General features: G+C 35.4%; 9 protein-coding genes and 1 non-coding gene across 12 annotated transcripts; 6 read left to right on the forward strand and 4 right to left on the reverse strand.

Annotated features, from left to right (window-relative positions):
* Positions 1-1,778: 1,778 nt before the first annotated feature.
* Positions 1,779-4,553, forward strand: LOC120250484 (probable beta-1,4-xylosyltransferase IRX10). The gene is made up of 4 exons (XM_039259306.1): positions 1,779-2,022; positions 3,013-3,401; positions 3,494-3,735; positions 3,815-4,553. The coding sequence occupies exons 1-4, from the start codon at positions 1,917-1,919 to the stop codon at positions 4,326-4,328; spliced, it is 1,251 nt and encodes a 416-aa protein (XP_039115240.1). The 5' UTR covers positions 1,779-1,916; the 3' UTR covers positions 4,329-4,553.
* Positions 4,554-5,321: 768 nt separating this feature from the next.
* Positions 5,322-6,662, forward strand: LOC120249985. Its single transcript, XM_039258707.1, has 4 exons — positions 5,322-5,664; positions 5,754-5,812; positions 6,107-6,224; positions 6,301-6,662. Exons 1-4 carry the CDS (start codon positions 5,429-5,431, stop codon positions 6,377-6,379), a joined length of 492 nt encoding a protein of 163 aa, XP_039114641.1. The 5' UTR covers positions 5,322-5,428; the 3' UTR covers positions 6,380-6,662.
* Positions 6,663-8,822: 2,160 nt separating this feature from the next.
* On the forward strand, positions 8,823-16,009 carry LOC120249480. Its single transcript, XM_039258001.1, has 9 exons — positions 8,823-8,960; positions 9,741-10,105; positions 10,234-10,370; positions 10,994-11,107; positions 11,220-11,288; positions 12,384-12,522; positions 13,141-13,301; positions 13,379-13,508; positions 14,406-16,009. Exons 2-9 carry the CDS (start codon positions 9,794-9,796, stop codon positions 15,717-15,719), a joined length of 2,376 nt encoding a protein of 791 aa, XP_039113935.1. The 5' UTR covers positions 8,823-8,960; positions 9,741-9,793; the 3' UTR covers positions 15,720-16,009.
* Positions 16,010-16,991: 982 nt separating this feature from the next.
* Positions 16,992-22,506, forward strand: LOC120249843. Of its 2 annotated transcripts, XM_039258518.1 has the most exons (16): positions 16,992-17,190; positions 17,806-17,900; positions 18,057-18,170; positions 19,093-19,197; positions 19,295-19,366; positions 19,676-19,788; positions 19,885-20,016; positions 20,102-20,170; positions 20,345-20,432; positions 20,537-20,608; positions 20,688-20,788; positions 21,252-21,369; positions 21,463-21,522; positions 21,636-21,746; positions 22,167-22,283; positions 22,378-22,506. In XM_039258518.1, the coding sequence occupies exons 1-15, from the start codon at positions 17,067-17,069 to the stop codon at positions 22,272-22,274; spliced, it is 1,482 nt and encodes a 493-aa protein (XP_039114452.1). In that variant the 5' UTR covers positions 16,992-17,066; the 3' UTR covers positions 22,275-22,283; positions 22,378-22,506. The 2 variants fall into 2 exon arrangements, with proteins under 2 accessions (XP_039114452.1, XP_039114453.1); XM_039258519.1 differs by lacking the exon at positions 20,102-20,170.
* Positions 22,507-22,602: 96 nt separating this feature from the next.
* Positions 22,603-23,651, reverse strand: LOC120249844 (uncharacterized protein At4g14100-like). The gene is made up of 2 exons (XM_039258520.1): positions 23,018-23,651; positions 22,603-22,896 (listed from the first exon to the last, which is right to left on the reverse strand). The coding sequence occupies exons 1-2, from the start codon at positions 23,598-23,600 to the stop codon at positions 22,718-22,720; spliced, it is 762 nt and encodes a 253-aa protein (XP_039114454.1). The 5' UTR covers positions 23,601-23,651; the 3' UTR covers positions 22,603-22,717.
* A 774-nt stretch (positions 23,652-24,425) lies between these two features.
* On the reverse strand, positions 24,426-24,506 carry TRNAL-AAG. The gene has a single exon. It is a non-coding gene; the product is annotated as a tRNA-Leu (tRNA).
* A 136-nt stretch (positions 24,507-24,642) lies between these two features.
* LOC120250107 (carbonyl reductase [NADPH] 1) lies at positions 24,643-26,698 on the reverse strand. The gene is made up of 4 exons (XM_039258883.1): positions 26,551-26,698; positions 26,194-26,452; positions 25,377-25,571; positions 24,643-25,194 (listed from the first exon to the last, which is right to left on the reverse strand). The coding sequence occupies exons 1-4, from the start codon at positions 26,646-26,648 to the stop codon at positions 24,799-24,801; spliced, it is 948 nt and encodes a 315-aa protein (XP_039114817.1). The 5' UTR covers positions 26,649-26,698; the 3' UTR covers positions 24,643-24,798.
* A 529-nt stretch (positions 26,699-27,227) lies between these two features.
* LOC120283876 (chitin elicitor receptor kinase 1-like) lies at positions 27,228-32,223 on the reverse strand. 2 transcript variants are annotated; one of them, XM_039290653.1, is made up of 13 exons: positions 32,175-32,223; positions 31,000-32,080; positions 30,386-30,419; positions 30,291-30,295; positions 30,002-30,154; positions 29,420-29,622; positions 29,153-29,242; positions 28,599-28,692; positions 28,374-28,525; positions 28,206-28,297; positions 27,838-27,976; positions 27,640-27,738; positions 27,228-27,560 (listed from the first exon to the last, which is right to left on the reverse strand). In XM_039290653.1, the coding sequence occupies exons 2-13, from the start codon at positions 31,643-31,645 to the stop codon at positions 27,396-27,398; spliced, it is 1,872 nt and encodes a 623-aa protein (XP_039146587.1). In that variant the 5' UTR covers positions 31,646-32,080; positions 32,175-32,223; the 3' UTR covers positions 27,228-27,395. The 2 variants fall into 2 exon arrangements, with proteins under 2 accessions (XP_039146587.1, XP_039146586.1); XM_039290652.1 differs by having other exon boundaries at positions 31,000-32,222.
* Positions 32,224-44,900: 12,677 nt separating this feature from the next.
* LOC120283582 (40S ribosomal protein S27-2) lies at positions 44,901-46,661 on the forward strand. The gene is made up of 4 exons (XM_039290290.1): positions 44,901-45,019; positions 45,934-46,035; positions 46,123-46,151; positions 46,259-46,661. Exons 1-4 carry the CDS (start codon positions 45,017-45,019, stop codon positions 46,383-46,385), a joined length of 261 nt encoding a protein of 86 aa, XP_039146224.1. The 5' UTR covers positions 44,901-45,016; the 3' UTR covers positions 46,386-46,661.
* Positions 46,662-48,829: 2,168 nt separating this feature from the next.
* Positions 48,830-50,545, forward strand: LOC120283892 (nudix hydrolase 13, mitochondrial-like). The gene is made up of 5 exons (XM_039290690.1): positions 48,830-49,370; positions 49,469-49,583; positions 49,681-49,764; positions 49,903-50,052; positions 50,234-50,545. Exons 1-5 carry the CDS (start codon positions 49,297-49,299, stop codon positions 50,408-50,410), a joined length of 600 nt encoding a protein of 199 aa, XP_039146624.1. The 5' UTR covers positions 48,830-49,296; the 3' UTR covers positions 50,411-50,545.
* Positions 50,546-53,627: the final 3,082 nt, after the last annotated feature.

The raw sequence follows: 53,627 nt of genomic DNA on the forward strand, positions 1-53,627 counted from the left end.
ATTTATTTGTGATATGTTATCATTATTATTTGTTTTAAAGCCAAGGATGAGGAAAGGAGAACGACAAGTTGAATGGAAAAAGTTTTAAAGCCAAGGGTAAAATGGACATTTCATCATTCGGATTGGGCATTCCTCAACCAATTGGGTTGAATGCCAATCAACCCTCTCCCCTCATCTCATTCCTCATAGATTCCTCACACATTCCTAAGCTTGCCAACCAAACAAAGCATTGAGCCCATTCCCAATCCATTCTCAATCCAAGCCTTGCAAACAAACAGCCTCAGACGTGATACCAATTAGTCAAGAAGCCATTGATATATTATAAAAATATTAAGTATAATTTTTTTTGGCAAAATATGTGGCTTATTTGATTTAGCCCATCATTTTATTCTTCTAATTTGCTTTTGTCCTCCAATTAGAGTGGTGAGTTGATGCTTTCACACTAATTAATTTATGATTAAAAATTGACATTTTCTTTGACATTTTTCATACTTGTAAGTCTTTTATTTTTTTATTTTTTATTTTATTTTTTATAATATAAAAATATCCCTATCTTTTGCGTTTGGGTTCAGGATCACCCGCGGGAGATGAGCTCATTCCCTTATTCTAGATCATAGACACACTAGCAATATTTTTTTTTATTAATACTAGCAAGTTATAATTACAAAAAAGTTTAATAAATTTTATATTTTAAATGTATTTCAATATCTATACATACTATTAAAGTAGATGTATAATCTATTCTTGGAGTGATTCAAGAACAGTTTAAGTTTTTTTATTTGCATTTAAGTTTTTATTTATATTATTTATAACATTAATAATTGAAAAACTTTAATTATACTTAGTTATTTACGCAATAAATATCATAAAACCTTTAAAATCCAAAATATATAACAGTTTTAATTATAGGAGTTGTTTAATTGTATTATTTTTTATACACAATATGACCTTAAAATCTCTCACAATTTTAAAAACTCTGATACAAAACAAGGGAGAATGCCTAATATTTTTTAAATTTATTGAATATGTAATTAATAATGGTACATAAATTCCATTTTATTGCATCCATTTCCCTAATTAGCCCGGCCCTCTGTGTCTATATCAATATCTATATTTATATAAATAAATATTATTAGTTGGTGTTAACTATTAGCTATTAAGTGGCCCAAACTCTACTTATCATAAATTGAAAAAAGTCAAGTGGCATGTTTCTTCAAAGATGGAACTATGAATGGACCCTTAACCTTCCTCATCTTAAATCTATTATAAGACCAAATTACAAAGATTAAATAAAAAAAACTTGTAAATTTTTAGCTTTCTAATTCCAATTCTTCTTAAAATAAATAATGACACAATTAATCCAGCTTAAAACATTGCCAAACTAAACCATTCCTTTATGCAATTAACATGTGTTCCAAAAGCATCCAAATTAAAATTTAAGAAATAATAATTCAAGTGCTAAGTACTTTTGTCAAAATTCTCATAAAAATTAAAAAATAAAGATTAATAAGGTGAGTGATAGAAACTTCACAGCTTGCTGTGGTTGAATGAGGTTGACTTCCCATCAAATGCATCCCAAGCCCAACTCTTTTTCATATAAAATATATATTTTATATAATTAAAAAAAATAAAAATACATCTTTCTTTCCAAAACACAAATCATCAACCGAAAAATAAATAAATAAAAGCAAATTAAAATAAATGAATAAAAAAAGAGAAAAATTTTGTACAAGGAACAAGCAAGCCAACTTCTTGCCTTCACCATTTTTTGAAGCAAAGGCTGCCCTCAACATTTCTTATTAAATTCATGGTTTCTCCCTCACTCACCTTAGCATTCTCAGCTCAGGTTTCCTTCTTTCTATTGCTCTTATTAGGCCCTTTTGGGGCATTCTTGGAGCTGGTGGTAGGGAAGGGAAATGTGGGGTGACATGAGGGTTCTTGCCATTCTTCTCATCATTGCTTCTTTTGTAGGGATTAGTGCCAAGGAACTGGAACAGGGTCAGAAAACAGAGAGGATTGCAGGTGAGGTTTTTTTTTAGTGTTGTATTTGCTGATAAATTGTTTGTTTATGATTGCTTTTGGTTTGGATCCCAGTTTGAGTAAAGTTTTGTTCTTTAATTGATGTATGGTATTTGTTGTGCTGAAAGTTGGGATCTTTGATGCTATTGTATGGTTTTTGCAAATTGTGTTTGATGTCTATGTACAATGAGGATCATTTATTGCTGCAATACATCACATTATATGTTGGAGTACCAGTTTTCTTTGAGTGATGATTCATGATTTATGGGTTCTGATTGCCAAAGCTGGCTTATGTTTGGTTGCTATTAATTTTTTTTTTATCCAAATGAATCACAAATTGCTTGATGAGTTTCATTCATTCATAATTGGTCATTGTGGGTTTATTTTCTGAGAAATATACAGACTCTTTTGAGTTATTTTTATTCTTTCAATGCTTGTAATTCTGCTAGAATTCTTGATATTAAGAATTCACTGGTAGAGTCTGTTGTTAACTTAATAAGCTTGGAGGTTGTTCTTTATCTGTATGGGTGCATATTTGAATCTTTATCTTATTTATAAGGAAAGAGAACATTGTAGGGTGTAAAATGAGAGGCATGTTGACTACTCAGACTTCAAGATTGAATTTTTGCACAACTAGCTCTAATGCTTGTTGTTCATGAGTTTTGAAATCTTTTGTTGTTTTTTCCTTTTCATTTTCCAGTCTTTGCTAATCAAATGCACAAAATCTTATTCTCTTTCATAAATAATGTTTGACCAGAACTCTCACAAGATGAGTGTTTAGTCTTCTATTTTCTTGTTCCTTGTCATCAATTTCCAAAATTATGAGCCTCTAGACATTCTACAGATTAATTAAATCAATTTCCTTCCTGGTTTCTCCAAAGCATCAATCCTATGAGTGTTTTTTTTTCAAGATTTGCAGATTAAAAATCTGATTTTTGCTCTCACTCTGCACTTCTAGATGCATTCTTACGATAATATTGCTAATAAATTCAGGGAGTGCCGGTGATGTACTGGAAGATGATCCCGTTGGAAGGCTAAAGGTTTATGTCTATGAACTGCCTAGCAAATACAACAAGAAGATTCTACAAAAGGATTCAAGATGCCTCACTCACATGTTCGCGGCAGAGATCTTCATGCATCGCTTCTTGTTATCTAGTCCTGTCCGAACTCTTAATCCCAATGAAGCAGACTGGTTTTACACACCTGTTTATGCAACTTGTGAATTAACACCAAATGGTCTTCCTTTGCCTTTCAAATCACCAAGAATGATGAGAAGTGCCATTCAACTAATTTCCTCGAATTGGCCTTACTGGAATAGAACAGAAGGAGCCGACCACTTTTTCGTTGTTCCTCATGACTTTGGTGCTTGCTTTCACTATCAAGTGAGTTTTCCAATTGGCTTTAGCGCATTGTCTCCTTTGTGCTTGCTGAGTTGCATTAGTTGATTCTTACAAATTTTGTTCTCACGATCTAGGAAGAGAAAGCTGTCAAAAGGGGAATTCTTCCCTTGCTTAAGCGGGCGACACTGGTTCAAACTTTTGGACAACGGAATCATGTATGTTTGAAAGAAGGCTCCATTACCATTCCTCCATATGCACCTCCACAAAAAATGCAAGCTCATCTAATTCCTCCTGACACCCCTCGATCGATATTTGTCTACTTCCGTGGCTTGTTTTATGATGTAGGGAATGATCCTGAAGGTGGATACTACGCAAGGTCCGTCTTCAAATTCATCTGTCAATGTTCTTCATAGCATCATCATGATTTAATAATTTTCACTTGTTCCATTGCGCAGAGGTGCCCGAGCATCAGTGTGGGAGAACTTCAAGAACAATCCTTTGTTCGATATCTCCACTGATCATCCGACAACTTACTATGAAGACATGCAACGAGCTGTTTTCTGTTTGTGTCCCTTGGGATGGGCTCCATGGAGTCCTAGATTGGTTGAAGGGGTAATCTTTGGTTGCATTCCAGTGATCATAGCAGATGACATTGTGCTACCATTTGCCGACGCCATTCCGTGGGAGGAAATCGGCGTGTTTGTAGCTGAAAAAGATGTTTTTAAGTTAGACACTATCCTCACATCTATCTCCCCGGAGGTCATACTAAGGAAACAAAGATTGCTCGCAAATCCTTCAATGAAACAAGCCATGCTCTTTCCTCAACCGGCACAACCCGGTGATGCTTTCCATCAAATACTAAACGGTCTCGCCCGTAAACTTCCTCACGACGAGAGCATTTATCTGAAACCCGATGAAAAGATACTAAACTGGACTGCTGGTCCTGCTAGTGATCGAAAACCTTGGTAATAAACTTAAAACACAAACTCAATTGTGAATTTCATTGTAAAGTTTTTGTGCATTGTTTCAGTGAGTGTTTTCATTTCTGTATCTTATTTTTGTAGCATTAGATTCACAATGATATATATGTATCTATCCATGTTGTTATAATTAAAGTTTTTTCGAACTCTGTTTATGCAACACCGTAAAAAAATAAATAAATAAATAAATCAAATGTAGATCTCTATTTTGGCATTTTCATGCATTAATTGGACTATATTTGAGAATAAGAGATGAGAGAGTGAGAGGGAGTCTGGAAGCCACGCTTCCTCTGCTTCTTGCTTACGAACATAGCCAGCTGTATTGGCCCAGGCCCAGGCCCAGGTCCGTTTGGATAGAGATCAAGTTCGAAATGTAAACCTTGTTGTCTGGATATTGACCTTTTATTTTCATTTGTTATTTTAATCCTTGTATTATTTGAATTTTTTTTAATATAAATTTATTTTTTTATACGGTGATGCACTATTTATGGTGGTATAACGACTCCCAAAAGTTTTATCATATGAGGTGAGCTAACATGTGAGACATTTGAGATCTGCTATATGTGGTCAATATAATATATCAATGACTATAATCCTATAATGATAAATCTCCTCTATCTTATAATTTTGAAAAAGTAGAAAATATGACTTCTCCTACAAAAGATCAAATAAACAGGCGGTTGTTTTAAATGTGCTTTTCATTTAATGATTATGCACAAATTATTAACTCATTTAGTCAAATTATTCCAAATAATTTAAATCATTATCATTATTTTTAATACTAACTCATATTAAATGCTATAATAATACTATAAAAGTCAAATTAATTAAAAAAATAAAAATAAAACTTAATAATCTCATATCAATTAATTAAACAAAAAATAAAAACTTAGACTGACTGAAGCCCTTATTTGAGGCCCTTTTAGTTCAAGGCCCGGAAAGCAGACAACCAACAAAAAAAAATTTCATGGGAACCAACCAACCAACCAACCAAAGTGAAAGCTCTTAGCAACTACTTCACCATTCTCTTATCTTCTTAGCGTTTCCAAAGAAAAGATAGCGTCTTTGTGACTTGTGAGAGAGAAAGCCATGGCTTTCCATGCAGTAGCAGGCCTAGTAGCCACCACCAAGCCCATCCCTTCTCCCTTAGCACCGCCATCCGGCGTCCCTGCCGGCCTCCGTGCACTGCCGGACCGGTTTGCTCTCCGGTCAGCCTTCTGCTCTCCTTCTCTCCAACTCCTTCTGCCTGGTTCCCGTCCAGATCCTGGCCGTTTCTCTATGCGCTTCGTTGCTGCAAAACAAGCTTACATTTGCCGGGATTGCGGGTTTTTCCCACTCTACTCTGTTTTATGTTTTCTCCGTGAATCATGATCATGATAAGAGTTGTTGTCTTAGTTCTTTGTTGTTTGTGTAGATATATCTACAATGAGAGGACTCCATTTGAGAAATTACCTGATAATTACTTCTGCCCAGGTATTGTCTCTATTGCTGAATTCTTTGTTTATCTTTTGCTTTGTGGTTGTTAATCTGATTCTTCTTGTTTAGGATTGAGTTTTTGGTTCTTGCATTCCATTTGTTTCTTGCTCATTTTATTAGAGGAAAAATTGCTATTTAGGGGGAGATTAGAGGAAAAGAGAAGAAAACAAGAAGAAAAATGAAAGAGAATGTACTTCTATGCCAATCCAAATGCACACTTGATTAGAGTTGTTTGTTTTTAAGAAATTGTTGCTGAGTGCATTGTTGTGGTACTCATATTGTTTCTTGCAGTTTGTGGTGCCCGGAAAAGGAGGTTTCGGGCTTACCAACCTGCAGTGGCAAAGAATGCAAATGACACAGATGTTCGCAAGGCTCGGAAGGCACAATTGAAGAAGGATGAGACTGTTGGGTAAACACTATGGTACCATGTTCTATTTGGTTAATTTCTTGATTGTTTTTGTTCTTATGCCACTCTTGCTTTGTAGGCAAGCGTTGCCCATTGCCATTGTGGTTGGAGTTGCAGCATTGGCTGGCTTATACTTTTATCTTAATAGTGTTTACTAGTTAGCTAGTTTGAGCTATAGACTCTCAAAGCTTTCTTATATTATCCATGTTTTCAAATGGTTGGATTATCACACTGGAGAATCCCATTGCTCTATTACTTGTAATCTCAAGGAGACTGCATTTAAACTGTAATTACTTTCAGTTTTGATGTAGATTTATTAGCATTGAGTGATATCTACATGATCCCCCTGTTTATATACATAGAAGTGTTTGTGATTATCTGACTGGAGAATTCATTGTTCTGTTACTTTTGATGTCTAGTGGATTCAACGGCATTGTGTGACATCTGCAACATTTTTGTTTATCTACATATTATTGTTGGTGATTATCTGACTGGAGTATTTCATTGTTCTGTTATTTTTATGGTCAATGAGACTGCATTTAAACTGCACTTGCTTTCGGCTTTGATGTCAATTCATCTGCAACAGGTGAATCTCCATAATATTTTTTTTTTTAATCTCTATATAAGATGGTTTATTATCAAAGTTGAGAATGTTATTGTTCTGTTTAATGTCAACAAAACTGTATCTTTTGAAGTGTGATTGCTATCATCTTGGTGTAGATTCATCTGCTGTTAGTGACATCTCCAAGGCTTTTTTTTTTTTTATCTATATGTAAAATGGTTTATTATCAAACTGGAGAATTTCATTGTTCTGTTGCTTTTAATGTCAAGGAAACTGCATTTTGAACTGTGATTGCTTTCAGGCTTTCAGCTTTGATGTAGATTTGTCAGCATTGAGTGCCATGTCTATGATTAATGTTTATCTGCACATGAATGGTTTATGATCAAACTGGAAAATTCCATGGCTTTATTACTTCAATGTCAAGGAAACTGCATTTAAGCTGTGATTGCTTTCAGTTCAAATGTAGATTCATCAGTATTCAGTGTCATCTTCATGATTTCTGTTTAACTGATTAGAGAATTCCTTTGTTCCATCACTTTTAATGTCAATGTAACTACATAGAGATCAAACGGCATTGAGTTGCATCTCCATTGTTTCTGTTTACTTTCATGTAAATGGTTGATTATCAGATTAGAGAATTCTATTATTCTCTTGAGAGGCTGCATTTTGACTGTGATTACTTTCAGTTTTAATGTAGATTCACCAGCATTCAGTGGCATCTTCATGAGTTCTACAAGAAAATTAGATATTATTGGTTAGACATTAGCAAATAGCAATTCAAGAGATTTCTTTGTAGATTAGAATGCAAAGATCAACCAGCTTCTGTACTCTGAAGCAATGAACTAAGATAAGTATGCAAGTTTTTGTATAAATCATTTCCAAAATAAAAGCTTTTATCTGACATAATTACTTAAAACTTTAAATGTTATGTTTTTATTTTTCATTCATTACTGAACTTTTTTATCATATATAATTAAAATATAAATTATTATTTAACCTAGATGAGCTTCTCGACTTTAATCATTGACCTTATAATTGGTTAAAGCTTGGTCCGGTTTTAAAAACTTTAATAAAAATTAGCAATTTGGTACCCGTAATAATAACATATTAGTGATGCAAGAACAGGAGACAAGTTTTTCTTTTCTTAGAAAAAATAGCATCCAATTGAAAATAACGCAAATGTTTTATTGGTCTTTATTAGTATATTTCTTTATTTGTTCAAATTTTAGGGTAAATTTGTCATTAGCTTTAAATTTAAAAGTTTGTTCATTGAACCATATGCTTTCTGATTTGGAATAATGTTATTGCCAAAATTATCATTTTTTCCTAATAAATTTAAATGACACGTTTGCCATCACATTTCACATGTGCAATTTTAGCAGAGAATTTTTGAATAAATTAGCGGAGAATTGTTATACAATACATTAGAATTAATAAAAAAAAAAATTAGAATTCAATTGGAAAAGTTGATCTTCAAAAAACTCACCACAAAAACTAATAATAAAATAACACACACACACACACGCATTAATTTATAGTTTAAAAAGCTCACAAAATTATGGAAAAAAAAGATGGATAAATACTTAACCAATAATTATACAATACATTAGAATTAACCAAAAAATTTAGGATTCAATTGAAAAAGTTGAACTATAAAAAACTCACAAAAAACTAATAATAAAATAATATATATATATATACATTAATTTATAGTGTTAAAAGCACACAAAATTATGAAAAAAAAGGATAGATAAATACTTAATCAATAATAGTAAATTTCCGATCCTTATTAATAGTAAAAAATTTAGAATACTATAATACTAATTAATTATGATGTTATGGGAGTACTATGATAAACAAATCAAGGGGTTACACATAAATAAAGTAATATTCAAGGTCCTATAATTAAAAATTAAAATTAAAATTAAAAATGGCGGCCCACAACGGGGCCCATTAAGATGTGGAGGGGCCCGGCTCACAGCGCGCGCCGGCTTTAGTTAACGGTTCGCGGGACCCTTCCATATCTTTCTCTCCATAAAAATTCCTTCCCGAAATGCACCCATTCCCAAAATGGCCCTCTGCTCGCCATGGCCTCACCTGGACGACCTTTAAAAATCCCCAAACCCTAATCTTCTTCTCTCGACCTCGCTTCCCCTCCGGCCCCTTGGATTCGAAAGGTATGGAATCCTGGATCCTCTTATTGCTTCTGCTTCCTATGGATTTGTTGGGGGTTCCTGATTCGGTGGGTTCCTTTTTGTGTTTGGGGTTTTCTTGTCTCTCGTGTTGAATTGGTATGGAAAATTGGTCGTCTTTTTGTTCGTAGTTTTGCAATGAATCTACTTTTGTTTGTTTGAGTGGCTAAGATTGACTCTATTTTGTTTTGGCAACCACGGCCGCACAATGGTTTGTTCGATTACTTTTATCCTGATTTTGGGAATCCATTCTTATCCATTGCGTTAAGGTTGAGAATTTATTGAATGGACAAATGAATTTTTATTTAACAAAGTTTTGATGTTTTCTCATTGCCCCTGCGAATGTATTGTGATATTTTGCTGTAAAGATTAATTTTTTGTTGGGCTGCTGATTGTTGATTGGAAGTACTGATTTTGACTGATCTGTTGGGCCTGGATTGAACTTTAAGCAACAAGTTTTTCTTCCATATGAGTTGGTTTTTACATCAATTTGACTGAGAAGTTTATTTTCTTGCTGAATTTATTCTTGAGGTTGTGGTCCTCGTGGATAGGTTGAACACATTTTGACGGGTGGATGACAATCATCTCTAATAATTTTGAATTCTTGAAGCTTTATGTTGTTTGTAATTAAAGAAAAACTGATTTTTCAGTGTTCTTAAATCATACATTTATTTTATTTTTCTTGTCTGTGCACTTGAATATGTATGTGTTTTGATTTCTCCACTGTGAGGCTTATTTTACTGATAAACAATGCAATTTTCTAAGGTCAAGATAATTGTTAACGAGTACCAAAGTTCTGGTGGGGCCTGGTGGCCTAAATGATGGCTGCTGGCCAACAAAAGAAGCGATTGGCGAGTTCTAATCTGCATGAGAAATGCAGATGGAAGAAGAAGAAGAAGAAGAGGGATTCCTCTGATTACATGTTGAATTTCAAATCTCGTGTACATCTGGAGTGGGATGAGCGCCTAAAAAAAGCTCTAGCAAAGAGTGAGCAAATTGGGGTAGCATGGAGAGACATGGCCCCTTTTATCGATGGTGCACCGCGTTTCCATCTAGCTGTGGCTGATGTCTTTTCTGTTCCTCGAGAAATCTTCAACCTGGATAATTTGACAGAACTGCTTTCTTATGAGGTAAACCTTTTCATTGGTTGTGATTGTTCTTCTACCAGAAGATCTTTTCTTCTCTACATACATGCAGTTCTGTTTTCTGGTCATATTTTCATGTTTCCAAGCATAGTTATAACTTATCTTATTCTCAGGTTTGGGCCACATGTCTTTCAGAATCAGAGAAAGAGCTTCTCAAACAGCTTCTCCCAAGTGGGATGGGTGCAGAGCAAGTAGTCCATTCTTTGCTTGCGGGGGAAAACCACCATTTTGGAAATCCTTTTCTCAAATGGCAAGTAACATTTCAATGCATTGTTATGCATTATTCTTTGCTTGCTTCTTTGGCATGCTGAATTGGCCCCATGTTGCTTGCCATACAGAATGACAAAGATAATGCCCTTCTTGTTTATGTCTCTTGCGGAAGCTCTGGAAACTGTAATTTCATACATATGTTGGTAGAATTATTATTTTTTGTAAGAATTCTATAAATTATAGTTTGTTATGTTTTGATCTTTGGCATGAGGATGCAACAGTGTAAACTGAGGCTATGGTGAAGCAGTTCATTGTTGTGTCACATTTATTTTCTTTTTTCCTGTTTCAATATCCTTTTTGGTGGTTTCTACAATCATGTACTTTAGAAGATATCTGTCATTTCACTGTTGCTCATATGTACGAAAACTGTATATTTTGTTTTCCTTTGGTCTATTGAACGTTCATGCTACTCTAGTAATTTTGATTTATAGTATTTATTTGGTTGTTATTTTAGGATGACTTCATCGTGTTAATACCTTTGAGCCTTCACTTTTCGTCTTCACTCTCCAGCTCGCTTATGTGATTTGAGTTTCTTAATAGTAATCTATTATGTGCTGGTGCATAAATCCTGCACATTAACATGTTTCTAGTGTATATTTACAGGTCATCTTCACTTTGTTCTGGTGACCTTCATCCTGATAATGTTCTTCGAGTTGAGCGCCAATGCAGAGATGACAAGGTGTCATATTACAGGGAGCTAAATAAATATCATCATGAGTATGCTCATTGCACATCAGTTCCATTGTTGTTTGTATATTCTTTTGCTTCTGCAGTTCCACTGCTAACTTCTGAAGAATTTGTTCTATCTTTTGTTTCTTGTTGCTGGCAGTATGATTGAGATTCTTAAAGGGTGGAAAGAGATATGGGACAGCAGCGAGGATCCAGAGAAGCTTCACAGGTTAGTTTTGTTGTTTTAATCATCCTCTGATGGTTATGTTTAAATTGTTAAAATAGAGCCGTTAATCCTTGTTTAAAACAATACTGAGCAATGCCAAAGTGTAACAAGTAATTATGGTTATATTGGGGAGAAAAGAAATCTTTTGTTCTCATGTGCAGTTATGCGTTTCTCAGATGTGGAAGCTGGAGGAATTTTCAATGGAAAACATTGTGAAGAAAATTGTGCTTGGTGTTTTCTTACTTTGCCTATACAAAACAACAACTTGCTTGTTAGAGTTGCAAAGTGGTTCTCATTTACTGGGGTTGTCCACTATTGTTTCTTTGTTCTTTGTCTTGTAGAAATATGACATTGTAAACCATAAATGTCAGGCTTCTGCCCATCATCAGCATTCCTTCACCAACCAATCAATAAGAGGAAGATGAGGCCCATTATGTGGTGATCTTGCTCCTTTTTATGTCTTTCAGGGACATTATTGATTAATATTAGATCTCGCAGGAAGTTATTTTATTCTATTATCCTCAAGGCCATTTGTGAGGCAATTTGAATGAGCTTATTCTCATGGCCCTTTCAACGAAAACATGTCAAGCAACATGATTTCGGATTTCCTCTTAACTGTCATGGGCTTTATGGCTGGTGATAAATAGATATAATTCTAATTTCTATTAGAAGGAGTTGTTTTTTGGTTTCATGAAGGCCTAATTATCTTTACTCTGTGTGAGGATATTCCATAGCTAAAATACCATGATTTCACATGATGATTGTCATAGTGTAATTCTAATTTCTTTACTTTCTGAAGCATTTTTCACATAACTGAGTTAGGCCCCTATTTGAAACATTTTTATATGATCTTCCATAGCTAAAATACCATGATTTCACATTATTATTGCCATTAGTATAATTCTAATTTCTTTACATTTTAAAGCGTTTTTCATATAACTAAGTTAGGCCCCTACTCCAACATTTTTATATGGGTTATGGTATTGTTGTTCTAGAGATGTGCTTTTTAAAGTTTTGGTCAGGAGTCCAGGCAAGTTATTGTTTCAATCGGTTTCTATCTATGGTGGTTGCTGTTAATTGTGCCTTTTGTTTTTGCAGAAAATGGTTGGGCAAGCACACACAAGAAGGTTTGTTAGTTTCAGCAGAAGGAATGAGAAATGCTCTTAATATCAATAAGATTCCGCATGAAGTTTGCTTCACTGAAGACAATGCTTCTAAATATATGTCCTATATCAAGGTTATACAGCTCTTTTTTTGTTTGTTTATTTCAATTATTATTTTACTTCGTAAATTATATGTTGCTATAAATGCTAACTTTTCTTGGTATATGCTGCCTTTTGTTTTAGCGTGGTTTAGTAATGATACACATACATATAATTGCGCCACTGATAAGTGTGATTTTCAGTCAAGCCCACTGAAATCTTCTGATGACCATTCAAGCAACGTAGAAATTTGAAACTCCATTTAATCTGTAGGGTTCTGTTGGGCCGCTTATTGACCTTGTCTCTCCAGAAAGGGTGGTGACTGCCATGCTTTGTTTTCTTTCTATTTAGAGCATTGTCACTCAATAGTTTCTCTAAGAATATTTCTGTGCTTAGATAAAACTATTACCTAAATGACTGTGACCTCTTTTTTTATGCAATGGAAATTAGTTCTGTGGAGGTAAATGGAAACTCATCAGAGACTTAGCTGGAGAGGAGATTTCTTGATGGTGACGTTGTGTTTCTTTGGTTTATGAAACTTAAATATGTTGCGCCTCTTTTCAGAATTTATTCATGATTGATTTGTTCCTCAACAACAAAAACAAGGCATTAGTCCCAACTATGAATTATTTGTTTTGTTCAAATTTATTTAGATAAGCAAGAAGCAGCTCCAGCTTGTTAAAAATTTGAAGCAAAATGGTGAGGGAATTCCCCCGAAGTCTCTACACCGTGTGTTGGGTGACATTAAAGATTTTGTTGTGGAGCCATATGAAGTGTATGAAGAAGGTGAAAAAAAGAAGCTGCATGATCTCTGGTTAGTCTTTTTGAAGCCCTCAGTGGTTGTTATGTGCAGTTACTTAGATTTTTGAAATTTCATTCTTGCATGCACAGGTCAAGACTGGCTAATGAAGATGTCTCAGAAGCTTTTGATGAATGGGAAGATAGGAAACTACAGAGAGAGAAATGGGGCAGAGATTTGAAGCATGAACTCTCTGAATCAAACAAATTAATGGAGGTTGAGGTTTGTGGTGCCCCTCTCCCTCAATTTATTTCATGCAAGAACTCCATACTACATTGCTAATATATTTTTAATCTAAGATTATTCTTCTTAGATATAGTTGTCTCTTTGATCAAAACTCATTCATGCGGATATTCATGCAGACCTGTGTGTTTATGGTTTATGTTAGACTCCTTATTTATTTTGATGTATTTCATTTTGTGCTTCTGTTGTATCTTCTTTCTTCTGGTTATCGTAATGACAGTTTATTATTAATCTGAAACATATCTGAATCGTATCTACATATAGTCAGATATGAGCAGAAGCTTCTCAGAAAATAGTGAGATACAGATTGAAGTTTTTTCTGAAATATGGATATGTATCTATTATTCTGCCACAATACGAAAAGATATGCTATATCATCCGTATCAAAATTAATAAGTTAAGATTCTCTAATCAGTTGAAAATTCTTTTATATATAGTTTTTCTTAAACCAAATCAAAATGCTGGCTTGTATTAGTAGTGCTTGAAAGACCAGCATTTCAAGTAACAGGTTCTAGACCTCATTCTTTCTGTAGCCTGTTACTGATGTTAACCATTGCCGAACATGTTAGATTGCCCAATAAAAATTAATGCTGTGTTTAGAATGAAGTTAAATAGATTGTTTGGGGCAGCATATGCAAAAAACCCAAACCTAGTTTTATTTATTTTTTTGCCTTTTAATGACATAAGATATCCTGTTTTCATTTGATTTGGTGTATTTGGATACTCATACAAATGGAGTGGCATGAATTATATCTGTTATATTCAAACCAATAGAACTTTCCATTTCTTTTTAGAAGTTTAAATTAGCATGTTATGTTTATTTCTCAAATATTGCCACAAAATAGAAGCTAGAAATCTCAAAAGCTCTCTTGTCAGGTAGAGAAGACGAAACTCGAGACCTCACTTGAATCCCAGGTTGACAATGAGGAATCCAAACACCTCCCAACTATGGATATGCTTGATCAAGAAGATGTGAGCTCCCCATCAAACTCTCCACAAGACCATGGCCTGAAGCTTGTTCCTTCTCTCAATAATCCTGTGGAGCTCAATCGAGAGAGTGCCATGGAACCCAGGGATCAGGAGGCATTAGGCCAGGGTGCATCAAAACCAGCAGAGACTTCTCCATTTTATTCAAATTTTGTTGAGAACACCACAGAGGACATAGTTAAACAAAAGGATCAGAAATCATTGCGTGAATGTATGCTAAAACCACCAGGAAGTTCTCTCAGTGTGCCATTTGTTGCTAAAAGAAATTTTGCCGAGAATTTAATGGAACAGGTACCCGTGTCTGTTAGAACCACCCAGGATTCATACTACAAAAGTGCCTCAAGGAGCCGTGAACACCCTACTGTTGGTGGTCTCTCTCTCAGACAGCCTCAACCTCTGGAAAATCATCTACCTTCTCAGATGATAGATTTAGAAAATAATGTTAGAAAACAAGAAATGAGGGAAGCCGATGTATCATTCCGCGCATATGTTAACCAAGAGCGCACTGACCTTCTTCCACCCCTTCTAGGTGGACCTCAAATGTTGTCCTCATACCCGCAGCAGCATATTAATGGCTTGGAACAACCTGGGTTACAGTTCTTGATGGCAAATGATAACTTGTCTGGATCTACTCGGTTCTCCCATCAGTTTCAGGAGCAACAGCAGTTGATGGAGCAGAGACAAGCCCGGGAAAAGGAGCTTTACTTGCAACAGATGATGACTAAGAACATCTATTCCAATGGAAGACATCCAATTGAGAGGCACTTTCCATCACTTGGTCCACAGAGTTTGGCTGCATTGCCACCTTCTCTCAATGGTGGAATACGACGCCATAATTGGTACAGTGATGAACATCTGGCTTCAAACGGTTGGCCTGGACTTGATTCATCAAGTAGTGTTCAGAGCTTGGGAGATGGTGTCGCCACCGATGGGAGCCTCTTCAGTGTTTTATCTGAGTGTAGTAAGCTGCCATCACGTGAATCTTTCGATGACAATAGAAGCTCAGAACAATTTGTGCAAGTGAGACATTCTGTTGGTGATGGTGGCATCACTGGCGACGGGAACATCTTTGGATACACCCCTCGACAACCCAGCAGCTCAACAAGCCATGAAACAGTGGTTGTTAACCCTACTGCATCTTCTCTGAATAACATGCAATGGATGAACTTCCCAAATCAGAACCAGAGGTCTTGGAACCAATAACATGAGTTTTTAGGTCAGTTAATAAAGGTGAACCGGTGAATTTCTGGTGACAAAATACAAGCAGATGAAAAAAAGTTCCAAATTCTGTATATATTTACTCAGTTCTCTATATGTATTTAAATATCGAGAATCGAGATGCATAGATCTGCAGTGCCTCTTGTTTGGCTGGTAATTTTGACAGAAGCAGATAGCTTTTCCCCCTTTTTTTTTAACTTATGTCTTTTCCCCCGGAGGCATGATACTATGTTTTGTAGGATTTGGCTTCCTTAATAAAGCATTGATTCTTGAAATTTCCTTCAGCTCATGCTTGACTTTGCTTTCCAGTGTTGGTGATGATTTACAGGGCAATCTATTGTTGTTGCATGTCATGGGAGACTCCTAGTTTGTTCTTCTACTTGTTTAACTGGTTTTTGTTTTAGTCAAGATGAGTGATTAAGTCGCTAAAAGAAGTAGCCTCAATGGAACAAGTGGGGGCGAAATTTGCACACACATAGGCATCAGAAAATGTGTCCTTATTTCACTTGTAAAGAGTTTTAATGAGGATCCGGCTACCAATATACCCTTCGATCATTGCTAATTTGTTTAATTTGTTTAACTATTGATCTTGTTGCTGATGCACTCATTTTGAATTCCCTGTTGGATGTGGTCCACATAACATTTAATATGAATCCAAAGTTTTGAATTTCGGATTTTCAATTGTTGGAGACACCTCATGAATCTTTCCTTTGTTTTGTTTAGGTCTTTATTAGATTGGCTTATGTAGGTTTTTTGAGTAGCTGATTTTTTAAAGGATATATATATATATATTGTATTTGGATATGTTAACTCAAAAAGAATATGTTAATTTAAAATTATTTTTATTCTAAAAAAAAATTATGGTTTCATGTATTTATGATGATACATGGACAATTTTTTTAATTCAAAGAAGCATGATTTCTCCTGTTAAAAATGAAAGAAAGAATCATTAAAGAGGTAAAATCATAATTTTTAAATTTTTTTCAAATTTCTAAAATATGTATTTAATTAATTTTTTCTATAATATAGGCCAAACACATACATATTATTACACTTTAACTATCTATTAGAAAGAAAGAAAAAAAATCTTCGATTTTCCATATGATAGCCAAGTGGCCAGTTAGTCAAACTTTATTAATAGTTTAATACAGAAAAGGTTAAAAGGTAGAAATTTCAAACATTCGGTAAATGTAAAATATTGCAATAAAATCACAAGAAACAGGGTTTTATAAACTCATCTCAATCAGACCACTCAACCTGAACATACGCATACAAAACCGAAACATCTCTCTCTCTCTCTCTCTCTCTCTCTCTCTCTCGCGTTCGCTCGCAATGCCGGCGTCCTTGAACGGAGGTGGACCGAATGAGAGACCCAAGGACGTGATCCGGTTGGAGAGGGAGTCTGTAATCCCCATCCTCAAGCCCAAGCTCATCGTCAAGCTCGCAGAACTCATCGGTACCATTCTCCGATTATTTCTCTTTGTGTTTCAGTTTTCTCTCCGTTGAATCCATTAGTAGTTCTTTCTGATTTAATCGCCACGAAATTATTCGTTTGCTCTGATTTTGGACTCATTCTTGCTAAAATTTAATCTATTTTGTGGATCTCGAATTCGATCTGGATTTTTGCTGCTTTGATGTTATTCATTTAAGAAGTTCAGGGTTTTATTTTAGAAAATTCTATTTTTTTTCTGTGTAAACTCGATCGAACTAACTCCGGTTTTTGTTGCAATTGTTGTTGTTTTTGTTTTAGACGGTGATTTAGTAGTCAGACCTTGAATTAGAAAAATCACAAAATATTGGTGAAGAAAAATGGTTTTTTGATTTACTTTTTCGATGGTACGCCGTGTCTTACATTAGAAGGCCAATCATGCTACAGCAAATTTGGTGCAACCTTGTTTTTTTGGAGTGTGGCACCTGATAATAACATGTGCAGTAAAACCTAAATTTGCGGCGTTGCCAAATTCTACACCTTACCCACTTTGATTGGATATGGTTGATAGTGTTTGCCGTTCTTGTGGTATTCTGTTTCACACTGTTGTTCAGGATATTGATATTTCATACTCTTCTACAGAACATAGTTCTGACAGAACAGAATTTCTGAAGCTCTGCAAGAGAGTTGAATATACAGTTCGAGCTTGGTACCTTCTTCAATTTGAGGATCTCATGGTATGACTCTGCAATGCTGCTTCCTTTTGGAAGACATGAATATACTAGTTAACTCGGTTCTAGAATACAATTATAGCTAAATGTCTTGAAGTCGTGGACTTTCTTTGGTTCTTAGCATGGACCCCTTCTGTTATATAACATGTGTTGCTGTTGCAGCAACTCTACTCCCTCTTTGATCCAATTTACGGTGCTGAGAAATTGAAACAACAACATTTATCATCCGAAGAGGTTGATGTTCTTGAGCAGAACTTTCTGACATATTTATTTCAGGTTGGTGAAATTACTATTTCTTCAGTTCAGCTTTTATACCTTATATATTGAAGAACCATCAAAACTAGCTCATAAATACATGCAGTCGTTGTGTGATAATTTTCATGAAGTTCAAAAGTGTTCTTATGATATCATTGTTGGGTAGCTGTTGGGATGATGTACCAAAATGTATTTTTCACGCTTCACACTTGCATAGATGAAGATGTGCTTGAGGACCTGGTGAGGCTCATAAGTTCAAGCAAGATCAAATTTAGACCTGGTAGAAACAGTTTGAGAGTAAAACCAATGACAAAGAAAGGACTAGTAAACCCAGATTCATGATCAGTCGGTCTAAGCTGGTAGTTTCCTTGAGTCTGACTTTAATATGTAGGGCATGCTCATGCATTGGTTCTTACTTTGTCTGTAAGTCCTGGTCACCACATAGCCTCTGCCAAAATTACTCCAAGTCTGTTGAGTCTTCTATTCACAAGCTTTGCAACTGGATTCTTGAACATAGTGAAGTATAATTGGATTCTGGAGTGTATTGATGTTTGATAGAGATATTTATTTTGCTTGTAGAGTGACTCTGGTTAGTTGTAAATGAGGATTCCCATCTTCTAGACACCCAAATAGAAGTGCCTAAGGTGTGAGTTTTGCTTTTATACATGCTTGTGAATATTTATTCTTAAGGATGCAATCACTTACAATAATAATATATTTATATATTTACTAAAATTTGCAATGTTAGTGATGCCACATATCTCATAACTATTGAACAAATAGAGTGTGCACAAGGGGTTTGAAACTTTGATACTAGGGCATCTTATTTATGTGAAATGTCAGTTATGCTAATCACCTACAGCTATCAATTTCATTGCTTTTGCAATTACAAGATGTTTATATTTTTATCGGGCATTCATATGTTGACTTGTTTGCTAACCAGGTAATGGAAAAAAGCAACTTCAAAATTGTGACTGACGAGGAGATAGAGGTTGCACATTCAGGCCAATATCTCTTGAATCTCCCTATCAAAGTTGATGAATCCAAGGTTCAGAGCAAAGCTCATATTTTCTTAAAGCTTTTGATTTGACATATTTTCCAATCCTCACCTTTACTTATCTTGTTCTCTTGGGAGGAAATTTTAGCTTGACTGCAAGCTTTTGTCAAGGTATTTTAAAGAACATCCTAAAGAAAACCTACCAGAATTTGCAGACAAGGTAAGCATTTGATTATAAATGTGAATACTGCACTTAATCACTAACTGGATATAATAAATTTACTTTCTCTTGCTTCACTATTAAGGAGTGCTTATTGGTCTAGTCACTAAAAAATTAAAGAAAAGCAGCATATGCTTTCCAGTGTCTTTGTTCCTGACTTATGAGTCTGCAGTATCTCATTTGCAAACTACAATGCTTCTCCATCTAGATGTATATCCTTTATTTCTAAATATTATTATGAAATAGTAAACATGCTTTTTTATGTTACTCTGGCTCTTATGTCATTGGTCTCATTTGTATGTCTCAAAGTACATTATCTTTCGTCGAGGCATTGGAATTGATCGCACAACTGATTTCTTTGTGATGGAGAAGTTGGATATGATCATTGCTCGTATGTGGGCATGGTTCCTAAGGGTAACTTGGTATGTTATCATATAAAATATTGTTTATGCTGGTGGCATACCTCTTGTTGGGTCGAGGTCATTTAAGCTGATATATTAGACCCAATATGGTTGCAGGATTCAGAAACTCTTGCCAAAAAAATCAACAAAATCTAAGAGAGATCCAAAGAGAACTGATGAAATTAGTACCGATGTAGAAGATCAGGACTTATTTGTGGAACGCATTCGGATTGAAAATATGGAGCTAAGGTTTTGACCATTTGAGCTTTCATACTAGTTTTTACTCCCAGTTATTATATATATTAACTTGATGAATTTGACATGTTTCTGTCAGTACAAAAAAATTGCTTGGCAAGATCACAATACAGGAACCAACTTTTGATAGGATGATTGTTGTGTACAGGTGGAAGTCATTCTCCTTTTTAATGAATTAATTTATAGTGCTAAGTTTCTAATATGACCAGGTGATGATAATTTGAAGCTGAAGTACTTTTCTCGAGGCACTATCATGTTGTCACGCTAATGAATTTCTGGTTCTCACTCACTGCACTAATGCTGCTAGTGCATGTATATTCAGGCGAGCAAGCTCCAAGACTAGCACAGATCGAGGGATATATGTAAAGCATTTTAAAAATATTCCCATGGCTGATATGGAGTTGGTTTTGGTAAGTTTTCTTAAATATCTTTTGGTATGAGCCCACTTTCTTTTGTTGCACTCCATGATACATATCTGACGAAGTGGCCAAACTGAAAATCATTATATTTGCAGCCAGAAAAGAAAAACCCCAGTTTAACTCCAATGGATTGGGTACAATTCCTTATTTCTGCAGTCATTGGACTTGTGAGTTTCCAAACAAGTTCATCTGAAGCTCTTAATACTTGTTTCCCCTGTAGATCTTACACCCACTTTCTCTGTTCAGGTTACTCTTATCACTTCTCTGGAAATGCCAAAAGCTGATTTTTGGGTTGTGATAGCTGTCCTTTCTGGTCTTATTGGCTATTGTGCTAAGATCTACTTCTCGTGAGTACTAGTTTGAATGTGAAAGCTGTTATAGAAAGTTACTGATGTTGTACAGATCTAGTATATGATCAGCTTAACTGCTTCGTGTTGATGATCCAGTCAACTGTTTTACAACATTAGCTCTTGGTCTCACAATTAAAGGCTATACCCAAATGTTTATGCTTCTACATTTACACAAGGCTTAATTGCATTTCCATTAAATTATAGCATGTGCTGTTTAATTGTTTGCATAAAAAAAGATTGAAAATTGTGTGTAGTCAATTCTCCTCAGCTTTTCATGTTTAAAGATTCAAACCGTTAAATACTGTGAATTTTTAAAATTGGCAACAAGATTTGGTGATTCAGGGTACAGTTGATACTTGATGTTTTTGCTTCTGTCAAAAGGAGTTCGAACGCCTTGATTTTCAATTGCTTTGGACATTTTATGAATCCTGTCTCAAACACACTAATGCCCTGCATTCAGGTTTCAACAGAACATGGCAACTTACCAAAATCTAATCACACAATCAATGTATGACAAGCAACTGGATAGTGGAAGAGGCACCCTTCTGCACTTGTGTGATGATGTGATTCAGCAGGAAGTATGAACCAGATAAAGGAATTTATTATAACAATTCCATTGAAAATTGAAAAGTGCCTATTATCTTATAATGTTGCACAATCTAAATTTGCAGGTCAAAGAAGTGATAATTTCTTACTTTATTTTAATGGAGCAAGGAAAGGCTACCCTAGAAGTATAACTTCCTCCTTACCAGAAATTTTGCTTATTGATGATATATTTGTTTATTTGGAAAACATCACATCTTATAAATTTTGCTCTTTTAATTATTACTTTTTTTATAAATAGGATCTTGACATTCAGTGTGAGCAACTGATTCAGGAAGAATTTGACGAGAAATGCAATTTTGATGTTGAGGATGCTGTCCAAAAGTTGGAGAAGCTTGGCATTGTTGCACGGGTGTGTGTCTAAAACTCCAATCAACAACGGGTAGATCTATTGGACATACACGAACACATACTTCACAAGCAATACATTTATCAAATTCAAAGTGAATTCGACCACGACCGAAACTTTCAGATGGACTATAATCATATCTAATGCACTATTAATTTCCGGCATACTTCTCTAGCATTTATTGTATAGATGGAGGTTTGAAAGTTAAACTATTCGCACAGAAAATTTTGCCTTGTTTCTTGGACATCTGAAGATGCTAAACAAGTTAAAAACTCGAATCACTTAATTAACTGTTGCCTGTTAACTGTCACATTGAACGACAATATCTAGCTTGACTCCACAGTGGGAGATAAATTTTACCAGAGAAACAATGACAGTGATAGCACATATTATTAATCATGTTTTGTTGAATCCTGGATTTAGGACTCAATTGGAAGAATATACTGCCATTCACTGAAACGATCCAATGAGATCATTGGCACAACCACTGAAGAATTGGTGTTGAAAGCAGCACAAGGCCTTGCGGCTTAATCTTTCAAGGTGTGACCTTCTCACTGAATTAATTCAAACTGTATTTAAATTCAGATACTGCACCTTATAGATGGTCCTCCATTTCCTTGTTTGCAATTTTCAGCTCAAAAATGATCAGACATAAGAAGTTGCAGAAGAGCATTTGCCGTGACATCTTGTTCAATCAGTGAAAATTACAACCCCAGTATCAAGAGTCCCGGCCGAGTGTAATAATACTTTCTGTACCTTTTTTCGATTACTATCTATTTTTCATAGAACTTTTGTGTAGATTAATCAATTCAGAACTTGCTGTAAAATGCAAAGTAAATGCAATGCATTCTACTAGAAATTTCGGCTTGAAATTATCGATATTATTTGAAAGAGTAGCAAACTTAGTTCAAATCCATTACAAAATAGAGAGCTTACAGAAATACAGGATGATAGCAAGTAAGCAGCAATGCAGTTCACAATGAAAGCTTCAGAGGAGCTCTCAGTGATTTCTCAAGCATCAAACTCTTTTCAAGATCTTCTTCAGTCTCATCAACAACCTGATCACTGTTATCAAAACAATAGACAGGAGCTTGCCATTTCTCATCCTCAAGCACAGCTCCAACTTCAAAAGTCATCACATGAGCAGCTCTTCCTGCAAGGTAACCAAATCACTCTGATCAATTTTTTTTTTAGTTTAATCATTTAAAGGTTGAATCTTGGAGCAAAAATGAAAGTCATGGATTGAAAAGGGAAAGAAGAAAAGAGGAACAAACCAGTGTAGAAGACCCAGTGAACAGGGCGTTTGGTGAGGACATCCTCATAGTACCAGATGAAGTCCACCTTCTCCCAGACATTGCACAAGAAGCCATTAACATGCTGCTGGCCGAGATAGTTAGCGCCGTCGAGCCAATTAGGGCGGAGAATGCCGACGTCGAGGTGGATTGTGCGGCATTTGCGGGTGGAATCGAGAGTGTACATGAAGGAAGTGCCGTTGTTCCACTCGAGGTCGTAGAAAGGGGAGCCGATGGTGAGGAGCTGGTCTTGGATGATGTTGAAATTGCGGCCATTGGGCCAATCGTACCAGAGATCGATGAGGGAGAGGGCGCCGGTGTAGTTCATGAAGAGGATGGCGTGGAATTGGAGAGGCCATGGAGAGGGAGTGGGTGATGAGGAGGAGGGGGAGAGGATGGAAGAGATGGAGATGGTGAAGAGGAGGAGGAGATGGAGTTTTGATGGAGATGCTGCCATTTTATGAGTTGATGAGAGGCTTGGTGATTGGGTGATAGGTATGATGAGTTGATGAAGATAAAGTTTATTACACACACACATATATATATAGTATATATACACAAACATCACATACCTATAGTAGTTATTTATTATGTGTGTATATTACTTTTACATCCTTTGAATGTTGTGAGGTGGGTTCGAATTCTTTTCGTTAGCTTTTTAGTTGATCGGACAAATGGAACAATTTTTTATTTTATTATTTTATTATTTATTTATTTATTTATTTTTTGCAGCGGTTAAGCCGTGTTTTAATTAATGCACAAACTTTTTTATGTTTAATCTGTTTTAATAAATAAATTTTTCGTCAACATATGGTTTTTCCATGTTTCTTTTTAAAAAAAAAATAATTTGAGATTTGTATCCAGTTTTTAGCCGGTGTAGATGGAAAAAAAATATTTTTTCTTGTATAATTTGGTCAATGTTTATTTATTTTTATTTATAGTTTAAAACTGGTTAGGAATTTCATATAATTAATATATAATTCTTGGTGAAAAAAAAAGAACTCTTTTTGTCCGGTATAATTTGGTCATTGTTTATTTATTTTTATTATATTTTAAAACTGGTTAGGAATTTCATATGGTTAATATATAATTCTTGGTGAAAAAAAAAGAACTATTTTTGTCCGGTATAATTTGGTCATTGTTTATTTATATTTTAAAACTGGTTAGGAATTTCATTTGGTTAACATTTAAGAATTATTCATGTTGAAGGGTAACAGATTTGTTACCAGTCAAGTGTGGAAGTGGGAAAAAAACATTTAGACTATTTTTGTCCTTTGTTCATTGTTTATTTATTTAATTATAATATTTTGATATAGTTTTTACATTATTTTTTTATTTGTATTTTAAAAATTATTACTAATTTAATATGGATTGTATATAAAAATGTAAATGTTGAGAGTGGGATTTGAACCCACGCCCTTTCGGACCAGAACCTTAATCTGGCGCCTTAGACCAACTCGGCCATCTCAACATTTAATACTAAAGTTAATATTAGAAATATTTCATGATAATTTTCATATGTGGAGTAGTCTCTTCAAGTATTACATACAAAAACTTCAAAGCTAATTTATGTTGCACTGGAAAAAAAAGATTTATACAAGCCCCACCAACATTCATTATATTTGCCATCCAATCTTAAATGTTGCCTACTAAACAATGCAGACATTAACCAGTTGCTATCATAATGTTTGGCCTTCTTCATGGAATGAGGAACTGAAATCAGAAGTCACATAATCAATCTGTTCATCGTTATAGACTGCAAATCAAAAGCTTATCTCACGCCTCTCGGCGAAAAATTTTCCGGTGTCTGGTCGGCCAGGTTTCAGGACAACCCAAACTCCGGTGTCTGCACCTTCCTCTGCGGAAACATTGCCTTGCCAACCTGTCATGGCCGTCTTCACCCATCCTGGACAAAAGCAATTTATGTATACCTTCTCACCATCAGGCTTTGTCGAGAGCCTCTTCGCCATTAATCTTGTGTAAGTATTAACAGCCAGTTTTGATATAGAGTAGTCAGTGAACATCTGAGGCCATCCATTTGACACCCATGTCCCATTTTTCACTTGATCAAGAAACTTCAAAACCATTCCATCAATAAGTTCCTCAGATAAACATTCATCTCTAAGAAGTTGTTCTCTCAGGGTCATGTCATCCACTCTCTGTCAAAGCATGACCATGAGTGTTACTTATAACAAGACTTCCAAGTAAAACAATGCAAGTGAATTATAATTCACTGTTTATACTTTGTAGCCTCATGCAAAGATGTATCCACTTCAGAATACTAAGATTTGACATTAAGAAAATGGCAATCTATTAATAAAGGTAATGTGGGACAACTTACGTTTCGCCTGCCATTGGCTCTACCAAGTCGTGAGCTCACATTCAATATCCGAGCACCATAAATGGAGGGCCGCATTATAGGAATCACAGCCTCAATCATTCGTTTAACACCAAAATAATTTGTGTTTATAACCCTCTCAGCATATTCAACAGAATTATCTGAACCGGTATTGAAGTTCACACCGGCATTATTTACCTACAACATGGATGAGCAAGAGAGTTGCAAAAGCAGTGAGAACATCTCAAAATAAATCTTCCTCATTTTTTTTTCTTTCTGAAATAAGGCATTAGATTTCAATTGGCACTACTGATCATAACTTTGATAACAACCCTTTCAATTAAACATCAATGTACTGCATCTGTCATTCTTTCTTAGGACTATAGATAGATCTTATTCTCACAAAAATAAAAACATAACATGAATATATGATACGGGTATCGATATCATAAAAAAGGTTGAGTTTTTTTCTCCATATTATCATTGCTACAAGCAATACGTACTTGTTGAAGAGAATAGTAGTCAAAAGATATTTCATTGATTTTTTAAACATATAAATATATAGGATAAATATATAGGACAAGAGTATAGGTCTATTTATATAATAAGAATTCGAGTTATATTAGAAAACTGCAATCAAGGAGAATATTTGTAAATCATAATAATAAGCAACTATGCCCAAAGAACATATATATAATTCAATCTCTTAAAAATATGCAGAAATCATCTAAGAATATTTTACGATATCAATTGCAGTAATCAAATGAGCCATTTTGCTAAGTAAAGTCCATGTGAAAAAAAAAAACAATGATGAACTAACCAAGATGTCGAGACCGCCATACTTTTCACTGATCCATCTTGCAAATGTCTGAATAGAAACCTCATTCAAGACATCCAACTGACAGTAATCTACACTTAGTCCATCTTCTCGCAAACTACCGACTACTTCCCGACCATGCTTACTATCCCTAGAGGTGACAATTACATGCAGCCCATGCACTGCAAGTTGCCGTGCAATCTCATAACCAATACCTCGGTTACTTCCGGTCACAGCTGCCACAGTCTCCGACGACCACCATCTGCAAAATAGCATATGTCAAGTCTCAGAGGCATTTCATCAAACAGGTTGAATGCACAAGAATTAACACCGTAGTACAGCATGATAATGGAGGAAGACCTTTCTGATAGGGCGTAGGCCACTTTCCGGAGCTCTGAGATCTCTTGGAGCCTCTTCTCTCTTCTCTCCTTCGCGAGTGCTTTCCCCTTCTTCCCCATGACTTCTCCCAGGTGAAGGTGTTGAGTTGGTTAATTTGTGAAAAAGTGAGGGGGTTCTGCGCAATTTCAAAATTGTGAAAAAGTCCCGTAGTGTTGTTATACACAGTGTTACATACAAGATGAAATTGCTAATAACCCCCTATATTTTAATTTATTTTAAAAGATAAAGAGTAGATAAGATTCTTAAATTACCATGCTTAAGAATGAAAAATATTAGATAATATTCATAAAATCATTATAAAAGTTTTAGAGGTTTAACGTAATTTAAAATATAAAAAATTTCTCAATAATATCAAACTTATAATTGAATTATATAAATTTAAAAATTGATGAGGATTCTTCCTAAAAAACCTTAAAATGATACAAATGATATAAATAAATGCTATAATATTAGAATATCTCTTTTTTTTTTTTTTTATTAAGTCTTGTTTTCCAATCATGCAAGGAGATGGGTTTGCATGACAAACACCAACAATCTTGACAATTTATATTGATTAAAAATCAACCGATCAAATAAAAGATCGAGGGTTTAAATCTTACCTATAACTTGTCCACATTGTTTAAATAAAAAAAATCAGAGACCAAATAAAACGCCATATTGATGTGCAAACTAAACCATAATTTACAATAAATAATGAATCCTAGCTCAACAAAAATTACAAGACAAAAGTAACAAACAAAAACATTTCTGGTGTTTATGGTTCTCAACTCATAGGGAACAGTACTGCATTTACAGATTTTCAACTGCTACCTTCCAGACATCAAATTCACTATAGTTTGATTCTCATAAAATGATCCCACATCCCAGTCTTCTGTTGATGCAGATAATGTCATTAATGCGACGACGATGGATCGCATACTTGGTCTAAGCTGAGGGTTTTCTTGTGTGCATGCTCTTGCAAGTTGTGCCATCTTGCACAATGAACATGAACATTAATAGTAATCCAGCTGAATTTCAGATACCAGATTAATATATACAATGTATTTTTACCTTAAGAACTGAATCTATTGGATAGTTTTCGCCGAGCTTTGGGTCAACTAAACTCAGCAAATCTTCTCTTGGTTCAGGTTTGATCAAAGCATCTTCAAACTGTGGTACCGAGAAAATTTTACAATACATAATAATTGGTTAGTTTTAAATTGGTTGGCAAAGTAAGGTTGACAGTAAAGAAGGATGAAAGAATATTACCAGAGCTACTAATCCCTTTGATTCAGTTGTGGAGCCATTGGCTTTTACTATAGCTTCTTTAGCAGAAATGAGTTCATAGAGGACTACACCGAAGGCATAAACATCGACTTTTGGAGAAACATCACCATATTGTGCATACCTGTGAATGATTTTATTTTACCTTTCAAGAAATTTCCTAAACAATGAAACTGAGCATGATTGGTTTTTTTCTTTTCTCTTTTCTCTTCACTGATTACTCTGGTGTTTATTACTCTTATGCAAGGATCACTGCTTATTCGATTCAGTAAGGATAGTTTCAGAATGATGATAACTCTAATGGTTACAATCCAATTTTAAATGCATAATTCAAAAAAGAGAAAGAAAATTACTCTGGAGGCATGTATCCAAATGTACCAACGAGGCGTGTCGGAAGTGATGTGCTTCCTACTTCAGTGAGTTTGGTCAATCCAAAATCTGCAACCTGAGAAGTGAACACCGGGTTATTGACAGAGAAATTTTTAAAGAATGAACTTCAAAGAACAGGGATAAATGGCAACCTTGCCGTGGAAATTCTTGTCAATTAAAATGTTTGCAGATTTAATATCACGATGTATGTATACTGGAACAGTATGCTCATGGATATACTCAAGACCTCTGGCTGAATCCAATGCTATTTGCACTCTAATATGCCACGGAAGAGGGTCTCTATCTGCAAGTAGATTGTGAATCAGAACTTTGATAATTGATATTCCAAAAGCCTGGTTGTACACTGAAGCTCTTACCTGAGCCACGCAAATGTTCGCTTAAGTTGCCATTCTCAATGAATTCATAGACAAGAAACAGGGATCCCTCAGTGCAATATCCGATTAAGCGGACCTGCATTGATTTGTGAGCATAAAAAGAATTTTTTAGATCAGAACAAGAAAAATTGTTTAATCAACTATAAACTAGATCTGCCGTTGATTAGATGATAGGGATCAAACTTCTTTATGCATGATCAGTGGTAACTTCTCACTGAAGACCAATGTCCAAATCAAATTCTGAATTTGTCAAACATTGTTTTGACTACACTGGAAAGGCTTATAAGTTCTTTATGATCTTTGTTACATCCTAATCAACTGACAATGCAGCATTTCTATGTGAAAACCCTGCTAGACAGCACCAAGTTAAGAAATTTTCTGTTACTTACGTTCCATTTCTAATGCAGCAACAAGTTGGTTGGTTGGCATGTAAAGCACTAGGAAAAAGAATCATACTTAGGAAACAATTGCAGATTCTATTATTCTAGTATGACCAGACAAGTTATGCTACAGGCAAATTGTGAAATCTAGCTTACCAGATTCAAGTGATGAGCATGTGTTAAGACTTTTAGCTCCGCAAGAAATTCTCTTGATGCTTGCATATCCATCTTCTTGATAGCAGCTTTCTGCAAAAATGGTGTGCTAAGAAGTTCAGGTGAAACAGTAAAAAAGGTTTACATAGGAATGAGCATGAATTAAGTTAGAATTCCTTGAACTTATAAGAAAGATCCGCATGAAAATCATTATTGATCTCCAGTGCTTATTACTAAAGATCAAAAGGTTCTGATCAGAAGGCAACCAACCTCCCCTCTGAGCTCAGCGTAGTAAACAGCCCCAAAACCACCTTGACCAATTTTGTGAGTGATGCTAAAATCATTTGTTGCCTTTGCAAGCTCTTCGTAAGAAAATTCCACTGATTTGTCAACAGTTATGCCGCCGAAAGGAGAACTGCCTCCAGCTCTAGGAGTTAATACTGGGGTTGTTTTACCTGGAGAAGCTGAAGTACCTGGTGACGCGCAAGGCAAACACCATTAAGTTTGATGTGGAGGAAAGAAGTGTATTCATAAGAAGTCGCACAATGCCTGACTTCCAACAATGTCCAGTAATTTAGTGTCTGAGCATGCTATCACACAGGACCGCAATGTCGCTTATAAGACATAACATCTTTCCATTTAGAAAGTAGAGTTCACATATAACAGGATCATTAAACCTCAGGTTCATTTTAGATGCAGCAATTCAGTGTAAAGAGTGAACATCAACTATTGAAACTACCATGTGCTATCATTCTTAAAATAGAACAGCAGAAGCAACAATTTGCAGGCCATAATGACAAATAGACACAATAGCCACATGCTAAGATAGTAGGAAGTAAACAAAAGGCATACCTCCTTGCATCACTGCGTGTTCTGCAATTGTTGATTGGGCTACTGGTGGCTTAGTCTCCTTTCTCTTATATTTTCTTGTATATAGATAGATGACCAGACATAATGCAACTACAGCAGCTACACAAATTCCAGCAATTGCACCTTTTGAAACACCTAGATGAAGTAAAAAATAATGAGCTCCACTTCTACCATTACAGACAAGAAAACTGAGGTATTTTTCTCCTCATCTCAAGCATGCATTCCACAGACAAGAATCACAATGACAGATGACCAAAGAATCAGCAACCACCTTTGCTGCAAGAAACAATAATTGAATATAAAGTGAGAATTTAAAATAGAGTTTGTTCCTTCACTGAAACTTGAAAGCTACAAATAGATACTTACCTTGAAGTTAGTGGGCGATAACTTCCAGACAAATCTGCAAGACAAGCAGCAAACTGTTATCAAGTTCTAAACTGTTCCAACAAAAGAAGCAAACTAAGTCCAAATTAGATTCCATTTGATAGCAAGAAATCAAGCAATGTGTTTCAGTATGTGTATCAATGAATTATGAGGCAACATTTTACAAAATAAGTTTCACTTAATAAGAAATCGCCTTATTTGCATTAATGAAAATATTTTGAATAATATGCTTACCGGTTTAACAAGTGAGTTTCATACTGGTTTTGGCACTTTGTGAAAGAAAAGTAGAGTTAGGCGTTACTATCAAATACAGTGTTAACCCCATTTAGTTCTTATTGAATTAGCCGATCAACTTCCTATCGGACATTTATTTTTTAATTAGCTAGAGTTTATTTCCCTATAAAAGTCACAGGCATATAAATTTGACAGGAAAGATCTGATGCAGGATCAGTTGATTTTCACATTATCATGCAGGTAAACAAATTGAGGAAAACAACCAAATTGTTCAGTAAAAGAATCATCAGATTACAATAAAAATGACATAAAGAACTGCGTCCTCCATGCAAACATTCGGTAACTTATCTCAGGCCACTCACCTTTTACAGGCAGAAACACAATGCCCTCTCCGGCACTAAAGTTAACACCAGGATTGAACTTCTGCAACAGCATGTTATCTGTGGTGAATCCAATATCTGAGGCCACTGATGCCAAGGTTTCTCCTGGCCGAAGTGGGTATGTCAAAAATAACCCATAAGCCTTAGACACAGATAGATTCCCACATGAACAATTCACAGTGACATTGAGTATCACATTGTCAGGGATCCTTGTAGAAGGGTAGCTATTGGTCCTAGCAAGCATCTCAGCAGTAGTGAGATTTGCAAAAACAACATTTGCCACAATTTCATAGGTATCCTTGTGCTGAACAGGGTAGGAGAAAGTGTGGCCAAGGAAGTCATTATTGATGCAATCACATCTGTAGCTGATGTCGATGCGTTTATCGGCCTGGATGCTGTTCTCATTGGAGATGCTGGGGTTGTAAGCTAGGATGTTTGCGCTAGTCTGGTTGAAGAGGGCTGATATGTAGCTGAGATTCAAGTTGGGTGATACAAAGAAGGATAAAAGTGCAAGATCACATCCTGCATAGCATACGGACTCCGATCGCTTACAGAACAAACAGAGCAGAAAAACAAGGGCAACATAAGGTTGACTGTGAGACACTAATTTGCTCATATCTATAACCATGAATTTGATAAGCTCATGAGCTTCTTGGTATCATGTGAAGGCAAAAATGAAGATTGAGACCTGACTTTTTCTTTTTTCCTAAAATTACTCATTGAATTGAGAGGAGATTGGAGATCGGGTGATGGTACTCAAGAAAATAGAAAGTCATGAGAAGATTGAAACAAGTTGTCTCCTTTGAGCAAGAAGGTGTCGCTAACTGTGGATTATCAATCTCCGGGGAGAGAAATCAGAGACTTTCAGAATGATTTTGCGGGTAAAAACCAGGAATCCGCAACTTAGAGTAGCAGAAAAGCAAGAAAACACCATCAATTTACCTCTTTTTTGAAAGAAAACTAGAGAAATCAAAACCTAATTATCAAACGAAATGGAAGCGCAGGATTATCGAATATGATTCAAGGAGAAAAGCCAAAAATTGGCACCTTAATCACTGCAAACCTTTTCAATAAGAATCATTGAAATCCAGCATGTGAGAACAGATTGGAAGCTCAAATTAAACAACAATAAGGAATCAAAAAAAGGAAACACAAACCCTAGAAATCTCTGAATCGGAGGAGGAGTTGACACCACTGCCATTTGGGCGTTGTCGCCTGCGGACGCGGCAAACAAAAGTTTTTTTTTCAAATAAAAAAACTCGTTCTAGTTGATTCCGGAATAATTTAGCATAACTGAAACATCATACGTGGCAAAATTCTAAGCACCTGGCTTACAATTCAGATGAATACCTCGACGCCACGTGTGCAGGTATCGATAACTAAATTGCTCCTGGATGGCCATTAGTGTACTTTAAAAGGTCGTTGCAGGCTACCGGGAAATTTTTAAGTTCGAAGGGGCTTAAATGTAAAAACGAACTTTTCCCGCGGTTAGGTTTGTTTGTACTATTTGTTCGTTGGGAAACGGATCCCTCTTCTTCCAACTCGTACCCTTTTTGAGGCTTTTTTTTTTCTTTATTTTTATTTTTTATTTAAAAAATACGTAAGTGTAGCATCTGCTGCTGAAGTAAATATCATTGGTCAATTCGATGCATGAACTCAAAAATAAATCAATGTAATCCATAAAATAAAAAATTAAGTTAGAAAAAAAAATCAGTGAGAAAAACCCCTTTTTGTCCTATTTACATTAAGTCTTTTGCATAAAATGTTCATTTTTGCAGAACCCAAAATTAAACCTTAAAACTTATGCAAAGTGAGGACATAGGTGTTTGTTGAACTTGTTTGTACATATTATTCATCTTCTTTAAATTTGGGTGATTATCACCTATTTAAAAAAAAAAAAAAAAATCAGTGGGTTTTATTTTAAATGCCTGAAATCATTTCTCAGATTTATCTGCCATGTTTTGATTTCACTGCACTACATCTTCATTGTTTAGTATTTCATTCCATTTTATAATTTCATTCATCATTTATCTGCATAATTTAATAAGTGTTCATAAAGCTGAAGTTAAATTTGGAGAGCAATTTAATCTGCAAAATTTATCTTTCATATATAGATGCCTTTCAACTTCAAGTGACACTTTTCAGATGGGATGGTTTTTTTCTTATTTGCATTTTATATTTCTAATGGCATTAAACAATGTTATGTTACATAAATTAAACAGGCAATGGAATCAAATTGATGACATTAATTTAGTTGCAATGTGCTCAAGGTTCATTGTCAAAGGACTAAAACTTTGTTGGCAGTTGGTGTGCAAGCATTATTTTAAATTAGATCCACTTGGAGATGCTTATATTCCTTTGAGTTTTAGTGAAGTATGCTTGGAATTATTTGAGAGCATAGTTTGTTACAAATAAGAGAAGAAGCATAATCAGTCAATGAAACACAATCAATCAAATTATTTATCTGACATTTTCGTTGGTTTTTTAATCAATGACTTCTTAATTTTAGAGAAAGGGGACGGCCTTGTCGTTTGTATTATTAATTAGAATTAGTAGGATATCACTTTCTTGCTTACTAAAGCTTGAAATTAAATTGATCGACTTTTTTTAATGATCTACTGATAACTGCATATTCAAACAACTGCCTAAAAACAAAGGAAAAATTCTCATCCGCTTTAAATGTTGTCAAAGTTCAGAAAAATTTAGTGTGTCCAACAAAGACCTGGTCAAGAAAGCAATTCTGACCATAATAAAAATTAGCAAAGTGGAATGGTTCAATCTTTTCGAATGTCATGTTAACCATATTCTTCATTGATGTTGCTTTTGGATTGAGGTAAAATGGAAAGAAAAGAATTCATAAACATATTAATTAATAAGATTTCCTTCTCTTTCATTCAAATATGCATTAATAAAACATATGGCTCAAACTATTTGTAATAACATTTCATACATAATTCATAGATGATAAACCGATACGGAAAAGGACTAATGAGGTGCTAAACAAGGCGCTGGGGCCAGATCAGGGAGGCATTCTTCCAAGCACATCAAATTATCAACTTGACAATCGAAGAAACAAGTCGAGTTCGTGATAATCTTTGCAGGGCAACCAGTCATACAAATGGCCACACCTAAATTGCATTTTATCAAGCATTTGATGAGATCAATCTCACATTGGCTCTCAGAAGGGGCTTGGTTAAGCATTAAAAGGACAACTAGCAACAAACTACCGGCGAAACTAGCCCAACTCTTCTTGTTTGAAGCCATGATCAATTTCTTATTTCGAATGCTTGATAACTAGCAACTAACTACCGGCGAGACTAGCCACACCTCTTTTTATAGACAACTTCTCATGTTGTTTGCGTGATAATGCTCATCTAATTCGATTGAGTGTATAAAAACAAAAGCATGAAGATATCATCCACACGAAAAAAGAAGGAGATATGCATGACTTGTATTTTATTAGTCATTGGTTCCGCGTTTAATGAGATCTTTTCACTTATTATTCAGGGAATACAAGCGCGGCAAAACTATGTACTGACTCCGATACCATATTAGATGAAAATTTTGCTTGTTAGATTGAAATTCGGAAACAACCACGCATATTTAAAAAATATCTTGAACATAAAAGTTAGCATACATCAGTGCAAGCGAAGAACTCGGTGTTGCAATCATCATCACAGAGACCAGAGGAGTCATTGGTGCAGGCAGCCGTGCAATGTTGGAGCCCTTCCATGCAATTAAGTGAACAATCATTGGCACCGGAGCCAGACACCGGAGTTCCTATCAAAGTAGAGGAAATGACAAACAAAGTCATGATGATTAAAATGGCTGCAGTACTGTTTAAAGCCATTGATAAGTATATGAATGGTAGAATTGATGTTGATGAGTGGTTAATATATAATGAATGGAGATTGAGAAGGAGGGATTGAGAGAAGTTTGGTGGATGGTTGTTGAATGGAGGTGTTAAGATGTGAATCAATGCATGCTTGATGAGTGTCTGAAGATTTCTGGGCTTGAAATGCGCTGGCGTGGAGTTCATGGCCATTGAGAAAGAAGCTTCAGGTTTGGATGCTCATGCATGAATACACAGTTTTTTTTTTTTTTTCTTTTCTTTAAAGTAACTCTGATGTTATTTCTTGATTTATAAGTTTTAAAAAAATATATATATTTTTTCTCAGTAAATGTTGAAAAAAAGTTCAAAAACACTTTAACATGCATTAAATTCTTCATGACACAAGTCTTATGTAAGAAAATGTGAGAAAAGAAGCATGATTCTCGTTAGGGTAACAACCTAATAAATAGATACATGAGTATGTAAGAATATGTATGGAAGGTATATATATACATTATACATAAAAGTATATTACTCTAATACGGCCCCTCAAACTCATGGTGGGTCGTAAACCAAGAGTTTGTCAACAAAGAACTGAAATCGAGCGACAGTATGTACTTTAGTGAAAAAATCAGCAAGTTGATGTGTAGAGGCAACATATGGAAGAAAAATACTACTGGCAAGATAATGATGACGAACAAAGTGAAGAGAAACCTCAAGATGCTTTGTGCGCTCATGAAACACAAGATTTGCAGCAATTTTGATGGTACTCTGATTATCACAATAGATAGGAGTGGGGGCAGATGTGGTGACACCAAACTCCATCAAAATTTGAAGCAACCAAAGAACTTTCCTAGCAGTGGACGTCATAGCACCATACTCAGCCTTAGTAGTGGAAAGAGTAACAGTGGATTGTTTTTTGCTTTTCCAAGAGATAAGTGAATTTCCAAGGAAAATGAAGAAACTAGTACTATATCTCCGATTAGTAGCATCACCTGCCAAATCAGCATCACAATATGCGCGCAACTCAAGTGAGGATGTAACAGAAAAAAATAGAGATCAAGTGATCGTGCCACGGAAATACCTAAGAACTAGTAGAAGTGCAGCATAATTAGTAGATCGGGGATCACTAACAAACTAGCTAAGGATGTGAACAACATATGCAATACCAGGCTGAGTGATGGTCAAATAAACAAGAGCACCCACAAGTGCTTGATAGCGGATAGGATTAGTCAACAGCTCACTGTCATACGAGTAGAGACGATGATGCAACTCAATAGGAGTGGAGGCAGTGGGAGATCAGCAATGCCAGATCATCGAAAAATATCAGAAATGTACTTCTGTTGAGATACCAAGTAACCTCAATGAGAATAAGCGACCTTAAGACCTAGGAAGTAACGAAAAGGTCCAATGTCTTTCATCTGAAAGTCGGTGTGTAACCGTTGTTTCAGAGAAAGAATAGTATCAACATCATCACCAAAAATGACCATATCATCAACATAAAGAAGAAGAATAGTGAGGCCTCGAGGAGTCTGCAGGGTGAAGAGGGCATAATCATGAGAGCTCTCAGTAAAACCAAGAGCAAGAATCATACTACAAAAACTATTAAACCAGGTGTGAGGAGCCTGTTTAAGTCCATAAATAGCCCGAGGAAGATGACAGACATGTTAAGGAGGATGAGAGAAACCAGGAGGAGGAGTCATATAAACATCCTTAGAAAGATCTCCATGTAAGAAGGCATTAGTCACATCTAACTGATGAAGTGGCCATTGACGAGCAGCTGAAATAGCGAAAAGAAGACGAACAGTAGTCAACTTGGTTACAGGAGAAAATGTCTCCTCATAGTTAATGCCATGCTCCTAAGTGAAACCACGAGTAACAAGACGCATCTTGTGGCGCTCAATAGTACCATCACCTCGAGTCTTGACCCGATAAACCCACCGACAGCTGATAGGAGTAACACCAGAAGGAAGTGGAACAAGATCCCATGTATGCATGCGCTGAAGAGCATTGAGTTCCTTTATCCAGTGGCGGATCCAGGATTCTACACTATGGGGTCCATATATGTATATCAATGGTTCTTTTCGTGCAAATAAGTAATTGTCTAATAATCATATCTATTATTCGATTAAATAGAAATTTTTGTTCATGTTTTGAAAAATAATATTAAAATAATACTAAACTACATTTTTTTATAAATAGAAGTCATTAATTAATAGACAGGAAGATAAAATTGTAGAATTGAATCATGTCAATATATTGCAACACAAAAAAAAAAACATTAATTAATGGCATGAATAACTAGATCAATAACACATATATATAGACTACACTAATGTTGTTTACCTTTGTCCATGAGATAAGGCTATAAAGCAATGTGGGAAGACCATCTTGGTATCCACTATCTAGGAAGATCAAACATCAAAGGTCCTGCATATGAACAATGTCACCTAGTCAATATCAACCCACCCTGTAAATTTTAGTATTACTAGACAATCACAAAAATAATACGATCAATCCATCATATAAATATTTGTTCATGTAAATAATACTAAAATAATAACCAGAATTCTTTTACAACTACCCCCTTCGAGTTTTCATGTTTTGAAAATAATACATAATTGCATCGTTGCTAACACCATCAAATACATCTTTTTCAATATATGTTATCAAACAATCACTCAACCACTGATCACTCATTTTATTTCTCAAATCACTTTTAATTAACTTCATTGCAGAAAAAGCACGCTCCGCAGTTGCTGTAGCCACAGGTAAAATTAATGCCAACTTCAATAGCAAATACACCAAAGGATAAATGTAATGTTTCTTGGTCTCCACCATCTTTTGTGAAGGCTCTCCAAGGCCATTTAAATTAACAAACCTTTCATCTTCATGTACATCCATAATATATTTTCCAAGTTGATTTTTGAGAACTATAAGCTCAACAAAAGAAAACTCACATATATAAAATTTAGCCATCTTTAGCAACCTTTCTTTATCAAATGCACTAAATGAGTTTCTTGGACTAAAGCAAGCCACTCAAAGTAGCAATTCAGTGTTTACTTCATTAAAACGATTGTTGAGCTCTTAAAGTTGCATATCAATAACAACATAAAATAGATCAACTTGATAATGGTGTAAGTTGCTAATTTGTGAGACATTACGACGTTTTCCTTTAATATATGCATCTTCCATATCTTGCATTTGAATGTTGATCTTATTGCAAAACAAATAAATATCATTCATCAAATCTCTCCATCCATCACCTCTCATTTTTTGTAATCTTTTCTTTGCAGTTTTAACAAGTAACATAGCATTTACAATGTCTTGGTCCTTTCTCTGCAAAGCAAAATTCAGCTCATTTGTAATCCCCAAGATTGCTCATTTGAAGGTAAGCTCTTCTAACTTCATCTCGGTCATTTGGATGGTAAATTTCAATTCCCGGTCGTTCCCCAGGATCAACTGGAAAAGCATTCAAATCAACCCCTTTGTCCTTAATTGAAGAAGTTTGTGCTTTCATACTAGAGTGTTCTTATAAAATCTATTTTCTTCAATAAGAGGTTGCTCATTTGCCATGTCAGAGATTGGGAAATTGAAGAAGCATTAGATCCGACTGTAGCCGGAGCTTGCTTTTTGTAATATCTCAACATAGTTCACTGTTAACACAAATATAAATTTAAATCTAAATTATGAACCTATGAGTAGATGCATATTTCATTAATATAATGAACAAATAAATTATAATCCTATGAATTATGTGTTCATTAATCAATCAATAAATTCAATAATATCATGATCTAGGGCAACACACTACACAACAATTATGAAATTCATTAATCAAAAAATTTAAACAAATAACAATTATGATTTATGAAATTTATTGATCTAAACATATAAATTTACATTAAAGAAAGGGCAACACAACTACACAAGCATGTTCAAAGCAATTTCCAACTTTCTCAAAGGTTGGTTCAAAGCAATAAATATAATAAAAAAATACAAAATCAAAGATAATCAGACGATTCAGGTTTTAGGGATATCATAAATAATGATGTTCAGTCATTGTCGCATAGTCACAATTATAAAAAATTCCAACCACAAACACAAGATCAAAGAAATTCAAGTCCATGGTCCATAGACCATGGATGATGGATATCAAGTACCAACCTGCATAAGACTCAAGTCCACTCCTTGGAGGCTTGGATAAGTTGGATCTTGGACCTTGGTCACTTGGTGGTGAGCTTATGCCTTATAGATGAAAATTGAGAAGAAAGATGTTAGATGCGGCAGATGCCAATTGTTTGGAAAATAGAGGTGCTGGTGGTTAAAACTAGGGCATACTAATTACTAAGCTTTTGAGAGAGTAAAAAAGGTTTGAAAAAATAATAAAAAATAATAAAATCATTAAAATACTCACTTAAAAATTAAAATGGGGTCCAAACCGAATTATTATCGGTCTAATTGATGCCATATATGATATATACATATATATATTAATATATAAGATAATTTTTTTTAAAAAAAAGTGGGGTCCATGGACCCCACTTCTCTTGATGTAGATCCGCCTATGCCTCTATCATAGCCTACTACTGCCAATGGGGATGACTCATAGCCTCACGACAAGATTACGGGTCGAAATGGGAGTGAATAGAAAGTGCATACCGGGCAGGAGGACGGCGAATATGGTCTAGGTATTGACAGGAGGCATTAGGAGCATCTTCAGGAGAGGATGAGCCGATGGGGAGAGGAGACGAATCACCAGAACCATCAATACACCCAAAGGATGGAGGAATAGAAGAATTTTCAGTGGAAACTGTGGGAGGGAGCACTAAATTAGCAATGATGGTGGAATCTGGGGTAATTACTAAAGGTAGGGAAGAGGACGCACTGAAGGAAGACTGAAAAAAAAAAAGATTTGGAGAAGATGAAGAAAAGTAGGGTGTGTCTTCAAGAAAGGTTATATGACGGGAAATACGAAGAAGATGAGATAGAGGATTATAGCATTGATAGCCCTTGTGTTCAGAGCTATAGCCTAGAAAAATGCACATGGCGGAACGAGGAGAGAGTTTGGTTCGCTCAACAACGGGCAAAAGCACAAAACAAGTACAACCAAAAATGCGAATATGACCATAAAAGAGAGATTGAGAGTAAAGACGCTCATAAAGAGTGACACTAGAAAGAGTGGTGGAAGGAGTTCTATTGATGAGATAGACGGAGTTAAGAATAGCCTCAGCTAGGGGTGTCAAACGGGCCGTGTCGGCCCGGGCCCGGCACGAGTTGGGCCGTGCTTGGCCCAAGCACGGTGCTACAGTATCGTGCTCGAGCCAGGCACGGCCCAAACCCCGGGCCGTGCTGGGCTAGGGGTTTACGGCCCTCGGCCCGGTTCGGGCCAACATGGCTCGGCACGCTAAATGTAAGTTTTTTTAATTTTTCAAGATATTTTTTTTTGTTTTTTTAGTCAATAAGGCTTTTTATATTTTTTTGAATTTTAGGATATTTTTTTATATTTTTTTTAGTAATTTTTAGGGTATTTTTTTTATATTTTTGGGGTTTAAAAATAAAAAAATAAAAAAATATAATATAACTGGGCCGGGCCACGCGTCGTCCCGACCTGGTGGTTGGCGGGCGTGCGGCCCAAGCACGCATAGTGCATGGGCCGTTAGGGCCCAGTCGGGCCGCCCGCTTTGACACCCCCTAGCCTCGACTCTAAAAATATTTGAGGGACAACAGAGGAAAAGAGAAAGGAACGAGCAGTATCCAAGATATGACGATGCTTGCGCTTAGCTATAGGGGGGCACGGGCCGAGATTTGGCCCGACCAAGCAAAACCTACATGGTCAGCTGCCCTGAAGGGCCGGGCCAAAAAATCGTAACCGGCTCCTACTGCAACGGGCCCAGTTATGGTTCAAGGTATTTTAAACTCGTGACCCGGCGGGTTAATCCGGGTTGGTTTTAAAAAAAAAGTAACATTCAAAAACCTATTAAAAAAGTTACCTGTGGGATTCAAACCATGATCTCATGGTGGAAGCCCAAAACCAAACCATTTAATCTACAATACCACTTATGATAATTGTAAGGAAAAAGTTTATATATATACTAATTGTAGAATATCGATTTTCCGTATCTCCATTTCATTCAGAGTATCAATATAAATATGAATTTCAATATTTTTCAATAGTATCTAAATAATGAAATCTCGCACTATATTTTTTGATTAATTATAAAATATACTTCAATATTTTATGTTCAGAAATTTTAAAGCTAATAATGTTTTTTTAATGACAATATTATTAGTACAATAATAACAAACCTTTAGAATTTGAAAGTAAAGTTAAGGGTAAGAACACAATTTAATTGTAATAAATAGATAAGATGGTAACTTTGATCTAAAAAAAGTGAACTTTATTAGTTTTAATTTCTCTCATTTAAGAAAATATATCGATAACTTAATTCAATAGATATATAAATTATATGCAAGTCTTTTATTTTTCAAATCATTTTGTCTTTTCTTAAATTTTTAAAATTGTTAGATTTTTTTAATTTTTTTTTATTTTTAATAATATAATTAAAAATTAGCTTTGTGTTTTTTTTTATTTATTTATTTTTAAGACAATACACAAAACAACCATAGGTTATGTGGTTGATGTGTTGTTGGTTTTGATGCAAGTCCATGGTTGATTCCCTTCTGCTAATAAAAAGCTTTAAATATAGTTTAATAATAAAATATTATTAAAAAAAATAATAAAAACCACCGGGTCAGACAAGCTTGGCCCGGACCCAGTGGATTTTGGGCCAGACGGGTTGAGCCCGGTTCATCTGAATGATAAACCGAACCCAGTGGGTTTACCGAGTCAACCCGCCCAACGGGTTTCTCCTGTAGTACGGGCCTGGTATGGGTCCTGTGTTTGGTGAACCAGACCCGTCGGGTCGAGCAATTGGGCCCGGTTAATCGGCCCGTGCCAGCCTCTACGCTCAACAACACTATTTTGAGCAGGTGTATAAGGACATAATTGCTGAGCTAGAGTGTCATAAGTAGAGAGTAACTCTTGAAAGAATGTAGAGAGATACTCACGTGCCCCACCAGAACGAAAGACCTAATGTATTTGCCGAACTGAATATGTACAATTTGTGCAAATTAAGAATAAATGACAGAGACTTCATATCGAGAGAGCAGCAGGTAAAGCCAAGTATGACGGGAGAAATCATCACTAAAGATGATATAGTAGGAGAAACCGCCAAGAGATGAGAATGGGGCTGGTCTACAAACATCAAAGTGAACAAAGGTCAAAAGGAGAGTCTGAAAAAGATTTACATGATGAGAAGGGAAGAGTTGCGTGTTTAGCTAGCTGACAACCCATACATGGATGTAATGAAGTAGTTGAAATAGAACCAAGTCTACCTGAAGTAGTTAAGAGTTTTAGGTGAGCACTAGACAGGTGACTGAGATATTGATGCCAATGATCAAGAGAACACACAAATGCAACAATTGCAGAAGGTTGAGGAGCGGGAAGATGAAGATGGTTTAAGTGATAAAGTCCGCCAATCCTATGCCCGGTCCCAATCCTCTAGCATATAAGATGATCCTGCACAGAACAAGCAAAAAAAGAAAATGTGACTGTGAGACCATGATCAATGAGCTGGCTAACCGAGATAAGATTTAGAGCTACACCAGGATACAATCGGGCTGGTGATAACATGAATGCTTCCATCATTACTGTGAACAATGGAAAGATGTGGAGGGGTAGAGATAGAAACTAGGCTAAAGGTATTTACAGTTATATAATGAGTGACACCAGAGTTTCAAATCCAGGAGGAGGAAGAAGACATACCAGAGACAGCAGACATAACAGAAGAAGACATATCAGAGACAATAGATGTAATTGAGGAAGTACTAGATTGCATGGCACGATGCATGGCATGTATTTACTTGGTAAGCTAAGCAACCTGAGAGACTAGGTCAACAGGAAAATCAGGAGTCAAGATTGAAGCAGCATGAGAGGACGGAGAAATAATAGAAGAAGAAGATAGAGGGTGAGACTACTACTCTTGCTATTATTGAAGCTTAGGATACTGACGTTTCATATATCCAATACGCTTGCGGTAACGACATATGCCAAAAGATCCTGGAGAAGATGAAAAGAAGGTCATGGTTTTTTTTAATCATCACTGTAGTATCAATATAGGTATTATTGTAGGTGACACTGTGTGATGCCACTATAGATGACACTGTGCAAGGTACTGTAACAATCACTGTAGATGTCAATGTGTACTGGCACTGTATATCACTGTGAGCCAAAAGAGAAATTCGTCTTGGGACTTGAATGTCAGAGAATATATATTATAATAATAATGATGATGATGAGCAAATTGCGGATCTAGTCTCTTGCATTGCATAAAATCATGATAATGGGAAGAAATTTGAGGATTTGGTCTGATGGAGAAGGAGAAAGCTGGTTGGTGGGTTTGGAGGGTATGGATGTGGGGATAGCCGGCGGCAAAGAAAAAAAGAAGGATGTGGGTTTGGAGGGGATGGATTTAGGGATGGGCTCGGCAAGATGGTTGACAACAGTTAACAAGGAGCTGATCGGCGATTGCAAAGATCGTGGGTTTGGATGTGGCGATGTTTGGAGGGAAGAAAGATGACGGTAACAATGATCTGGGTGGCGGCAACGTTGGGGCGACACGCCAAGGTAGGAGGCGGCAACTGAGGAGGAAGGGCTGAGTTCGTTGGCGGGCGAGAGAGTTGTGAAGCTTCAACTTCGGTGAACAAAAGATAGATCCAGCAAAGAAAGACGAAACCGGTGAAAGGTGGACAAATCCGACGAACAAATATAAATCCGGCTAGATGAAAGGATAGCCGGAGTTTATCGAAAAGAAATCACCGGGAAAAAAAAAACCTTCTCTAATGCCATGTAAGGAAATGTGAGAGAAGAAGCATGACTCTCATTAGGGTAACAACCCAATAAATAGATACATGCATATGTAAGAATATGTATGAATAGGAAGACATAAGGTATATATACATATACATTATATATAAAGGTATATTCGTCTAACATCTTACACCAACTCTTCATTACAAAGATGATACTTCCACACACATTTAAAAACAACCAAGATGCACAAAGAATGGAATTGAATTTGCTTAAAAAATTATAATACCAAAGATAATTACATATTCCCCCCTCCCTTAGGCGCTTTTTAGAAATTTTACTCTGATTATTAAATTCAACCTTTTGTTTTTTTTTTCACCTTTGGTGCTAATGGAAGTTGTTAAGTTTAGTAGTTTTTATTTCATTTAATCCAAATGTTACTAGTTTGGTTTTGTTTGTTCTCGTTTTTTTTTCTGCTTCAATTTGTTTAGGTGGTTTGTCTTGCCTTTGTATCTTTGTCGGATTGCCTTTAATTCAATAAAATTCAGCTACTAAGTAGCTCCTTTCTTCAATAAAAAAAAGTTGATTGAAAATTTTTAGAATTTAAAAATATTAGCACGATCATAGATAAATAATCCTTTTTTAATAATTATTTTTTAAAAATTTTATTTTATTTTTAGTTTTTTATCTCTCAATACAGAGTCACCTAACTATCTTTAATGGTTTTGAGTGACTCATACTTTTTGGTTTAGTATCTCTAATTCTATTCTATCCCATTGCATTTATACATATTTTCTATCTTCTAATATATCTTGGGATATTTATTAAAAAAATTTAAAAATATTTTATATGATAAAATACATATAATAAAAGTGTGCTTAGGATGATTAATCATGTATTGTTACAATAAATAAATAAATAAATAAAACACCTATAATTACATCAACTAAATTTTATATTTTATATAATTTATTGTTAAAAATATTTATCTGATTCGAGCCATAATGTTGAGTAATAAATGGAATATAATTAATTAAAATAAATATTCTGAACTCCAGAAAAATTATACGCAGGAGAGGATTTTTCATTTACATAAATAAGTGGATAATTACAATGGTCTAGTCAACGGCTCAGATCACTCAATCTTGGATCCTACGGTTATTATTCTTCGTCATGTTGTTCATATAACTCTTCGCTAGGGTTTTGAGAACTCTCTTGCTGCCGCTGCTCTTGTTCTCGGATCCCAACCTCCGCCATTGTTAGGGTTTTCACGCGCTCTCAGGGCTTCTCCAAAGATGGTGAGTTCTCTCTCTCTCTCTCTCTCTCTCTCTCTCTCTCTCTCTCTCTCTCTCTCTCTCTCTCTCTCTCTCTCTCTCCATAGCTTGGTGACTGCGTTAAATATCTTCATTGAGAGCATGAATGGTTGTTGATGCAAATGATCGGGTCTTAGGGTAACTTGATGTAAAAGTTGATAATTATTTGATAATTATTTGACAGTATTAGATGTTCTAATATTGGATTGTAGATTTCATTTGAGGATATGTTTTAATACAATTTATTGATTTTTATTTTTCCAGTTGTTGAATATCTTTGTTTGAGTACTAATGGTTGCTGATGCTAAGGATGATGTGTTAGAGTTTAGGATTAAGTGATTTTCATGTTAATTTGAAAAGTTATTTAATATTGGGGCACTTTAGATCATGGATTTCATTTATGGAGATGTTTTTTATGCAATTTATGGCCTTTTACTTGTTAAATGTCTTCATTTAAGTAGCAATGGTTGCTGATTCTTCTGATCATGTGTCAGTTCAGGATGAAGTATCTTGCCCTAAATTTGGATAATCCTTTATTCTTGTAGTGGTTTTTAATGTTTGATCATAGACTTCATTTGTAGCCTCTCTTATCTGTTTAGGATTGGGTGTTAATGGTTGTCGGTTTGCTTGTGATCATATGTAGGTTCTACATTGAGTAATTGATTTTAGATTGTGATAATTATTTAGTAATATGACACCTTTTTGGTTTTCGATCACATATTTAATTTTGGGGAGATAGTTTTTGTGGGATTAGTGTAAATTTTAAGTTGATCGCCAATGCATGGCATACAAGTTCTTATTTTAATGATATGTCGGTTCTCCTGGGTTTTGATTTAAAATTGTGGTCTTTGGTATTGATGAACAAGTTTTTTTTTTAAATTATTATTCTTAATGTATAGGTGCTTCCTAATGATATTGATCTGCTTAACCCTCCGGCTGAGCTTGAGAAGCGGAGGCACAAGCTCAAGAGGCTTGTGCAATCCCCCAATTCATTCTTCATGGTAATGCACTCCTTTGCTCATCTCATGTCTTTAATTTAACAGTTTTATTTCATTTTTTACTTATTTTCATTTGCTTTGATGATGTAGGATGTCAAATGCCAAGGATGCTTCAACATGTAAAACCTTTCACCTTTCACCTTTCCCTCTTTGAAACTTGTTTCAAATATAGTAATAGTAGATAATTTATGATAGTTTTTTTATACTATTCTTGATTTTTTTGCAGTACCACTGTCTTTAGCCACTCTCAGACTGTGGTAGTCTGTGGCAACTGCCAAACAGTTCTCTGCCAGCCGACCGGAGGCCGTGCCAGGCTCACGGAGGGTTGTTCTTTCCGGAGAAAGGGTGATTGAACATGATGTGCTTTCACCCATTCCTCTTTCTTAATATTGCTTAACGGATATGGAAATGAGACAACATAAGTTCTTGGGCTTTAGATGTTGTTTATTGCCGTTGGGTTAGGTTCACATCTTTAGTTGTAGTTTCTTTTTTGGCAGTTCTCTTTGATGTGGAATGGTGTTTTTCAAGTTTATGTTCTCAGTTATTTATGTTGTGTGAGGAAACACTCTGGTTCTGCTTGGAACAATTCAACCTAATTGCATTTACATTGAGAAACTTCTTTTTCCTCAGCTTGCAATTGTAACATTATTGTGGTTTGCGGCATCAATTATAATCTCATTAGACTGTTGTGGTTACTCGATAAATTCATTCCTTAATATATTGATAGATCTACAAGGACTCTTAGCTAGGAATTTTGTCATTTGATATTATTATTTGTGTCGAGTTTTGTTTTATTTCATTATATTAAAGTGTCACTCAAACAGCAGTGAATGCTTTGAACTCATTATTGCTATTACTTGTAATAAGCCAGAAGGTTATTCTTGATTTTTAGCTGATTGTGTTTTTTTCTTTTTTGAGCATGTAATTGTATGCATTTGTTTGGAGCAATGTACCATCAACAGCAATTGATAACTCTGATGGTTTTATGTCATAAAGTTATCTTATTGTGTGGTGTCTGGTTATTTCTTGAATTAAATTAATAGCTTGTTCCATTGTGTTGTCCTGCATGAGTTTTTTGTTTTTGTGTTTGTTAATTTTGGTTTAATATTAAGCCTTATGTGAACTTTGGAAGAACACAATTAGATGTTTGACGAAATTGAGTTTAAGAATTATAGATGAGAGTATTTGATATATATCTCACAATTTTTTTTATGTCAATCATAATATTCATGTTACGGAACTTTTTGAAGTGATGCGAAATTTTTTGAACAGGTTCATGTGTCCATGAATATTTAAAATTTTCATGATAAATGCATAAAATGCTTATTTATAATTGGCTATTATATTGTAATTTTTAATATTTTATAAAATTATTATATGTTTTATTGTTAGATCACCACCCCTAATGGGACCACAAACTCTCTCTCTCTCTCTCTCTCTATATATATATATATAACATAAATGTATATAATATCTAGATCACTCTTTTTTTATATGGTTCACTGTATTACTTACAAATAGATTTATGGCGCAGATTTATTTAGTTTCAATGATTGATGTGTTTATTTAATTAAATCTTAATTGACTAAAACATAAAACATTTTACTTATATGAAGTGATACGTGTATTATATATATATATATATATATAGGACGTGTCATCTGTGATGTGGCGCGCAAGTCATGATATATGCACGTGATTTCCAAGGTTGCTTGGCGCGTAAATCATGGGCCCATGCATGTATCATGCATGGTCTTGTTCGACTAACACATTTGTGGATATGTATAGGTTTCAAATCAGATATCTCTAGTAATATGTTGGATGGCCATCCAACAACATTGCCTCCCCTCTCTTCCCCCCTTGTCTTGTTCTTTAGTTTTTTCTCTAGATTCAAACCTCATCTATTGTTGCTGTTATTTTTTTTTTAAAATTTTTCATCATTTGTGAATGTCTTCCGTTTTTTTAGATTATAATTTCATCCATCATTGTTGTCACTTTTTCTTTTATTTTTTATCATTTGTGGACTTATGTAGATAATGTTTTTCTATAAAAAAAAATATTTATATAATTGTGGCACTAGTGCGGAAAGAATAACAGAGAACGCCAAATAGAAAAAGAAAAAAAAGGGATTTGTTTGACTAAAACAGGCATTTACATGTTGCTTTTAAGGCCAAAACAGCGTATACTATTTTTATAACAAGACAAACAAATAAACAAACGCCCTGCCCCATGAACAATGGTTAATATTTGAGGGAACGCCGCAGTTGTTGAACATATCATCCTACTGAATAATATAATCAAGTCCATACTAATCACTAAGCACACTTGCAGTTGCACAGGCATCCTTCAATTGGTGAAAGCTCTTCACTCAAATTATCTTCAAAGATGACAGCTCATCATAAGGCTAAACAACAACTAGCAATGGCAGTGATATTTGAAACTCAAATGATAAAAAAAAGGAAACAAAGAAAGAAACACAAATAAATAAATTAATAAATAATTACATGACTGACATGTTCACTTTAGCTTCAATTGTTCCTATCTGTCTGTATTTTCAGTATTATCCTTCTCTGCTTTTGATGTTAATCCCAAGTCTAATGGAGAAAGGCAACACTGATTGGGCATTGGATTGCATCATCTTAAGAAAAAAAAAATTAAGTTCTTTCTGTCTTATTGAATGTATCATACTGCATAGAAAACTCAGCAAATTACAGGAAGAAAAACAATCCAATTGAAGTAGAAATATATGTTATCTTAATATTTGATGTCTTTTCATCCTAGTCATGCATGGCTTAGTGATCATCTTCAGTCTCCTTTATGCATGACATTGCCTTGAAGATCCTAACTGTCATGCCATGCCCCATTCAATTGGAAGCTTCATGTGTGGCTTCAGGAGGCAAAGGATGATTCTTGTTCTTGCTGCAAAACCAATGCATTTAGTTTGATGTGATAAAATTAAATATAGTTTTATCTTATTGTCTTTCAATCTCATTACAATTACTGTTGAATTATTGGAGCAAACCTTCAATTATTTATCATAAGCTTCTGTCTCTTCTTGTGTTTTTTATGGTGGTTTTTTTTGTTTAAGAACAGGCTTTGCTTTGTCTATATAAGATGTGGTGTTTGGTTGGCTCTATAGGGGACACATTTGGGACCAGAGAATAAGATGTTATTTTAAGATCAAAGAGAGAAGCCTTTGAACTTCTTTTCTCTCTATTTTTGTTAATCTTTGTGTTGATTTGAAGTAGTGTTTATCACTGAATCATGTCGCCGGAGATGCACGCTCGAAAGGGACGACACCAGCAACGATATGAGAATAATTTTCGCCTTGTTTCAGGGTAACATGAATCATCTTTTGATCTTTATTCACAAACATTTTGTGTTATGTTTACACATCTTTTCTTTTCTGATCTTTTGTCATACAAAATTCAATCAGGTGTGTACCTTACAGAATAAAACCAAGTGCTCAGAATCAAAATGGTGATTCATTTGATTGGTTGGAAGTTCTCATGATTTCCTCAGCAAACAGAACTGATCTTGTTTTTCCCAAAGTCAGCAAACTCCTACAAAATATTTGTATATACTAGACAGAAAAAAAAGAAACAAAAAATCAGTACTCGATGCTAATAGACCATTTGACTGTTACAGGGAGGATGGGAGAACGATGAGACTCTTCACGAAGCGGCCGGTCGAGAAGCTTTAGAAGAAGCCGGTGTACGAGGAATGATTAGTGTATGTTATATATTAGTGTCAAAAGAGCTAAACTTGTAGTTTGATTCCCGAAAGGCTAATCATTATTAATCAATACATGTTGAATTGCTGCAATTGAAAGAGAATTATGGTATCACAGTATCACTAAATCTTGTGCAGGAAACATTATTAGGAGTTTGGGAATTCAGAAGCAAGAGATTTCAGAATAACTGCAGTATGGAAGGGTCTTGCAGAGGTTATATGTTTGCAATGGAGGTCACTGAGGAGCTTGATTCTTGGCCTGAACAAGATGAACACAAAAGAAGATGGGTTAGTGATCACTATATTTTCTGCAATCCATTTATGAGATGCAAATCAAATATATATTATCTATACTAGATTCAACCTTACAAACCAATTAATCAAGCTCCTATGAACTTTAAGTTTTTGGACTGAATAAAATACAGAGCATATATTTATTGATATGTTTACAAATCAAATGAGAAAACAGGTAACTGTGAGGGAGGCATTGCAGTTGTGCCGATACGAATGGATGCGCGAAGCACTGAGAGCATGCTTGAGAGTTCTTTCGGTCAAGTCTTCGATGTCTATGCCGATGATTTCAGAGATTTCGACGATGTTTCACCTGATGAAGCCTTCTAGTTCTGAACAAATGGTGGTTCTGTAACTGTAAGTACATTGTATGGATGGGTGGCTCTATAAATACATGAATTTGGAGTTTGGTTTTTGTTTTGTATCAGTGTTTCTGTAGTTTCATTTCTGTTCTAAGTCGAAGATACAAAACATGGTTTGTTTGAATTGGTAGAAACTTGTGGGGAAATGGTTTGAATGTTGGTCTGAATCTTTGGTCATTGTTCTAATAATTTTTTTTTTTTTTTAAGAACTTCTCCAACTAGAGAAGCTAAGTATTAAATAAAATCAGGGGCTGAAATACAAAGCTATAAACTGAAAACAAAAGAGAGAATTAAAAGCTAAAACCAAAAATACGAAAGGATTTCATGATCCAAAACGGAAGGTCTTTGCCAAACAGGAAAAGATTAAGCTGTTGATGAAGTAAACCATAGGTTGCGAGGCTGGCAGCTGGATATCCTTCAAAAGAAGGGATGATATGTATTCGGGGATGACCGCATGCATCAAGGAGGAACTTCAAATTGTTAACTTGATCTTCGAAACGCCAGGAAGCAATGTGGTCTGAGCAATTCAGGAGATGAGTGATAGCAGCGTGGTCACAAAGAATATGCTTCACCGGAATGTGGAGATCCAATGCGGCTTGAAGAGCTACTTCAACAGCAAGAATTGCGTCCAAATGAGTGTCTGATAAAGGTCTGGAGGAGCTACCTGCAATAGAGATCATATAGTTAGCATTTGAGAAAAAGAAACCAGTTGAACTTACCCCGATAGATTGATCAGATGTCGCGTGAGAGAACAGGAAGTAGTCATCCGCTGAGGAGAAATTGGCCAGCAAAAGATTTCTTCCCAACATCTTAGAATTACACCAAGAAAATTCCTCAACATGAGCAACAGCCCTGGCGAAAATGCTAGGGAAAATGGGACGAGAGTCCCTAAATATGTAATCACACCGGCAAACCCAGATAAACCAAGCACAGGCAGCAATGATTGCTAAGTTGTATCTGGAATGCCTGTGCTCGAGAACCCAATTACCAGAGGAAAAACTATCAGAGAAAGTAAAAGAAGAATTAAGCAGTCTGTTAACATGATCCCAGACTAACCGAATTCTATCACAATGATAAAACAAATGATCAATTGTCTCACGATGGAGACCACAAAATACACAAGGGTTATCGGGGCCAAGATGAATGCTGTGAAGGAAAGCAGAAGTAGATAACCTGCCTCTTAGACAAAGCCAAATAAAGTGTTTAATTTTGGGAGCAACAGGAATGCTCCAAACAATGTTCCAACCAGCCCAAGCAGAAGAACAATCAGGTTGCTTAATCAAAGTATGATAAACAGCTGAAGATAATTTGGTATTAGATGCATTAGAAACCCAAATCCAATGATTCTCTGAATTTTGATCAATAGTAATAGTAGACACATCTAAATTCTCAGCATTACTGCCGAAGATATGATTAAGATCATGCAAAGACCAATGATCAAAGGAAATGATGCCAGAAAGAGAAATCTCATTCAAATCAATATTCATATTAACATAAGTGGGCTTCAAAGCGATTGGAATCTCAAACAGCCAAGGATCCCAGAGAAAAGAGGTGTTCTGAGGATTAGCATTGTTAATTTTGCAATGATTTTTAATAACAGCTGCAGATTACATAATCCCCGAAAAAACCAAGAGCATTTGGCCGGAACAGAGTCATGCCAAAAATTAATTTTCCCATATTTATGAAGAAGAATGTCAACCCAGAGGCAGTCATGCTTGTTTAAATATTTGAAAATGTTTTTAGACATAAGAGAGTGCTTGGCAAGACAAATGTTTTTGATACCTAAGCCCCCCTCAGACTTACCTTCAATAAGAAAACTCCAACTCACATTATGGATGCCCTTTCCATTACCATTCCTAGACCAAAAGAATTTTCTCACAACTTTGGATAATTCAGTCAAGATTGAATCAGGGATGGGATAAGCAATAAGAGTGTAGACTGGAACTGCTAACATAACAGAATTAATCAGGATCTCTTTGGCAGCTGGGGATAAATGAAATTTGGACCACTTAGAAGCTAGACATGAAACTTTATCAATTAAGGGTTGAAAAGCAAGAGGAGAAAGTCGTTTAGGGGAAATGAAAACCCCAAGATACTTGAAAGGGAAAAAATCCTGGTTGAGATGTAAAATGCTACAAATTCGACTGATTATATGCTTGTTCATCCAAGAAGGGAAATAAATTTTGGATTTTGTGTAGTTGGGATGCTGACCAGAGTAATGGCTGTAAAGTTTTAAACAAGTGGAGATGTTTCTGGCAGCTTTCCTAGTAGCATGAGTAACAAGAATTAAGTCATCCGCATACATCAAATGGTTAAAATTATGAGTCAAAGAATTGTTGAAACTAGGGATGAGATTACGATGAAGGCTGAAATTGAGCATGGAAGTAAGAGTTTGGGACACAATGATAAACAGGTATGAAGATATGGGATCACCTTGACGCACTCCTCTAGAAGAACAGAACCACTGGGTTGGATTGCCATTAACCAGAAGAGAGAAAGAGCATGCTTTAAGACAAGAATCAATCCAAGATATCCAAAGGGGAGGAAAATTCATTTTCAAAAGAATGGTAAGAATTGCACTCCAATTAAGGGTATCATAAGCCTTCTCGATATCGATTTTAATAATCATCCTAGGGGGGCTATGAGTATCAGATTCAATCGAATGGGCAACCTCTTGCACAGCAATAATGTTATCAGAGGAGCAACGAGAAGACACAAAACCAACTTGCTCGAGACCAATGATGCTGGGTAAAATCTTTTTTAATCTATTGGCAAGCAGCTTTGAAAGAACTTTGAAACACACATTACATAAAGAAATAGGGCGAAAATCGGAAACCAGTTTAGGATTGTCTTTCTTAGGAATGAGAGCGACGAAAGTTTTGCCCCAAGAGGTAGGGATGAAAGAAGTTTTGAAAAAGAATTGAATAGCGATGAGTACCCACAATAGACCAATAAGCTTTGAAAAACTCCACATTAAAACCGTCTGGTCCAGGGGACTTACCTGAAGGAAGATCAAGCAAGGATTGATGGACTTCCTCTAAAGTAACATTTCGGATTAGGAATGCACTATCAGTGTCGGAGATTCTGGGAATATCAGGTGGAAGCTCGTCGAAATTGTTAGAAAGATTATCCGTAGGACTGCTCCAGAGATTTTTATAAAAATTTGTAAAAGCTTGCTCAACACCAATAGGATCCCTGAAAATATTGCCA

This window comes from Dioscorea cayenensis, chromosome 19 (assembly GCF_009730915.1).
Source record: "Dioscorea cayenensis subsp. rotundata cultivar TDr96_F1 chromosome 19, TDr96_F1_v2_PseudoChromosome.rev07_lg8_w22 25.fasta, whole genome shotgun sequence".
Classification (NCBI taxonomy): domain Eukaryota; kingdom Viridiplantae; phylum Streptophyta; class Magnoliopsida; order Dioscoreales; family Dioscoreaceae; genus Dioscorea; species Dioscorea cayenensis.

Coding starts and splice junctions, on each gene's coding strand:
- LOC120249843 (XM_039258518.1), top strand. CDS start 17,067: ATGCCGGCGTCCTTGAACGGAGGTGGACCGAATGAGAGACCCAAGGAC. Junction 19,198..19,294: donor TCAAAGTTGATGAATCCAAG/GTTCAGAGCAAA, acceptor AGGAAATTTTAG/CTTGACTGCAAGCTTTTGTC. Junction 20,171..20,344: donor AGGATGATTGTTGTGTACAG/GTGGAAGTCATT, acceptor ATGTATATTCAG/GCGAGCAAGCTCCAAGACTA.
- LOC120249844 (XM_039258520.1), bottom strand. CDS start 23,600: ATGTTTGTGTATATATACTATATATATATGTGTGTGTGTAATAAACTT. Junction 22,897..23,017: donor TCACTGGGTCTTCTACACTG/GTTTGTTCCTCT, acceptor GTTACCTTGCAG/GAAGAGCTGCTCATGTGATG.
- LOC120250484 (XM_039259306.1), top strand. CDS start 1,917: ATGTGGGGTGACATGAGGGTTCTTGCCATTCTTCTCATCATTGCTTCT. Junction 2,023..3,012: donor GAAAACAGAGAGGATTGCAG/GTGAGGTTTTTT, acceptor TAATAAATTCAG/GGAGTGCCGGTGATGTACTG. Junction 3,402..3,493: donor GTGCTTGCTTTCACTATCAA/GTGAGTTTTCCA, acceptor CTCACGATCTAG/GAAGAGAAAGCTGTCAAAAG.
- LOC120283892 (XM_039290690.1), top strand. CDS start 49,297: ATGTCGCCGGAGATGCACGCTCGAAAGGGACGACACCAGCAACGATAT. Junction 49,765..49,902: donor GTGTACGAGGAATGATTAGT/GTATGTTATATA, acceptor AATCTTGTGCAG/GAAACATTATTAGGAGTTTG. Junction 50,053..50,233: donor ATGAACACAAAAGAAGATGG/GTTAGTGATCAC, acceptor ATGAGAAAACAG/GTAACTGTGAGGGAGGCATT.
- LOC120283582 (XM_039290290.1), top strand. Junction 46,036..46,122: donor CCCCCAATTCATTCTTCATG/GTAATGCACTCC, acceptor TTGATGATGTAG/GATGTCAAATGCCAAGGATG. Junction 46,152..46,258: donor TGCCAAGGATGCTTCAACAT/GTAAAACCTTTC, acceptor ATTTTTTTGCAG/TACCACTGTCTTTAGCCACT.
- LOC120283876 (XM_039290653.1), bottom strand. CDS start 31,645: ATGGTTATAGATATGAGCAAATTAGTGTCTCACAGTCAACCTTATGTT. Junction 29,623..30,001: donor ACACGCAGTGATGCAAGGAG/GTATGCCTTTTG, acceptor GCGCGTCACCAG/GTACTTCAGCTTCTCCAGGT. Junction 28,298..28,373: donor ACAAGAATTTCCACGGCAAG/GTTGCCATTTAT, acceptor TTCACTTCTCAG/GTTGCAGATTTTGGATTGAC.
- LOC120249985 (XM_039258707.1), top strand. CDS start 5,429: ATGGCTTTCCATGCAGTAGCAGGCCTAGTAGCCACCACCAAGCCCATC. Junction 5,665..5,753: donor TACATTTGCCGGGATTGCGG/GTTTTTCCCACT, acceptor TTGTTTGTGTAG/ATATATCTACAATGAGAGGA. Junction 5,813..6,106: donor TGATAATTACTTCTGCCCAG/GTATTGTCTCTA, acceptor TGTTTCTTGCAG/TTTGTGGTGCCCGGAAAAGG.
- LOC120249480 (XM_039258001.1), top strand. CDS start 9,794: ATGATGGCTGCTGGCCAACAAAAGAAGCGATTGGCGAGTTCTAATCTG. Junction 10,106..10,233: donor CAGAACTGCTTTCTTATGAG/GTAAACCTTTTC, acceptor TCTTATTCTCAG/GTTTGGGCCACATGTCTTTC. Junction 11,108..11,219: donor CTAAATAAATATCATCATGA/GTATGCTCATTG, acceptor TGTTGCTGGCAG/TATGATTGAGATTCTTAAAG.
- LOC120250107 (XM_039258883.1), bottom strand. CDS start 26,648: ATGGGGAAGAAGGGGAAAGCACTCGCGAAGGAGAGAAGAGAGAAGAGG. Junction 25,572..26,193: donor ATGGCGGTCTCGACATCTTG/GTTAGTTCATCA, acceptor TCCATGTTGTAG/GTAAATAATGCCGGTGTGAA. Junction 25,195..25,376: donor GAGCCAATGGCAGGCGAAAC/GTAAGTTGTCCC, acceptor ATGCTTTGACAG/AGAGTGGATGACATGACCCT.